General features: G+C 36.7%; 1 long non-coding RNA gene across 1 annotated transcript; it reads left to right on the plus strand.

The window, feature by feature from the left end:
• Window positions 1–2,981: 2,981 nt before the first annotated feature.
• On the plus strand, window positions 2,982–37,052 carry LOC148107133 (uncharacterized). The gene is made up of 4 exons (XR_015723042.1): window positions 2,982–3,338; window positions 6,452–6,639; window positions 17,250–17,446; window positions 36,846–37,052. It is a non-coding gene; the product is annotated as an uncharacterized LOC148107133 (long non-coding RNA).
• The last annotated feature ends 35,037 nt before the right edge of the window (window positions 37,053–72,089 follow it).

Genomic DNA, 72,089 nt, shown 5'->3' on the forward strand with positions numbered 1-72,089 from the left:
TTGGGGCAAGAGTATAAAGAGGCAAAGGTCTCACGGGACATAATTTTAGAACTACCAATATTTAAAGTACTGAAAGAAGAACTTAGCAAAGGAGACTAAGATGAAATAGTAGAAAAAAAGAACCATGAATGGGACTTGGCAAAGTAAAGCCAAGAGATACTCATCAAGAAGGTAGAGTTGTCAAGAGCATCAAAACATTTATTCCGTAAAAGGAGGGTGACATCCCCTTCCTGCCCATTTACTCAAACATACACACTAGAATGTAAGACTGAGGACAGGAGTGTTTTCAAATGTTTCCTTCACTGAGGTATTTCCAGGTCCCAAAATGTTGCCTAAAACATAGCAGATAGAGATAAGATTTGTTGAATGATTTTAAAATATAATCTTCTTGATTATTAAAATAAAACAATTAACATAACAATATATGATCTTAAGACAAGCAAACTCTGCAATTCAAATGTTTTCCTATGTCCCATTATATTATATTGTAAATTAGAGGGTTAAAAATATAGACCACAAAGCATAGAGGTTTAAAACACTTTGGTTATAGAATAGCTCACTTGGAACTACTACATAAAAATATCAAATATTCGTGTCATAACATTTTTTCCTTAATCCACCCTATTTTCACGGAGATATACACATTTATGAATAACACTCAATTTATCTGCCCTAATGTTAATAGCCCATCAGCATAAAATAGCCGGTTCTTATAAAATGGAATATATAATGAAATGTCCCATGAATAATTACTATGTTGAAACTTTGTCTGTTTTGTGGATTATTAAAAATAAAATTGAAAATAAAATCTTTTCAGTTATAGTTAAAAATAGGTTATTAAAAACTAATTTTACAGAAGTCCATTAAAATAGTTAATTCCATTTCAAGAATTATTTAAAGGAAGAAAAACAGTCATTGAAGTCACATAATTTTTAAATGGCATAAATTCTTTTTCTAATTTCATAATAATATAAGAACAAGTAAATTACTGACAATATAAATTAATGCATATAATAAGAAAAAAGATGAAATCTGTATTAATCCAACCATAAAAATTGTCTCTTTAAGGTGTTTACTATTTCTAAATTGTAATTCAAGAAATTAATATACTTTCATGAAATGATGTCGATGGTTTTTAAAAATAAACTTTCCAGAAGCTTGTATCATTAAAAACTGTTTTTCAAGGTGTCAGGCACTTTGAGACACTACTCACTTCTTCAAAATATGCCATTCCTGCATTTAAAGATTTTTGGAAAAGGAAAGAAGAATATGTTAAGTATATGTGTTTATATATAAATACATTTAAGGAATGTTGTTGATCTAACCATTTTAAATGGTTTTTTTTGAAATTATATTCAGAACCTGTGACATATTTTTTTTAAAAACAGACTCAAAGGTGGAAAAGTTTTATCATTCTGAATTTTAGAAATAATAGTTGCTACATACTAAGCTTGATTGACATTTCGATCTTTGGAAATGAATTATGCATAAAGATCATCATTAATGCCGAGGAAATAAACTCCATTGGCTTCACGTGTGATTTTAAAGCATATATCCTCTTCGGCATCAGACATCCTCCATTTTTCTTCTTGGATTTTGACATACATTTTTGCATAAGCCCAGACACCTATATTTCCATCCTGACAACTATTTCCTTTAAAAATGCTTTGCTTTACTTCCCTTAGAAGAAGAAAATGAATGTTTATCACTCAGAATGTGAAGCGTGGTGTCCTGTAAAATATTCTACGTGTCCATGATGTTTTCAGAACTAGTCTGTTTATCTAAATTCAAATGATTGACCAGTGCTCTCACAGCCTATTATCTTACTCAGGAATTGAGAGGCAACATTTCCAGTATTTTCATCAGCACTAGAGTTTACCTGAAAGTTGTTTTGTACACCTATTGACTATCCTCTATAATTTTTAATTCTGCAGAGATGGTAAAAACTTTTATTCTTGAAATTATTTTATAGACATCTTTTTAACAAGGCTATTGTCTCACTTGAAGCTTTTATTATAGGGATACAAAATGCAAGATTATTGCCTTGTATGATAAATATATCCCTTCTTCATCATAACTAGTAATATAAGAATAAATGGTTGAACTTGAATGTTGTGCTATCATACGACATATGCATTTGTACCACCATCCAGTGATCATGCCTCAGATTCTATATATGTCAAAAGTTCAGCATCCTTCCTTTTTACTCATATAGTAAATATACTGACTCTGTGGGAGTCTAAGAGATGAATATTTAACAAACGGTTAGTAGATTTTACTTGGGCTGATCTTTCGCTTTTGTCATCATCAACAATCGTAGGACAAGCAGATGAAGGCACAACAGATTTAATACATGAACATTTGTTTAATCAACTTATGAACATGTCTTTTTTTGTCCTTTATGCATAAGGTGACAAAATAAAAGCTGAATGCTTCTAGTTGCTTTGGATGGCTAAAATAGCTGTATTCAATGACATTCAACAACCATTCATTGTCACCCTGGACAGAGGTTGCCAGAACTTTGCATTCACATCTATCCTTACACCTTTTTTTTTTTTTTTTAAGATTTTTATTTATTTGACAGAGACAGCCGGTGAGAGAGGGAACACAAGCGGGGGGAGTGGGAGAGGAAGAAGCAGCGGAGGAGCCTGATGTGGGGCTTGATCCCAGAACGCCAGGATCACGCCCTGAGCCAAAGGCAGACGCTTAACGTCTGAGCCACCCAGGCGCCCCCTATCTTTATACTTTTAATCAATAATTAGGATTAATATTTTGTCATATTTATTATCCTTGTTACAGATTTTTAAGAAGAAAATCCAGTAGGTTTGGGTCAAAATAAAAAAATAACCTGCCTATTAGGATGAGACAGCTGAATTTTAGCAATACAGTGTGTAAAAAAAGTCTTAGGACTTTTAGTTGGCAGAAACCTCAAAATTACTCAATAATGATATGTGGTTACTAAAAAGAATAAACATTTACATTATATTTTGAGAATAACAGAGGACATAGTCTTATTATATTTTGTCATATAATAACCTGATTGTTAGAGTGACAACAATAAGATAAGTAAAACAAAATTAAAGAATGTTGATAGATTTAGGAACTTTTACAAATGTGTATGAATATGTTCCTTAAGATTGGGGAATTTTATCTCTCAAAAATAGGCTTGGGGGAAAACTAACTTTTTTTTTTTTTTTTTTACAAACATTTGAGAATGCTCACTGGAGGGACATGAGACTTGTCCTGTTTGGCCCCAAATTATTGAGCCACCATCATGAAGAGGAAGAGACTGAGTGGCAGATTTTTTTTTCACTACATGAAAAAACCTTCTAATACTGGTAGGTTTTCAAATAAGGAAAGGACTAGCTTAAAAAGTAGTGAATGTTATACTGCTGTGAAAATATATTAATAGTTCGTGATTTTCAAGTTTAGAAGATATTACAGAGCCAAGGAGGCAAATTAGTTGGACAAGGGACCTCCATCCCTAACTCAATAAAAACAATTCCACATTTATGTATTTTATGTATCTAGCCTTTGTAAGATTAAAAGGGAAAAAAAATCTATAGTTTAAAATTTTGCAACTACTGAATTATATAACCATCTGGCAGTAATGCTATAAAGAAAATTTAAGCACTTAAGGGAGTATTTGAATTATGCGGCCCTTAAACACCTTCAAACGCCGTTTTAATAACAATCATAATGAAATTATAATGTTGCCTACAAATAAAGTATCTGAGAAGTTTACAGACTCTTTCGTCCTCACCACAGCACTGAAAGAAAGCATTGTTTTTAAACATGAGAGTGTAGAAGATCAGAAAAACTTAGCAGAGAGAGCAAGCGACTATGGAGTGTGGAAAAAGCTGGGTTTATAAACGTGGTTACATTTTCACCATTCCACAATATTATATAATCATCAAATTCAGAATTATCTTAGAGATCATATCCTAAACTATTCTAGCTCTAATATTTTAAGACTCACACATAGCATTTTCATTTAGTAATTGGCTACTCTATATTTTAATATCTTCAAGTTCACCCACATGTTCTTGAATTATCTAACTCCGTTTGGAGTAGCTCTAGCCATTAAAAAGGGCCTTCGTATGTGGTCTGGAATCTGCCTTTCCATATGACCCAATCCAGAACATATGTGCTCTTTCATATTCATCTACTATGGTCTCTTTCTCTTTTTTTTTTTAATGATTTTTTATTATATTATGTTAGTCACCATACAGTACATCCCCGGTTTCCGATGTAAGGCTCGATGATTCATTAGTTGTGTATAACACCCAGTGCACCATGCAATACGTGCCCTCCTTACTACCCATCACCGGTCTATCCCATTCCCCCACCTCCCTCCCCTCTGAGGTCCTCAGTTTGTTTCTCATAGTCCATAGTCTCTCATGTTTCATTCCCCCTTCTGATTACCCCCCCTTTCTTTATCCCTTTCTTCCCCTACTGATCATCCTAGTTCTTATGTTCCATAGATGAGAGAAATCATATGATAGTTGTCTTTCTCTGCTTGACTTATTTCACTTAGCATTATCTCCTCCGGTGCCGTCCATGTTGTAGCAAATGTTGAGAACTCGTTCTTTCTGATAGCTGAGTAATATTCCATTGTATATATGGACCACAACTTCTTAATCCATGGTCTCTTTCTTAAAGGTGTTTGTATTTAAATTGCGGAATTACAATGTGGAGACAAAACATTGCAATATAGAAAGGGTTTCTACAATGGGATTATACTTCCAAAAAATCTCCTTTTCCATAGTAAATTATATTTAAAACAAAAGGGCTAACATAAACTTTTGTTATCATTTGGTCTGTTTTGGTAAACATCTTTGTAATATAAAAGACTGACAAGTATGGTCATAGGTAAACAGAATTTAAGCTCAGTCAGTAACTAAATAATAACTACAGAATAGAAGTCTCCCAAAACTAGTCTAGACAGAATTTTTACCATCTCCAGGGGAGTTAATTAGCGAAGGTAATAGGAATATCACACATAAGTCTGGAGCTTTTCTCTAAGAGAAGCGAACCATTAGCTCTGGGTAGAATCGCAGCTGTTAGAATTCATCAAATCAATCAGTAGGCAACAAACATGTCTCTAAAATGGACATAGAAAATCATAGCAGGACCTGACTACAGAAAGGCATATGTTAAAGCAAGAGAGGTTTGCAGCAGGCACTGGGACACTCATTCATGGAAATTTGTACTTTCAAGACAGTATATAGTTCCTGGAGTCAAGGCAAGATCTCACTCTATGGGTACCAGTCAGAAACAAAGCAGACATGGGCAGGTAAGAGGTAACTGATCAGTGGATTGTATTTCATCTCATCTCAATATATTGGTCAATTACTTAATCCTGGGTAGAAAGTTATAAAGAAATTGTAGAGTGACCAAGTTAAGAGACTAAATTCGAAACATACATAGATTCTATCATCTATCTATCTATCTATCTATCTATCTATGTATCCATCACCTATGTATCTATATATCTATGTATCTGTATCAAACTCATTTATCTACCTTATTAATCTTAAAGGGTGTTTTAATTGTTCTCCTTTATTTTATAGTAGTGAGTTGCTATCATTCAGGAGACAAATTTTAGTTTTTTGAGATAGAAACGTGTTTCCATGTCTGTGGTCTAAAATGGCAATTAATCAGTTACCTATGTATAAAAATGTTCACATTTATGAGTTGCCCTATGTACAAAAAGGTGTACTGTGATCTATACAGTACTGATACAGTACTAATTACTGAGCTATACTTCATGTCCAAATATGCCTAGAATTTTTTTGTACTATCCTTGGGGCATCAGTAAACCCAGAGATATGCTTTCCATTTTGCTATAGAATACCACTAAAGACAATAAGAGTTGAATACAAGTAAGGTAACATTTTAGGTCAAATTATTGTATTTATTTACTCAAAAGAACATAATGAATCTTTAGCAAACACAACTATGATTGCCAAAGCTGAGATCCAGTACACATATAGGACTTCAAAAGATCGAAAGGAGAACTGCTGTTTCATCACTGGTATTATGTGAGGCTGTTATAGGCAATAAAGAGGAACTAACTGTGGTTCTCCTCATTTCTTTTTCAGTTCTTCTAGTCTCTAATTTTATGAGTTCCTAGCAAACTATAGAGTCTTCTGAGAAAACACTGCTTCATTTTAATGGAAATATGGAAATGAAAAGAAAGCAAAGTTATAAACAATTTTATACATCACACACACAGAGAGAGGGAGAGAGACAGAGAGAAAGAGAGAGAGAAATATAAATATCTCATAATTTAGCATTACCCAGCAATCAATTTTAGACTGCTTTTTTTTTTTTTTGTCCTAAGATTTCAGGTCCAGATCCTCAGAGAAAATGTTTCTTCAACTTTTACATATATTATTTGCTTTAAACAATGATAAGACAACTTAATCATTGCATTTTTATATCTTAGGGAAAAAGTAAAGAATGGAGTATATTCAACCCTCTGTCCCATAATAAACACGCCAAGTAACAATAACACTGGAAGGAACTGCTGGGAGTGTTGGAGAGCTCAGATGAAGTTGATAAGGGCAGCCATGGAAAACACTGGAAAGCTGTCATTGTTCATTAATACATTCTGCAATGACGGCTTAAAAGCAAGTAAGTTTTTTCTCCTTAAATCACATTTCCATGTCATTCCTGATATATTATTTTAGCTATCCTCTGTCATTGTGCTTATTCTATGGTTGAATCATATTTGCTTTCATTTTATAGACATATGACAGCACTGGGGGAAAAACACTGAGAATTCTAACAGAGTACAAATAATGCAACAAGAAGAAAGAAATTAGTATTTCAACTCCATTTTGTCCTGACTCTCATATTTTGGAAATAGTTTCCTACTACTTGCAAGCAGTTATGCTGCAGGGCAGAATCAACTCATTTCCGAAATTCTATTTAGTTATTAGCCTTCCCTCTTAGTTTGGTAGGGTGATGCATGATGTTGGCATGGAGCTCTCTTTTTGAACTTAAATTTTCCAGAGGGGGGGAAAAAAACAACACGTAATCTGCTTTCCCATCCTCTGTGATTAATTTCTGGAATATGATATGTGAGTGAACCTAAGTGATACTGTGCCTACGAAGCAGTGGTAGACATCTGCTTCAAAAGAGTTAGTGACATTGTAACCAGCTCTCTGTAAGTGTCACCTGTTTGCAATGGTGCAGAGGGAAAATATGGGGAAGATGAAAAGGAAACGATTAATGCAGTTTGTGTTTCAGATTCCATGCCAATTTAGTAATGTGTATTAATGATGCACTTTGGCAATAAAGCTATGTAATAATCATTAAACAGAATTGCCGTTCCCCATTAACAGCAGACTGTGTTATAACACATTGGCTAATTCCTCGTTAAATTCAACATAAATTAAATAACAGATTTTATGTGTATAGCGAAAAAGAAAGACCCTTTAATTTTATTTTCCTAAGAAAATAAACATCCTTAGGGAAAAATTGGCCAAACCTTCATGTTATGATTAGAGAACAAAACACACAGTTTCTTTTTTTTTTGATGTTCAAAATTATCATTCAAAGATAGTTAAAGAAAATGAAGATTGTTTCACTCTGGTGTCTTTAAGAAAAATGTTTGTTAATTATAAGCTCCAAATTTGCAGCCTACAAATGTATTTGCTCTCCAAGAGACTGAATCTTAGAGATTGGCAGGCGTAGAGGTAGATGAGCAGTGGAGAAGAGGACACTGATACATTGCCTGCTCCTCCACCACGTTCCTCCCCACCATTGCCCGGGCATGGTTTAGACATGTTTTCTGTAGGTGGAGTTTGGTGACTTTGGTCTTGCCATGTAAAGTACGGAGGCACTCCTCTTCTGTCTCTGAAGGTTAAAAGACTTCTGGACTAGAAAATGGACACTCCCTTGCATCCCAGTAGAGGTTCAAATATTCTAAATTATACTTGATATTTAGAATTGTAATAACATGTAGAGGAAAACTCAAAAGGCCTATAAGAAGAAAATTACTGTAAAGAAGACATGACATTTTTAGCTAGACTTAGTACTAAGGTCAAGTTATTTGAAAGTAGTTTGGTTCTGGACAGAGTTTATATATATATATGTGTGTATATATATATATATATAATATACGTATATATTATATATAAAAATATAAATATATAAAAATATATATTATATATAAAAATATATATTTATTAATATATCCAAACAATATTTAAAAATATAAGGAAGAATATTAAATATCAAATATTTATATATATAATATATTTAAATATATAACTATTATATATATTAAAAACATTGCTTTTGTCTTGTCAAATTTTGGGTAGTTTTAACATTATTCCTTATATTTATGTATTTAATATTCTTCCTAATATTTTTACATATTGTTTGGATTTCTATATGGCTATATTTTTTAAGATTTATTTATTTTAGAGAAAGAGAGAAACAGGGGAAGAGGGGAAAAGAGGGAGGGAGGGAGAGAGAGAGACTCTTAAGCAGACTCCCCACTGAGTGCAGAGCCTTACCTGGGGCTTGACCTCAAGACCCTGAAATCATGACCTGAGCCGAAACAAAGAGTTGGATGCTGAGCCAACTGAGCCACCCAGGCACCCATCCATATAGCTATTTTTTAATGAGAAGAATATGTTAGGGAAAAGGAATATAGTTGAAATGATTACACGGATTTTAAAGAAAAATGAAAGGCAATAAATTTAATGGCGTGGAATATATTGAATATTTGCTACATGAAAAATTTAGTTAGAATGGATCAATCACATGATAGAGCCTTCTTAATACTTAATAGGGAATAATTGTAGTGATTATCAAATAATTAAGCAGATGAAGGGATTTTTTCCCTTGTGAACCAATCAGCTCAGTTTGTTTGAATGAATATAACATTTCATTTCTAAAGTGTGTCTAAGTAAGATTGAAACATAATATCAATGGTTATGTGAACCTATAATTAATGGCATATTTGTAATTTTGAATATTCTTAGCTCAAAATAATCTTAAGATGCCAACATGAAGTAAGGAAATGTTACAATACTTCGTAAATTACTAGTGGAATTGAACTACTTCTGCAATTTTGTAAATAACATAGTTTAGATAACCAAATGGTGAGGAACTTCTGAGAATTACTGATTTCTTTTCCCTTTAGCCCTTTACTAGGAAAGGAGAAAATCTTACTGACTGTTATAAAATTCTATGTTTTTCTAAATCTTCTAAAATCCATTTTTTGTCAGCCCTTCCACATTCATCTGCCTTGCTTTCCCCCAAATTTTCTCATAGCAAGCCAAGATGGATGTTCCTAAATTTATATAGAGTTATTAAATTAATACAGCTGAGGCATTAATAGTGCTAATATATTGGCCCTTTCTCCATTGTCCCCCTTCCAGACTTATTAAGGCACATTTTTAAGGAGATTTCCCGGTTTATGGTGGTCTAATCCACATTTACTAGAGCTTCCATTAGGGAATCATATTTCACTATAGATGTATTAAATCAGTATGTTATATACCTTAAACTTACATAATGTATGCCAAATATATCTCAATTTTTAAAAAGATCAAATTTTACTATATATAGAAAAACCCTAAAACCAAAACTACCAAAAAACTACTAGAATACAAAAGCAAGGTACCTATGCAACAGATTTCAACCATTCCTATGCAACAGATTTCACTAATAATTTCACTAATAATGAAGCAGCAGAAAGTGAAATTAAGAGAGCAATCCCATTTACAATTGCACCAAAAACAATAAAATATTTAGGGATAAACTTAACCAAAAAGGTGAAAGACCTGTGAGGTGTAAGACCCTAAAAAAATATAAAATATTGATGAAAGAATGAAGACAACACAAAGAAATGGAAAGAAGTTCTATGCCTGTGGATTGGAAGAAAAAATATTGTTAAAATGTCTCTACTGCCGAAAGCAATCTACACATTTAATGCAATCTCTATCAAGATACCAACAGCATTTTTCATAGAACTAGAACAAACAATCATAAATTTGTATGGAACTACAAAAGACCCTGAATCCAAAGCAATCTTGATAAAGAAAAACAAAACTGGAGGGATCACAATTCCAGATTTCAAGTTATATTACAAAACTGTAGTAATCAAAAAGGTCTGGTACAAAAATAGACATTTAGAACAATGGTACAGAATAGAAAACCCTGAAATAATCCCACAATTATATGGTCAATTAATCTTTAACAAAGAAGGAAAGATTATACAATGGGAAAAAGGCAGTCTCTTCAACAAATAGTGTTGGGAAATCTAAACAGCTACATGCAAAAGAATGAAACCCGACCACTTTATTACACCCTACGTAAAAATAAACTCAAAATGGATAAAAGACCTAAATGTGAGACCTGAAACCATAAAAACCTTAGAAGACAGCACAGAGAGCAATTTTTCTGACATCAGCCATAGCAACATTTTTCTAGATATGTCTCCTGAGGCAAGGAAATAAAACCAAAAATAAACTATTGGGACTACATCAAAATAAAAAGCTTCTGCACAGTGAAGGAAACGATCAACAAAACTCAAAGGCAACCTACTGAATGGGAGAAGTTATTTGCAAATGATATATCCAATAAAGGGTTAATATCCAAAATATATGTAGAACTTACACAAATCAACACCCAAAAAACAAATCAACCAATTAAAAAATGGGCAGAAGACATGGATAGAAATTTCTTCAAAGAAGACGCACAGATGGCCAACAGACATATGAAAAGATGCTCAAAATCATTCATCATCAGGGAAATGCAAATCAAAACTACAATGAGATACCACCTCACACCTGTCAGAATAACTAAAAACAACATGAGAAATACCAGGCGTTGGCAAGGATGTGGAGAAAAAGGAACCCTCGTGCACTGTTGGTGGGAACACAGACTGGTGCAGCCACTGTGGAAAACAGTATGGAGGAGCCTCAACAAGTCAAAATAGCACCATCCTGTGATCTAGTAATTACACTACAGGGTATTTACCCCCAAAATACAAAAACACCAACTCAAAGGGACACAGGCACCCTTATGGTTACTGCAGCATTATTTACAATAGCCAAATTATGGAAGCAGCCCAAGCATCCACTGATAGATGAATGGATAAAGAAGAGTTGACACACACACACACACACACACACACACACGCACACACTGGACTATTATTCAGCCTTAAAAAAAGAATGAAATCTTGCCATTTGCAACAACATGGATGGAGCTAGAGAGTATAATGCTAAACAAAATAAGTCAGTCAGAGAAAGACAAATACTACGTGATTTCACTCATATGTGGAATTTAAGAAACAAACCAACAAAGAAAAAAAGAGACACACCAAATAAATAGACCCTTACCTATAAAGAACAAACTGATGGTTACCAGAGGGGAGGCGGGAGGGGGGATATGTGAAATAGAAGATGGAGATTAAAGAGTACACCTGTTGTGATGAGCAGTGAGCAATGAGCAATGTATAGAATTTTTGAGTCATTATATTGTACACCTGAAACTAATATATACTGTGTGTTAACTATTCTGGAATTAAAATTGACAACATAATTAAAAAATAAAATTCAATTATAAATATGTGTAGTTGATATAGATTATACCTAAATTAAAATGGAAGGAAAAGAAATGAAGCCTTTTAATTCTAAAAATGCATATGTTGAGCTCACATATAAATTCAGTTTGATCATATAAAAATGACCAGAAATTGACCCAAAATTTTTGTTCATTCCTTATGTTTTTATATAATTAAAATAATTTTCTAAAAGTATCACCACTATAGAGACAAATAAAGCAGCAAATTAACTATTCTATCTAAAAATGGCCATAATCATTTTCTTCTAAACAATTTCCTTTAGTGATTGGACTCTTTTTTGACAATAATTTTGATTACTTTCCTCTCAGCTACAGTTCCCATGTTCATTCCAGAATACTTTATACCAGGACATTTTAAGTCCATAGAAAACCTCTAATTTTAGAATACCTATCTGATTTAGTCTAAATCCTTGAGGGACAATAGGTTACCTGTTCGAATTCAGTGCTTCTCACTGGTAATCCGAGGGTTACGACTAACCAGAAATTAGATGTATCACCTGGAAAAGTTATTAAAATTATCAGTACTTTGATCCACTTCCTTGTAAATGCTAATTCCTGTCAGGGGTGGGGATTCTTTCCATTTTTTAAAAGCTTTCCTGGGCTGATACTTAATGCATGGCCAGTCTTAGGAGCCACTGGTCGTTTTTGAACTTTAGGACTTCTTTAGAAGCAATGAGTAAGAACTAGAAAAATCTTGAGAAGTGGATTTGCATCAATTTATAGGAGCAATGATATGCATTTCTTCAAAGGATAGCCCCAACTGTGATTAACAATTTAGATAAGATAACCTTTCAAACCAAGTAAAGAGATCTAAGCTTCCTTAGCTACAGAAGGAAAAGGGGAAGATATAAACCTGGCTAAGAACCCTGGGCAAGTAAAAAATGAAGTGGAGAAAAGTAAGTGCTTCTTTAACTTATATCCTGATAGAAGGAAATAAAATATAACTACAGAATGTGATTATATTGACTATCACCATATAACTAGAGGCTATAACTATAAAAAATATGACTACCGAATATAATTGTAGAAATTTAAGGTGATGAAACAATTTTTTTCCCTGTGCCATTACTTCCTAAAAATAGATAGTATTCTGAAATAGATACATAATATATGTAAAACGTACTTAAGTCTTATTTTGGTATGAGTTATTTAGATAATCATGCAATGCTCTACTTCATTTAGCTTGAAATTAAGTACGGTTTCAATCTTAGGCTAAACATTAGGGAAATACTTTGTAGCCAAAACAGCTTTTGTCCATCCCTTCTCAATTTTCCCTTGAACCAAAATTTTATTTCATGGGTGGTATTAGGATTTTTGTATCCAAAATGCCTTCCTTCCCCATCACTGAAGCGTGATTAGAATTTAGTGACAGACTGGTATCTCTTTCCTCAATTTCCACACTACAATCAAGAAAGGACCAGGGTTTTCCATTTTGCTAATGTGTTGGACGAGATGTATTGAATATCTTCCTATTGTAAAACACCTAAAATACTGGATAAAAATCCTGGGAAACAAATCTTGTACATGTATAGCTGAACTTTCAGTAAAGAAAACCTCTATGGTTCAGACTGATGATGGGATGAAATATTAGAGTGGTAAATTTATAGGCCAGTGTTGCAGCTTTAGTGTCAGGGAACAAAGGAACTTTATTTAGTAGCCTGGTTCCAGTGTCCACATCAGAATAGATGAAGTAGGGATGATGGTAGTGGAAACGCAGCTGGGTCTGCCATGTAAAGCTGGGATCCACAAAGTGCTAAATCTTAAGTGAAATGATGGAATTGAAAAACAATCATCCCACTGGCACAATAAGATAATCTGAAAAATGTTAAAGTTATGACTGGGTCTCTGGGTGGAGAGTAAAAAATACCCCCCTTAGAATTTGAAATCATACATGGAGCAGATGTGATTGAGGCTCTCTATCTCACGCTCTGCAATTTCAGCTTCAGCCGCATTATTCAGTTTCAATGCATTTAGTAGGTTTCCCAACTCAAATTACTGCCCCCCACCCCAAGCTTTTCTCTGAAGCCCATAACACATGTTGGACCATCCTCAATCAATGGAAGATGGAGAGCCAGGAAAAACATTTCTCAACCCCTTCTCTTCCAAGGCAAGATTCTGGGGAACATCCCATATTGTTTCTTAAAAGACCCCCCAGGAAGATTGAGCCCCATTTGCCTGCATGGATGACTGTAGGTCACTAGCACACCCTTTACTCGTATTACATCCTTCTCTGCCTTCTTGTCTTTACTCCCTCAATCTGACTTCCTGGGATCACCTCCCAGCTATGACATCGATACACAAGTTATTGTATTAAGTAATGCTTTCAGAGAAATAAAAATTAAAACAGTGGATTTTTACCTCATGTAAATTTGGGGTTCAAATTTATGTAACCCATGTGAATTCTCAAGCTAAAAGTATCAATGTCAAATTATACGCAGATCAGTGAATCCCCTCCTTCACCTGACAGAAACAAATGTGAAACACTGGTGGTAAACGCTCTCAAACCAAGCCGCCCAGGGTCATTTCAGATAAAGCCCCTCAAAAATGAAATGTTTTGTATGAGATTTGGAAGGATGAAATGAAGCAGGAGCTATATTCCCTTTATTCTCAGAAATCAGGGAGGCACTGTTACCACTCAAGCATATTGTCATTTACGTGCTGTCTCGCCTGGTTGAAGTGGAACAATAGCTGGACCCACAGTAATGCCGCACCTGCCAGATGCCCCCTTGAAACTTCTCTGATTTGTGAATGAGATGTGTTTGAACTGGTATCAGTGCCTCCTGCAGTTCACCCCAACTTTGAGGCTGGAGACTTGGACGCAGTGAAAGACTAACTTGCCTCCAGTCTGTCCTGATGGATCCTGGTTTACTCCTGCAGGTACCAGGTTGTCCCTGCTCCCTCATTTCATACCCATCTTTTCTTCCTCACTGCGTGTCCTGATGACTTCGGGCTTAGCACAGGACACAGAAATAATAGCTCACAAAGATTGTTTAACCAACTCCCACAAATACATGAAGGCAAATCCTTTTGATAAATCCCTTATTATACCCAAATCTGGTGGTGCTTTTCAGATCAAACTCTGACTGGCACAGAGACTATAAAATAAGTAGCTTTAAATTGAATGAGGCAGGAAAGAAGAAATCAATTACTATAAGAGATAAGATGGCATAAAAAGGCAGATACTTTGAAAAGAGGCCAAATAGAAGTTATAAAAATGAAAAATAAATAAAGAGAAACCTCCAATATATGGGTTTAATAGTTAGATATAGACTTTAAATAGGATATAGGAAACTGTAACAAATAAATGGTAATTCAAATAAGATCAATATTTATTTTTCTCTCATAAATGCAAGCAGTTCAGGGCTCCTGTGGCTGGTAAGGCATTTCCACATTGTTAAACAAAACAGATTTCTTTGTGTAACATTCTCATCAAGCTTTTACATCTGTGCCCAGCAAGGCTGCTTCACATCCTGCCATCACATCTGTACCCCAGTGCACCTGAGTGGTAGAGAAAAACAGGGGAAGCCTGTTCCTTTCCTTTTAAGGTTGTGACTGAAAAGGTACGCACATCAATTTTATTTATTTCCCATTGATTTGGCCATAAATAGTTGCAATGGAGGCTGGGAAATGTCTTAAGGTAGGTGTTCAATTACTCATGTAAAAATTGCATTACTGCAAAGAGGAACGTGAATATTGTGTCTCTGACAAAATGGTTAAAAAGCAGATAAGACACTTCACAAGAGATCATTAGCAAACAGTGGAGAATTTTACAAAGACTAAAGCAAGTTAGAAAGACATGAAGAAAAGTAATAGATTAAAATAGAGTAGATGAAAGAGTGGAAAGGATAAAGATTATGATTTTTTTCGAAATTGTTAAGTCACAAGAATCTTCAGCTTTGAGAAGCACACTGAACCTGGAGCAAGATAAAATAAATAAAATTACACATACATATATTGTAGAAAAACCAAAACACACAAGACATAAAGAAGATATTTAGACTCAACATAAATAACTCATGAGGAAAACTACTAGGTTCTTCATAAAATCTACATTTCAATACATTGCTGTGCTTATGCAGAAATAAGTAAATCTCTAAGATTATGTAACCTATTAACATACAAAAAATGACCTGAATCGTGAGAAAGAATCAATAGTAAACTGCCTTCAAGACACAAAAGGGAAAGTTAGAGCCAGCCTGAGACAAAAGTTGATATCAATGTTGTGTTCTGGACTAAGCTTGAGGAGCTGAATCTGGGAACCTGGCATTATGTTAGTAAGCTGGGCCCAGGTCTCCAGAAGAAATCATTTCTAATAATTCCTGGAGAAAAAGTTGATCCTAGAATACCCAAAGACTGAGATTAAATAAATCAAGCCAAAGGGAGTGAAACAGCAGAAACAACAAACACCTAATTTAGATTCCTAAGGGTTTCAAATACTGGGATGATCACAAATGGAACATAAAATGATCAGGTATAAACTGTTTAAACGAACGGGTGAAATCACACAATCAGTAAACCACAAAATGATATTGAGAATGAGAAGATACAGAATCCTGCTCTGGTTGTGATGCATTAACGATTTTCCTAGCATTATATATATCTAGAGAACGTGCAAAATGCATAAGTCAAGTGCTTGCAGAAACAAGACAACAGGCAACATAAAATTGTAGTCCAAGGGAAGAAGAAACAAGGTGAACCCTATGACCTGCTTGGAAGCATTTTCTAAATTGTGGTGCAGGAGGATAGTCCCTAGCATGATCTCACGGAGTTGCAGAGACAGGGATCAGAGTAAAGCAATGCTGAGGCACCTGGAATGGGAATGTGTAAGACAGATAACCAAAGAGAAGGAAAGTATCTGAAGGAGGAGCTCCAGGGCCACATACAGGGTCCCCTTGAGTATGTTGCTAAATACTAACTTGCACTTCCATGGGCGGAACTCAATAAGCTGGGAGCTTTAAGGTGAACAATCCTAGAGCTTAAACAGGGTTAGAAGTTCTGACTGATAAAGATAAAATGTATTGACCCCAGGACCCTACAAAAATGCCAAGGAACTTAAGCTATGGCTTCTTCTCAGGCAGTTTTTTTCTTCAAGGGGCCGGATGAGAATTCCCATACTGATAAGGCTAATTGATCTGAATGTCGGGAAAAGGTAGAGCTCCTGTATAAGAGGAGGTCTGAGTCATCTGAAGTGAGGCCATCTGGACCAACAGAGATGCTATTTAAGACTTAAGGAAATGCAGGGGCACCTGCGTGGCTCAGCTGTTAAGCGTCTGCCTTTGGCTCAGGTCATGATCCCGGGGTCCTGGGATCGAGCCCTGCATCGGACCCCCTCCTTGGCAGGAAGTCTGCTTCTCCCTCTCCCACTCCCCCTGCTTGTGTTCCCTCTCTCACTGGCTCTCTCTCTCTCTGTCAAATAAATAAATAAAATCTTAAAAAAAAAAGGCAGAAGAAGACTTGAGGAAATGCAAATGGGAAGTTGAGGAGTATCTGTCAATTTAGGCTGCTATAATGAAATACCTTAGGCTGTGTGGCGTAAATAGCAGATGTTTATTTCTAACAGTTCTAGAGGCCAGGAGTTCAAGGTCAAGGTGCTGGCAGATTTGGTTCTTGGTGACAGTCCTCTTCCTGGTTTGCAGACAGCTGCCTTCTTGCTGTGTTCTCACATGATCAGGGAAGAAAGAGAACATGTGTGAATGAGAAAAAGAGAGAATGCTGTCAGGTTTGGCCAGCAAACCCGGAGACGGCGAATGAAAAGATTACTCCAGACACCTCAGTAGGAGAAAGGAGAGACCTGAGGACCAGACGCTCTAGCGGCAAAAGGCCTTGAACCAAGGTTTGTCTCCACTTTTATTGGGGTCTTCTCAATACACCAAGCGCAAGCGCAAAACAAGGAGGCAAGGAGTCCGTGAGGTACGTGACCACCACAGGTGCCTGTTTGTCTTCAGAACTGACACATTGACTCCCTAGATGAGAACCTTGAGCCGCAGTAAGAATCTGGCCGCTTCCAGCCAAGAAATGTCAAAGGAGGCCCAGCGTTCCAGGCACTCCTCCTTTGCTTTTCAATTAGTCCCATCCAGGGAGGCACATACAAGTCAGATGTCGTCTATCCAGGTGCTGTGAATCCCCACAAATGCCAGTGAGCTCTAGTCTCTTTTCCTTCTATTACAAGGACACTAACCCTGTCATGGGGCCCTACCCTCATTACCTCATCTATACCTAATTATCTTCCAAAGGCCCCACCTCCAAATGCCATCACATTGGGGTTAGGGCTTCAACATATGAATTTTGGGGAGACACAAACATTCAGTCCATAATGAGGAGGGTGATGTTGAGTATGAATTGTAGCCTCTGACTTTGTGGCAGCGTTGATGGCTGTGATACCTTTCTCTCATGAATTTGCAAACGAGAAAACATGAACTGGGGCACCTGGGTGGCCCAGTTGGTTAAGGGTCCGACGTGGTTTCAGCTCAGGCCATGATCTCAGGGTCCTGAGATCAAGCCCCCATGGGGCTCCAGCTCCATGTGGAGTCTGCTGGAGATTCTTTCCCTCTCTCTCCCCTCTGCACCCCCCAATGTACACGTGGTCTCTCTCTCAAATAAATAAATAAATGTTTAAAAAAACATAAACAAAAAAGCACACCAGAACCATGGAAAAGCTGCTGCTACTGACATGGTAGAGCGAGATTCTTGTCTCAGGGAGTCCAAGAATGACTCGCCAAGGGGAGCGAGTAAAGAGGTAAGAGTTTTATTAAGTGAGGATACAGAAAAATTTCTCAGAAGTAAGAGGGGTTGCCATTGAGGCCTTTTATGGTTGGTCTTTTATTGAAGGCAAACCAGGGAACTTAAATCCTTTTAACATCTCTATTGATAGCACCATTGAGTAAGGACTAGTAACCTTTAATGGCTTACTTCCTTTTTAGGGTCTGGTAATTCTTTGTTGGTCACAAGTAGCTGTTATAACAAGACACCACCTCTGACACCTAGGGCAGGGTAGTCTGGTTCGTTCCCTTATCTCTGGTTTCCTTACAGCTCTGCATTTTGTGATTTTTGTGAGCCTGATCCCATAGCCCCCTACCTATGTCTCCCTACCTAGCCCCGCCTGTGCCTTACTCACTTCCAACATACACGTGGTGGTAGATTACAGCAGAATAAGTTCTGAAAGTGGACATTCTGGGGCACCTGGGTGGTTCGGTCAGTTAAGCATCTGCCCTAGGCTCAGGTCATGATCCCAGGGTCCTGGAATCGAGCCCCTGCGTTAGGCTCCCTACTCAGTGGGGAGTCTGCTTCTCCCTCTCCCTCTGCCCCTAAGCCCCACGCATGCATGCAGGCTCACTTACTCTCTCAAATAAATAAATCTTAAAAAAAAAAAAAAGTGGACATTGTGCTTCACCACATCTACCAAAACATAATTACTCTGTGAACTGTTGCAGGGCTGCTGCCTGGTAGAGCTGCCTTGCTGGAAGGCTTTCCTCCTTCCCAGAAGCATACTGCATCCAACATATATGAAAAACCGGAGGATATAAAGTCCTGGCCCAGTCTTAACAACTCAGAAGAGCTCTAAAAGCCATCCAGAGCTCTCTGTGGGATTGACCGGAGCCTTTGCTGTGAACGAAGCAGAAGGGAACTTCTTTGTCTTTGACTCCTTTCTCTTCCCCTGCAGCTGGGAATTCTAAGAGCACCACCCAATCAACCCTCCTGTGCTAAATTTCACCTGCATGTAGTCTCCTTCCCAGGGAGCAAGACCTGCAACAACAAAACTTTATTATTTTTTTTATTTTTTTAAAGATTTTATTTATTTATTTGACAGAGAGAGAGAGAGAGACAGCCAGCAAGAGAGGGAACACAAGCAGGGGAAGTAGGAGAGGAAGAAGAAGGGTCCAGCAGGGATCCCGATGGGGGGCTCGATCCCACGACCTTGGGATCAGGCCCTGAGCGAAGGCAGAACGACTTACCACCCAGGTGGTAACGACTGAACCACCCACGTGCCCGGACATCAAAACTTTAAAATAGACACACAAAAGTGAGAAATCAACAAAGCAACAAATTCTTTCCTTGAAATGATTAACTAAAGTGATAGACCTCTAGCCAGACTGATCCACAAATACCCAAGCACAAATTTAAAATATTAGGAAATAATCAGGGAACATTACTATAGAGACTGAAAATATTGGAGGTATAACAACAGGGTATTATGAACAGTTGTATCCCAAAAAGATTTTAAATTTTGATAAGGACATACTTTTTGAAGAGCACAATTTACCAAAACAGACATTAGAAGAAAGAACCATGATGAACTTCACTAAAACATTTGAAAACAGAAAAAAAAAATACATTGACAAACATAACTTTAATAGAACCAGAATTTTAAAAATCTGTCCATAAAGAAAACAAGTGGCTCAATGTTTTTATGGTGAATTCTACCAAAATTTTAAGGAATAAATAATTTAAGTTGTCAACAAAATTCCAGAGGATAGAAAATGAAAGAATGCTTTCTGTAGGGGAGGAAAACTTTTCTCTTCTGCCCTTTAGAACCCCCAGCAGGCAAATGAGGCATATCTGGCACCCTGAGCTAAGGCGGAAGCAGGTGGAGGTCTGGGACCTCAAAGGGAAGGAAAACAACCCTCAGGAAGATGGGTGAAGAAATGGTGGAGGGAAGTCTTTCTGATGTTCAAAAAAAAAATTATCTTTGGTAATAGCTCTCTTCCTGGTACCGCCCTCCATCTAAATTCTTTTAGGCAATTAAAGGGGAGGTTAAAAGGCTCTTCTTGGAGACCGTTGGGCCTTGATTGTCTTCAGCTGGAAATAATCTGCACGTCAAAGTGGGACATCCTGGGGCAGCCTGCCCTGAACCCCATCATCACCAACTCCTACTGAGCACAGTGTAGCACTGACATAAATGTCAGGTGAGAGTACGAGAAAAGAAAATAACAAGCTGATTAGAAGGATAAATCCTCAATAAAATACAGGGAAATTTCATCAGCACAATTCAAAACAATGACAGGATAGTTAATATTACAAGTGCAATTACTGTAATTTATATTGTAAAACATATTAAAGAGAAATATCGCTTAGCAGCCCTATAAAAAGCAATTAATAAAATTTGGGACTTATATCTGAGGAAAACTGTTAGCCAAATTAGAGTAGACTTCCTTAACCTGACAAACAGTAACTAACAATATCCTACAGTAATAATGATTCCTAATGGTGAAGTGTTAGAAACATTTCTTTAATACTGTGAATATGACAAAAATGCAGTAGGTCTACTTCAAATCAATAAGGTAATAGGAGTCCTAATGACCGTAGAAATACAATAAAAAGGAATAAAAAACAAAAGGCTTGGTGAGGAAGAAAACATGAATCCCACATTATAAATTCTCTCTGTATATTTAATTAAATATAAATTATTTAATTACTTAGTCCTACTCTGTTACCCCTACCTCTACTGATCTGGAAGCTTGTGTGTGAGCGGCAGGGCCATGATTAGGGTGAGGCCGGTGAGGCACTCAACTTGACCTAAAATGCAAAGGGGCACCAAAAAAATTGGCAGTCGGATAAATAATATTTTTTTTAAGATTATTTATTTATTTATTTGACAGAGATAGAGACAGCCAGTGAGAGAGGGAACACAAGCAGGGGGAGTGGGAGAGGAAGAAGCAGGCTCATAGTGGAGGAGCCTGATGTGGGGCTCGATCCCAGAACGCCGGGATCACGACCTGAGCCGAAGGCAGCTTAACGACTGCGCTACCCAGGCGCCCCCAGATAAATAATATTTTAATGCAACATTTTACAAATAAAAATTAATGAAAAAAATCTGTGGTGAGCACATTATAAATAAAGACGGACAACTGTTTGTTTCAACACCCTGTGTTATACGGGAGGAACAGTTGTGTCTAATGAGCCCCTGGTTCCAACCAGAGCCGCAGCTCTGTCACATGACATGAGGTGGGCTAATGAGGGTTGACAACAGCACAGGACCACATTGGGCAATGTAGGGGTGTGTGTGTGTGTGTGTGTGTGTGTGTGTGTGTGTGTGTGTGTATTATTGTAGAGCCTTCATTTACTTCTTCTTACTGGTTTAAGAAGTGGAATCTGTTAATATTTTGGATAAGTCCATATCGGGGAGCACATCTTCCTTTTGCCTGTCAAGCACAGGCATGGCTCAGCCTGACACTGACGAAGTTATATTCTTCTTGTCCCTGGGTTTTCCCAGCCCTGGTCTACCTCCACAGTCTTTTCTTTAAACCACAATGACCTAAATTGATGAGACTTCCTTCCCTCCCAGCACTGTCCCTCTGCAGTAGCCGCTGCGGTCTCCTTTCCCCAACCTTTTAAGTACAGAAGGGCAGACTGTAGGGAATTATGAACTAGGCTAAGATGTTTTATAGTACTTCGGATTCCTATCACATTTCTTTATATCACTTTACTTCCTAATTATGCCCCTTTCCCACTCATGGATGCTCATTTTTTTCATGGTACTTTACCCTTTTAACATCTTTAAACATTGAAGAAATTTGTGGAATAAACTCATTCACTCTGACATGTGAACAGTTGATATCAGCTGAGTGGGTTTTACATACTCTGCACAGAAAGAGTTTCTATTTTATAACTATCAAAGTTGTGCTAGCAAAACTAAAACACTAAATATTAAAGCTAGAGCATCAGCCAGGAGGTGAACAAATAAAGCCTTTAATAAATTCCTGTAACACTTTGAAATTTTGTAACAGCTACCTTCTCTTGAACTCTGCATAAAGTTAATTTGGGAATATAACAAACCAAAAACCCATATTGACTTTTCCCAAAAGGCTGTAGAGGAGGAAAACATTCTTCCCTCTTGTACCCAGTTACGGTCCCGGCGAGGGGCCTGTAATTGAACTGACCAAAGACAGATTAACAAGGGAAAAACAAACACAGTGTATTAGCATGTGCATCATGCATACACATGAGAACAGCCAGAGTTGAGTAACTCTTAGGGATGGCTAGAACTTAGGCTCAAAAGCATTTTAACAAAAGAATAACAAATTTTTAGAGAAGTGAGAAGACAAAGGAAAAGGACTTTGAGTTTCTAGGGAGTCAAATTGTGGGAAGGCAAATGTATAAACAAGGAAAACCCATGATAGATAAGGGCTCATTTTAGCAAACTTTGTGATGGAGATTCCTCTGGTGCAGCCTTCAGGTGGGTAGGGGTAGGAAGTTGTCTCTAATAGGGGTGTGGGGCTGGCTTAGTCAGTAGAGCATGCAACTCATGATCTTGTGATTTCAAGCCCCACTTTGGGCCAAGAGATTGCTTAAAAAGAAAAAGGAAAGGAAAGGAAAGGAAAGGAAAGGAAAGGAAAGGAAAGGAAAGGAAAGGAAAGGAAAGGAAAGGAAAGGAAAGGAAAGGAAAGGAATGGAATTCGGGTTAACTGGTTTCCTCAGAAATGATAGACTTATATTTCCTGTCTTCGTCCTTTGTCCTTCCTTGTCCTTAACTTCTGTCTTCCTGGTGGAGAGGGAAAGGGGGGCACCTTTGCAAGCTTGTGTCATGCCTTTGGGCATATACTGGGAGGGCAGAGAACTTTACTTGTCTGTGCTTCTTCTCCATTGCCTTGTGCTCAAAATAATCCTTATACCAGTGTGGTGTATTTTGGGGTGGCATATTCTGCTACCCTACAAAGCCAAGAGTTTTATTTATAAAAATAATGTATCTGGAAGTGGACATTAAGAAGACTACTTCTAAGCATATTACATTTTTGAAGTTTTAATTAAATCCGAAATAGGCAATGTGTGCCAATTCTACAAAAGACTTCAAAAATCTCTTCATATGCCAAATGTTTCCCAATTTGAACACAAAATTTATTCTCTCACGAATGTCATGTTATACTCCCTGAAACATGAATGACTGTCATTGAAAACTAGAAAGAACATAGAATGCTAGGTATTATATCCACATTTTATTTTTTTTATAATATTTTTTATTATGTCATGCTAATCACCATACAGTATATCCTTAGTTTTTGATGTAGTGTTCCCTGATTCATTATTTGTGTATAACACCCAGTGCACCATGCAATATGTGCCTTCCTTAATACCCATCACCAGCCTATCCCAATCCCCCACCCACCTCCCCTCTGAAGCCCTCAGTTTGTTTTCCAGAGTCCGCAGTCTCTCATGGTTCATTCCCCCTTCTGTTTACCCCCTCTTCATTCTTCCCTTCCTTCTCCTACTGATCTTCCTATTTCTTATGTTCCATAAATGAGTGAAACCATATGATAGTTGTCTTTCTCTGCTTGACTTATTTCACTTAGCATTATCTCCTCCAGTGCCATCCATGTTGCAGCAAATGTTGAGAATTCATTCTTTCTGATGGCTGAGTAATATTCCATTGTATATATGGACCACATCTTCTTAATCCAGTTATCTGTTGAAGGGCATCTCGGCTCCTTCTACAATTTAGCTATTGTGAACAATGCTGCTATGAACATTGGGGTGCATATGGCCCTTCTCTTCACTATGTCTATATCTTTGGGGTAAATACCCAGTAGTGCAATGGCTGGATCATAGGGTAGCTCAATTTTTAACTTTTTAAGGGACCTCCACACTGTTTTCCAGAGTGGCTGTACCAACTTGCATTCCCACCAACAATGTAGGAGGGATCCCCTTTCTCCACATCCTCTCCAGCAATTGTTGCTTCTTGCCTTGTCTATTTTTGCCATTCTAACTGGTGTAAGGTGGTATCTCAGTGTGGTTTTGATTTGAATTTCCCTGATGGCTAATGATTTTGAACATTTTTTCATGTGTCTGTTAGCCATTTGTATGTCTTCATTGGAAAAGTGTCTGTTCATATCTTCTGCCCATTTTATGATTTGTTTATTTGTTTCATGTGTATTGAGTTTGAGAAGTTCTTTATAGATCTTGGATATTAGTCTTTTATCTATAGTGTCATTTGCAAATATATTCTCCCATTCCGTGGGCTGCCTCTTAGTTTTTTTGACTGTTTCCTTGGCTGTGCAGAAGCTTTTGATATTGATGAAGTCCCACAAGTTCATTTTTTCCTCTTGTTTCTCTTGCCTTTGGAGATGTGTCATGAAAAAGTTGCTGTGGCCGATGTCAAAGAGGTTGCAGCCTATGTTCTCCTCTAGGATTTTGATGGATTCCTGTCTCACATCAAGGTCTTTCATGCATTTGGAGTTTATCTTTGTGTATGGTGTGAGAGAGTGGTCAAGTTTCATTCTTTTGCATGTAGCTGTCCAATTTTCCCAGCACCATTTATTGAAGAGACGGTCTTTTTTCCACTGGATTTTTTTTCCTGCTTTGTCAAAGATTAGTTGTCCAAAGAGCTGAGGGTCCATTTCTGGGTTCTCTATTCTGTTGCATTGGTCTATGTGTCTGTTTTTGTGCCAGTACCATGCTGTCTTTGTGATCACAGCTTTGTAGTATAGCTTGAAATCCGGCGACGTGATGCCCCCAGCTTTGTTCCTTTTCAACAATTCCTTTGGCGATTTGGGGCCTTTTCTGGTTCCACACAAATTTAAGGGCTGTTTGTTCCAGTTCTTTAAAAAATGTCATTGGTATTTTGATTGGGATGGCATTGAAATTGTAGATTGCTCTGGGTAGCATAGACATTTTAACTATGTTTATTCTTCTGATCCATGAGCATGGAATATTTTTCCATCTTTTTGTGTCTTCCTCAATGTCTTTCAAGAGTGACTTATAGTTTCTAGAATATATATCCTTTATGTCTCTGGTTAAGTTAATTCCGAGATAATGTATGATTTTTGGTTCTATTGTAAATGGAATGGATTCTCGAATTTCTCTTTCTTCAGTCTCATTGTTCGTGTATAGAAATGCAACTGATTTCTGAGCATTGATTTTGTATCCCACCACATTACTGAATTGCTCTATAAGTTCTAGTAGTTTGGGGGTGGAGTCTTTTGGGTTTTCCATATAGAGTATCATGTCATCTGCGAAGAGATATAGTTTGACTTCTTTCGATTTGGATACATTTTATCCCTTTTTGTTGTCTGATTGCTGTTGCAAGAACTTCTAGTACTTGTTGAATATTAATGGCGAGAGTGGGCATCCTTGTCATGCTCCTGATCTTAAGGGAAAGGCTTCCAGTTTTTCCCCATTGAGAATGATATTTGCTGTAGGCTTTTCATAGATGGTTTTTATGAGATTGAGGAATGTACCCTCTATCCCTACACTCTGAAGGGTTTTAATCAGGAAAGGATGCTGTATTTTGTCCAATGCTTTTTCTGCATCAATTGAGAGGATCATATGGCTCTTGACTCTTTTCTTGTTGATATGATCTATCACATTGATCGATTTGTGAATGTTGAACCATGCTTGCATCCCAGGGATGAATCCTACTTGGTCTTGATGGATATTCCTTTTAATGTACTGTTGGATCCTATTAGCTAGGATCTTGTCGAGGATTTTGGCATCCATATTCATCAGGGAAATCGGTCTGTAATTCTCCTTTTTGATGGGGTCTTTGCCTGGTTTGGGGATCCAGGTAATACTGGCCTCATAGAATGAGTTTGGTAGTTTTCCTTCTGTTTCTATTTTTTGAAACAGCTTCAGGAGAATAGGTATTATTTCTTCTTTGAATGTTTGGTAGAATTCGCTGGGGAATCCGTCAGGCCCTGGACTCTTGTTTTGGGGGAGGTTTCTGATCAATGCTTCAATCTCTTCATAATTAATCGGTCTGTTTAAATAATCAATTTTTCCTGTTTCAGTCTTGGTAGTTTATAGGTTTCCAGGAAGGCATGCATTTCTTCCAGGTTGTTTAATTTATTGGCATAGGCTGTTGATAAAAGTTTCTAATGATCCTTCCTATTTCCTTGATGTTGGTTGTGATCTCTCCCCTTTCATTCATAATTTTATTAATTTGGGTCCTTTCTCTATTCTTTTGAATAAGTCTGGCGAGTGGCTTATTGGTCTTATTTATTCTTTCAAAGAACCAGCTTCTAGTTCTGTTGATCTGCTCTACTGTGCTCCTGGTTTCTAATTCATTGATCTCTGCTCTAATCTTGATCAACTGCTTTCTCGTGTGTTGGTTAGGCCTGTTCTTCTGTTCCAGCTCCAGCTTCTTGAGGTGAGAATATAAAAACCGCATTTTAGATTTTTCTATTCTTTTGAGTGAGGCTTGGATGGCTATGTATTTTCCCCTTAGGACCGCCTTTGTGGTGTCCCATAGGTTTTGGACCGATGTGTTTTCATTCTCGTTGGTCTCCATAAATTGTTTAAACTGATTTTTAATTTCCTGGATTACCCAATCATTCTTGAGCAGGATGGTTCTTAGTTTCCAAGTGTTTGAGTTTCTTCCAAATTTTTCCTTGTGATTGAGTTCCAGTTTCAAAGCATTGTGGTTCTGAGAATATGCAGGGAATAACTTCAGTCTTTTGGTATCAGTTGAGAACTATTTTGTGACCCAGAACATGGTCTATTCTGGAGGAAATTCCATGTGCATTTGAAAAGAATGAGTATTCTGTTGTTCTGGGGTTAGTGTTCTGTATATATCTATGAGGTCCATCTGGTCCAGTATGTCATTCGAAGCTCTTGTTTCTTGTTGATTTTTTGCTTAGGTGATCTGTCTATTGCTGATAGTGGAGTGTTGAGGTCCTCTACTGTTATATACCCACATTTTATGAACAGCATAACAAAAAAGACTTTAGTGAACAAAATGAACATTTTCCAGTGACCAAACCCCAAGAATTAGAATGACTGGATTTATAATTTAGCTAAATCAGTTTCTTACTTGGTGACTTGGGGAAGGGAATGTGGACAGAGATAATAGCTAGCATTTTTGAAGCACTCCCCATGTCTCAGGTATGATTCTAGGCTCTTGACATGGGTTATCTTATTTACTCCTCACAAAAGCCTGTTTAATCTCTTTTTGCATATTTTTCAAATGCGGAAACTGGGAGATAACATAAAGATTATGGAACTTGCCCAAGTTCATGGAACTAGTGTGTGGAGGGAAGCTGGTGTGATATATATACTCAGCTGGGGAAAGGCTTGATGACCAGTCCTAACATACTAAAAAATACTCCCCATCACCAGCTCATAGTAACAATTATTCTCTCTCTCAATTCATCAGTATTTCATGACCTAGAAAGCAGAATTTTTGTATCACACGTAGAAATTCGTATTCCTTTAAAAAACATTCAATATATTTATATGTCACAGACATCAGTAAAATGAGTACCTAAAATAATTACACAGACCCGAGGCTCAGTCCCAAGGGATTCTATATTCCCTCCCTGTTCCAGCTTGGATGCTTTATCAGGCTACTTAAGTGTGAAGAAAAAAAAAACACCTGCTCTCTTTTCATCAAACAGAACAAATAATAGGCAAAAAGCAAAGACAAAAACAAAACAACTCATTAAAGCAACAATAACAGCTGAACAAATAATATGCAATTTGACACCAAAATTCTTTTTCAGTTCTTCCTTTTACTTGTATAAAAATGCTCACCCAAACATCACGCTTCCTCACACCGGGCCAGTAGTGTAAAATGCATTAAATAACATGAGCATTGTCCATCATAAGGAAATGAAACAGGCATCAAAGGCACAATATTCATAAAACACTCGGAAACTATAACCCATTGAAATTCAGGCTACCAGCCAAACACCACAACAGCTTCAAACATCAGACACCTTAAGGTGTATGATTTGAAACTGATAATGCATAATTTCCAAAGAGCTCTAGGTAGATAAACAGTGATGATGCAATGAGTTATTTGTGCCGAGTATTTATTTCTTTGCTGTCTGATTGCTCCAGCTCCCCAGAGGTTAGGAGTCTATCACCTGCTTTTCCTCCGCTGCTAAGATCAGAGTCTATAACACAGACAGAGCGCCTATGTTCTCAGGGCTGCTGCTTCAGAGCGATAAGGCAGCATTGGAGAAGTGCTCAGATGTGCCTCCCTGGGAAAGAGCCTGAACAACCATCAATAATAAACGGTTACTTCTCAACTGTTATGTTAGACAACACTGCCTTGCATACACAGGTGAAATTTGATAAAAGGGAGTTATTTAAAATCACTTAAAATGCCTACAGCTTCATTATTTCTGGTCTTTGTGTTATTGTTCTTTTTTCTGCATCCTTCTTTCCCTCTCTCCCCAATCTCCTGCCGAAATGCAATGATTTAAGAGCCCAGTGGAAATATTGGATCACATTTCTTCACTTGCTGATTGCCTTGAAGGTTTTTGGTGAGCTATTCCTTAGCCACCTTTGTCATTCTGCTGTCATTCACGGCCTTATATCTTTGAGTATGAGAACATTGCAAAAATCTACTATGCCATTCAGAAACATGTATTATGCCTGGTTATGACCTTGCAATTAAAACGTCAGCTTCTGGACGTCCAAGAAAGATAGCTGCAATCCCTTGCCTCATAGGAATTTATACAGTTCATAATTTTATCAAAAGACAAAGATCATTTTCCCTGAAAGCTCCCAAAATTGCAAATGCAAATTCCTCAGCCTTCTTCCTGCCACTGGAGAGTGGTAGAGTGAGATCGTACCACTAAATAGTACTTCATATAATTTACCATAACATGCCAGCATGGATGTGTGTGTGTGTGTGTAGCCCATGGAATGCACTTACAATTAGACATCAATTATTGCTGAATGTTCCTGATGTATTTTCAGTTCTTTCTCTCCTAACGGTTCTTTGAGTATCACATTCAGTGCCTAATTTTTTCCCCCTCAGCCTAGGTACTGGGGATTCTTGGGTAATAAATTGATAGATGACTTTCATCTGTATACTTCTGCGCTTTTGCAGTGTGTTAGGAACACTGGGCACAAGTATACCTCACTCTATAGAAACAATACTCAGAAATACACTGTCACGGGATTTTTATACAATGAACCAGTTAGGAGCACCTGGGTGGTTCTGTTGGTTAAGTGTTTGCCTTCGGCTTAGGTCACGATCCCAGGTTGCTGGGATCGAGCCCCACATCGGGCTCGGGCTCAGCTGGGAGTGCCTGCCTGTGCTCTCCGTCTCACTCACTCTCTCAAATAAGTAAAATCTTTAAAACAAAACAAAAACAATGAACTGGTTAAACACACATTACCTGACTTAATAGTACATATTTAAAATTCACCTACTTTAATAAACGTTTCTCCCATTATTTCCTTAATTTCTCTCGCAGTGGTAAAGCCCTATCTTTTATTGTTGACACAGCATTTTGATTCCCCCGTTAAGCCCAAAGTAAATTGTTTCGTACCAAAAACTAATTATTGCAGAAACAGTTAAACAGGACCCACCAAAGACATGTTTACATTCTGTCACACAAGGGAGGTAATTCAAAGGGAACTTAGTTCACTTTTGGTTTTTTTAGTTAAGCTTATATTGATTTACCTAGACTTTTAAGCCACTCACTCTGCCAAATGTAAATTACAGTTTGTATTGTTACTTAAATATTATTACTAATTTATCAGAATTATTTTTAAACATTTGTATATTCATATATGTGTATATATATAAATTTTAAACTTTAGCTTAATTATAAGGTGTTAAGTACTTTGTAATTCTTAGGAGGAAATTATTTTCCAGATGAATGCATTTCTAATTTTATGAAATCCAATTAGAAAATAGAACTACAGGGCTCTTTTAGGAGACCACATCTTCTGTTAAAAACTTAAATGTTAGGCTATAACCTCAAGTTGCTGTGATTTTCTACAGTTCTTCCAAGACCTGGCTTGCTGGAGGGTCAAGCTTTCCCCTGTGAAACAATATTTCGTAGCCCAGGTATCTTCAGCCTTTTCCCCAGATGTTCATACCTTGGGATGATGGACATCAGTAGGCTCCTGCAGCCCACCATGTCTCTCTAGCTTCTCATCCTCCCGGTGGATGCCCCAGTCAATAAATATTAGCTGCACAAGCTATAGAAACAGTCACCAGAGGATACTCTCTGACCCAGTGTTTCCTCTTTCCTCCAGGAACTGGTACCTTTGGGAACAACACTCTAAGAATATCTTTTTACCTCCTATGATCTCTTGGTAGCTGGACAGCTCAATATTACTTTTTTTTTTTTTTTTTTAAGAGAGGGAGAGAGGGGTTGGGGAGGGGCAGGGAGAGAGAGACTCTTAAGCAGGCTCCACACCCAGCATGGAACCTGACACGGGGCTCGATCTCACAACCCTAGGATTATGACCTGAGCTGAAATCAAGAGTTGGACACTTGGGGCGCCTGGGTAGCGCAGTCGTTAAAGCGTCTGCCTTCGGCTCAGGGCGTGATCCCGGTGTACCGGGATCGAGTCCCACATCGGGCTCCTCCGCTATGAGCCTGCTTCTTCCTCTCCCACTCCCCTGCTGTGTTCCCTCTCTCACTGGCTGTCTCTATCTCTGTCAAATAAATAAATAAAATCTTTAAAAAAAAAAAAAAGAGTTGGACACTTAACTGACTGAGCCACCCAGGCACTCCTCATTATTACTTTCTTTTTTTTTTTTTTTAAAGATTTTATTTATTTATTCGACAGAGATAGAGACAGCCAGCGAGAGAGGGAACACAAGCAAGGGGAGTGGGAGAGGAAGAAGCAGGCTCATAGCAGAAGAGCCTGATGCGGGGCTCGATCCCACAACGCCGGGATCACGCCCTGAGCCAAAGGCAGACGCTTAACCGCTGTGCCACCCAGGCGCCCCTCATTATTACTTTCTTAACATCATGTTAAGGATCTATGTTAGGCATAAATTTCCATGCACTGAATGTCCTATAGTACAATGTCGTTAAAGGGAGTACTTGTAAGGGGGGATATGAGATGTTTTCTGTGAAGCTAGGAAACACAGTCCACAAGACTGTCCTTACTCCTAATACCAATCACAAGTTTTAGGTTTCCCAAGACCACTCTTAGGTTTACTAAACCATTAGAAGGACCCACAGAACTTTCTGAAAACTATATAAACACTATGGTTTATTCCAGGGAAAGAATATAGATTAAAATCAGCCAAGGTGGGGCACCTGGGTGGTTCAGTCAGTTAAGCGTCTGCCTTTGGCTCAGGTCATGATCCCAGGGTCCTGGGGTCAAGCCCCGCATCAGGCTCCCTGCTCAGCGGGGAGCCTGCTTCTCCCTCTGCCACTCCCCCTGCTTGTGTTCTCTCTCTCTGTCAAATAAATAAATAAAATCTTTAAAAAGATAAAATCAGTCAAGGGAAGAGACAGAGAGGGCAGAGTCAGGGAGGGTTCCAGACACAAAGCTTTCATTTTCGTTAGGATACGCTACCTTCCTGGCTTCGACATGCGATAGTATGAGCAGAATATTGCCAACCCGGTTAGCTCATCTGAGCTGTAGTGTCCAGATTTTTCTGAAGCTCTGTGTTTGACTTCCCACATGGCTAACCTTTAGTCTCAAGCTCCTTGGAGTTAGAGTGGATACCATATGGCCCAAAGTCCTCATCATAATTTACATTGTTAGATGTCTAGTGCCAAAGATCTCCAAATAAATAAAGACACTTTTATCAGGGAGGACATTCTAAGAGTCTGGAGATGAGCTTCTACTGACCAATAGCTGAAGGTGGAGGCCAGACCTCTCTTTGGTTAAGGTTAAATTCTTTATTGCACACATTTCAAATGTAATCTCTCAAGACAGTTTTAAGAAAATGATCTTTTAGATCTTTGAGTTTATTTTAACCATAAAAATGTATTGTTTGACAGTCTTCAGGACATCAAACAAAAGTGAGTACTTTTGGGCAAACCATAAGAGACTCTTAGCTAAAGAGAACAAACTAAGAGTTGATAGAGGGAGGTGGGTGGGGAATGGGCTAGATGGGTGATGGGCATTAAGGAGGGCACTTGTTGTGATGAGTGTCGGGTGTTATATGTAAGTGACAAATCACTCCTGAAACCAATATTGCACTATATGTCAACTAACTAGAATTTAAATAAAAACTTGATACAAAAAATTTGACTCCTTTTAATGATTTAATTAATGCACGCCAAATCCATAGTGCTTATGGTCTTCTTCTATCATAAACACATCTTTTAAGAGTGCAGTACGTGAAGCATACAAAACATGTTCATTGCAAGGGGACATCTGACCTCTTATACAATGTCATGAATCTGATATATGGTAGAATGGAGTGGTCTGTATGATGACAAATTTCCTTTAATAACATCACCTCTTCCAACCCCTGGCTACTAGTAAGGAATTCATCATACTTAAGGGAGAGTTCTGTGAGCACGAGAAAAAGCATAAAGAAATTACTGAATGCTACTGACATCTTCAATCCTCTCTTACCCTAGTATTTAAAAATAAGCAATTTTTATATGCTATTCTTAGTACTCTTCCTCACATTGAAAGCACTTATGAACTGTAGAATCAATGTAAATGTATCCGGGATGTTGTACAACAAATTTCTCAAGGTAAAAGTTCCTAATATAAAATGTGTGTGTGTGAGAGAGAGAAGAGAGAAAGAGAGGGAGAGATTTCTGATTTGTAGTTTCTGCTTATTTAATAAGGAAGTTAAAACCTATTTTATTAAATCATATCAAAAGCTGTATCACCAAACACAGCCAACTCTTATCTTATTCACACTTATAAAAGATGTAATTTCTTTTACCTCTAATTTGCAAAAATTAAATTGTGTTCTGGCTATTGGATCTATTAGTTTTAGCAACAGACCATTGTTTCTTTCATTAAATATACAAGAAAATTTGATAATGTTTATAACAAACTAAATGGATTTGTTTCTGATTTTTTATTCTTGATTCTTATTTAGTCATTCTAAAAGCCAAAAATATATGTACCCATACAAGTTTATCAAAGGAATATTAATATTTTATCATGTTCCTTGCTTCGTAAATCAGTAATTTTGGCTACATACATTACATAGCCTTATTTCAAATTGAATGTATGTTGTATATATTATATATGATAGCATATTGATATATTATCTAATTTTTATAATTTATAATGAAATGAATAAACTCATCTTATCAGATGTATATAACATTTCAGTCTTGAGTACATGGCATTTGCCAACCTGTCTGGGAAGATGTGTGCCACTATTAGTTTCTTAGCATTTTTAATAACATATCTTGAAACATATAACACCTTTATGCAAACTGATAAATGAAATCAGACTTTATGTGGCCCAGACTTGGATATTTGGCTTTAAAATGAGAATTAGCTTTGCTCATTCGGTTGTATTGTGGATATTTTTCATAAATTAAATGAGCTTAATCTGCAGCTTCAATATATCTTGACAAAAATACCTTTAAAGTTCAAGAACATTTTAAAATATTAAGTTAATAAAATTATATCATAATTTAGATATCGTCATTATTCCAATTCTGTATCCTTCAAGATCTCAACAGATGACAGAATTTAGAGTTTTTGAGGACAGTTGATTTACAGAGGGACTAATTGAAGGGAAGCGGTGGAGTTATAGAGGAACTACAGGAGTAAAACGGGAACTAGGGCCAGGCAGTGGTGAACCTGTCGCCACCCCTTAACCAAAGGAACAAAAGTAGAGAGAGCTCATCATCTTGTAGACAAGGCCTTTTGGAAATGAGCACTGACCTTTGGTGAGGAACACAGCCTGGGGCTGCCTTGAAGGGGAAGGATCCTGGAGAATAAACACCCTGACTTCACTCACTTTTTTAGATAATTTGCTAGGGCTTCCTATTAGCCGAAGCAGAGAGAAATCAGCAGGCATGAAAGCCCACTGACTATGTGATCGAACAGCGCAGAGAACCGAGCAAAGAGGAGGGAATAAATTTGGAGGGACACACAGAAGTTACCCAATATAAGGAAGGCTTTTCTTAGTGTGTCAAGTTAAACAAATGCATCTAAGGGAAAGAATAACAGGTACGATAAATTGCCTTTGCAAAGTCTGGATAAAGCATCTTTGAGTTTCTCTCCTTACTAGTGAGGGTTCTTCAGAATATGTAGATATAGGATATCTATATATTTAGAAATATATAGAAAGAGTTTTATCGTGAGGAGTTGGCTCACATGATTGTGGGGTCTGAGAAGTCCAATTCCGTTGTCGGCAAGGGGGAGGCCTACAATAGCTGGTGAGGAGTTCCAGTCCCAACTTTAAAGTCTGAAAACCAGGGGAGCCAATGTTATAAGTCCCAGACCAAGACTGAGGCCTGAGATCCAGGAGCACCCAATATGAGGGCAGGAGAGGATGGATGTCCCTTTTTGAGCAGAGAGCAAATTTACCCTTTCTCTTACTTTTTGGTTCCATTCAGGTCCTCAGTGGATTGGATGATGCCCACCTGCATTGGTGAGAGTAATCTTTACTCAATCTATTGATTCAAATGCTAATCACTTGATTTGATAACCAACTGAAATTGGTTATTAGGTCTATTTATTTTTTTGGCTGTCAAGTTTATCAGAAGATGAGGAATCATATAGCTTGCAATAATAGTACTTTTGATTGCTTCTTTCCAGTAGTAACGCATCTCCACTTTTCTCTTTCTGTGATATCCTACTGGCAGGAACTTTTGTTATAAAACATGGAAATATTAGTGATAACATATTTCAGATTCTAACTGGAATGCTTCTAGTGTTTCATGGTTCAAAATGCCATTGAGTGTTGCTTTCAAATGGATGTACAGTTCCTAATTTAAGAAAACGTTTGTCTGTGTTATTGTTTCTGGTTGTTGATGTTGTTTTTCCTGGTCATTCTCCCACCTAACTCACCCAATGTGCATGACTATTGAATTTAACCAAGTGCGTAAATTATAATCATTTCTTGATAATTTTTTAAAAAAGATTTACTTATTTATGAGAGAGAGAGAGGGTTGCAGGGTAGGGTGGGGAGGGAGAGAGAATCTTAAGCAAACCCCATTCTGAGCACGAAGCCCAACATGGGGCTTAATCTCATGACCCTGAGAATTGAATTTTTAAAAGCAGCTGAAGAACGTTCACCTTATCTGGTATTAAGTTCCACCTTAATTTTTAACAGCACACACCAAGCACAGGATTATAATGGCAAAAGTTGTAGTTTACTTAGCTAATGCTATTCTGCCATTTTGCTTACTCATAAAGCTCTAATTTTGTTTTGACTCCAGTGTCTAAGAGGATTAACTCTCATTGGTCTTGCTCAAACAAGCCCCTCTCATTCTCCTGGACAGACCCTTGCTCTGCTGGCAGTCCTTGCAGTTACAGATGAGCATGTGACCTCATTCTGTCCAAATGGGTTGCAATTGGAGGTCTGCAGAGGGAGCACTGGGAAAGGATAATAGATACCCTCCCCCCTTAGAGACTAGAGGGCTAGGTATGTGAGCTAGCTCTTCCCTCGCCAGCCTCCTGCCATTGAGGGATGGCAGCGCCCAAGTGAAGTCTTGTGCATATGTGGCTGCTGGAACAATCATTCAATATCTCAGGAAAAACATGGAAAATGTAGGAATATTGTAGTAGGAACTGCTATTGTACCCTTTTCAGCAGACTTGGTGAATTTTAGCTGTGCTCCTGGCTGCTTGGAATAAAGCCTGTATCTACCAACTCTACTTGATGCCTATCACAATCACGCCGTTGAGCTCTAAAGATTGGCAACTTCTGATTGTTTTCTTTCTCCCTCTTTTCTCCTATTGTTGTCTAGAATGCAGATTATATGGCTCCAGCCAAAACAAGCTGTCTATAAGGTGAATTGGGAAAGCCTATAAAAATGGTACAACACGACAGGAGGGGCTAGACTTCCCAACTTTTCTGGCCAGAGACCATGTACCTGAGCATCTTTACCCTCATTTTAATTTTGGGTTCCTGTCCTTTAAATCCAAACGAATCTTAGCTAATACTGATGCTCATTCAAATTTCTGATTTTTTTGTCACATGATGGAAAGAGTAACTGCTTAACTGCAGTTTTTCACTAAGTGAAATATTTTCTTGCCTCTTGGTTGGTTTTTCTGTTACTTGCAGGCAAATCATTTACCATGGTGAAAAATAAAAGATCTTCACAGATACGTCCACAGACCTTGATAATTAGTATTATTTGTATTAACAAATTTTCTCTGTGAGAAAAAGAACTGTGACAATAACTTAGTGGGTTTGATTCTGCTGGGATACATTCTGAAATAACACCATACGTGAAAACAAACCTACTGACTTATATTGCTGATTTTCCTAGACAAAACTTATAAAGAGAATAATCCTTCTTATGAGATCGTATTTAAACTTCCGTATTTTCATAGCTTGTTGGGGAACATGACCAAGAAAAATCGTGACCGTTGATTGGCCCCCGAGCTAGACCTGGGCACTCGGAGGCTTCTCACCGACTCTCCTATCCTTCGAATTCAGGTTCCACTCGCCTCTCCTGATCCCAGAAGCTTGTTCGAAGGATGCAGCCTTGCGATGGTGATGTGGTATTGGAAACACCGGTGCAGACACATGACTGAGCCCAGTCAGGGCCTCTTTACAAGCTTTTAAGGTTTGGAGGACAGGTGTGGGAATCCAGCCATCTTGCTGCAGCCCCGGAGAAGCGTTGCATGTAAGTCCCTTTTGCTGTTGTTAAAACTGCCACCTACCAACATGGAGTGGCTTCCCTCTTTCTTCAGACTCTCCTTGCCCTCAGCATGTGGGGGCTAGTTTCAGATTACACCAGGAAAGTTCCAGAGAGGGTTGTAAACCTACATAGCTATATTATACATTTTTTTGGCAGCACAGGACAATTTCCTTTCAATTTGGTTCTTGACTTCATATATATATGCACGTGTATTTATCTATGTGCTAGAATTCTGATATACAAAATTGTTTCCAGCCATTTATACCTTTTGTCCTATAATATAGGCCAGATAAAAAACTTTTAATGTTTTTCAAACACCTACATTTTAATGGCATAAATAAAATCTGTGATCCCAATACAGAGCGTTCTTTTGAGCCTTTAAATATTACTAAGATAATGGCTAGTGAACTGAGTTTAGAAAGTTAATATGCCCAAAGTTAATTTTTAATTAATTTCATAAAGTCTGTTCATGGGGCAATAAGTAGCAGGAGGAAGACATTTATTCAGAAAAGTTAAAGGTCATTTTCTTTTCCGACGGATTTGTATTTCAGGGTCATTCTGTGTCTTTAAATTGCTAGCTTACTACTATCCTGATATCTTGGGGCTGTGTATCAATGAACAGAGTCAACTCTTTCATTGCCTCGAGCGTTGCTGGAGGATATTTAAGCTATTTGCTGATTTCTAGCTATGTTTTAACCAAACTTTATTTTAGAAAGAGTCCCTAGACTCAACGAGGAGGCATTTTTATGCTTCCTTTTGATGGATGCTTCTGGCCATAACCCTCAGTGATTTGGTGATATTTTAAATCCTGCTTAAGTTGTTTCACTGTTAGATAACCAGTGTGTAGAGCTGCCAGAATATTTGTATTCTTCTCTCTGTGGCCAAAAATTGATTTAATGGTTCCTGAGAGAATTTTATTGTTTGATGACTCTCCCCATTCTGATGTCTGCTTTCCGTGGTTTCACGAAAACTTCCTGTCTTTGAAGTTAGGCCTTCTCTATGGATCCTTCTGATACTATCACCTCCACTTTCTTTTTCTCAGGACATGGAATTAAAAGTGGATAACACTTGATTTTGAAACTAAGCCCTGTTTGTATTTAACTTGAGCCAGGATACTGACCTCTGAGCCATAAGTTCTGTAAATGAACAATTGGATTAGTACAGCAAGCTGTGATGTAAGAGTGCAGGCACATCGTACGTGCCTTAAGTAAATTTCAGTAGTTTTTTTTTTTAGAGATTTTATTTATTTGAGAGAGAGAGAGAGAGAGAGCACAAACGGGGGGAGGGGCAGAGGGAGGGGGAAAAACAGAAAAAAAGAGAGGAGCTGGGAGCCGGACATGGGGTTCCATCCCAGGACCCTGAGCGATCATGACCTGAGCCAAAGGTAGATGCTTAACCACCTGAGCCCCCCAGGTGTCCCAAATTCAGTATTTTTACTTCCCTTTTACTCATCTTGCAGTTATAATTAGTCCTTTTGTATTGAAGGACTCATTCGTTAGGGTTTTTTTTAATAACAAATGTAATTTTCCGTTAACATTTATTGTGTATTTATACTCCTATTTAATCAAGTATTTGTTTCTTCTCTTTGTTTATGAATTACCTGGTTGTTAATTTGTAACTCAGAACTTTTCCTGATTAATTGGACAGTTACGCATCTTTAAAACTAAAAATACACTGTTGAAATACAGCAATATCGATTTGTTACGTTGGGATGATTACATGCATTTTGGAGTTTATTTAATGATATTTATTTTGATGATCAAACCATTTATAATTTTTTTTTTAGCAACTTGAAGCTTTCAAACTTCTATTGAAGGTGACTGGATCTGAAAATGCAGACAATAGTTTGTATTCAGGTTATGACACGTGTATTGTTTTGCTTCCCTTAAGCTTTACACATCGTTTTCTATACGGTCTAAAAAATGGGCCCTTTATTATTTCAATGAATTGCGGTGGTTTTCTATTATCCTAGGATTAGACTTAAGCAATAAATCTTTGTATTCAACAAGACTTTTAATGTCTCCACAATTACCTTAATCTCACCTGAACTTTTGTACTTACACTTCAGAATTCATAATCTTCTCTTAGTTCCACAACAATATTGTTCTAGTTTTACATATAGGGAAATATCCCTCATAAAAATTCTCTTAGCAGTTAGCCATGTATGCTACTCAGCTGCCGTATATTGGATTTATGATGTAAGGCTTCATAAACCCAGGACCTAGAAATTGTATATCCTTCTGAGAAATCCCAATGGTGGGAATCTTAATAATATTGTTAGAGAAATTAAAAGTAATAACCTTCTAGGAGTAAGATATAATTGCAAATATTAAAAAAATTTAAAACCTCTTTTATCATTGTTCAAAGATATTATTGAAGAGAGTAGTTCATTAAAAATAACAGATGAGGGGGGGGCCCTGGGTGGGTCAGTCAGTGAAGCATCTGCCTTCAGCTCAGGTCATGATCCCAGGGTCCTGGGATCAAGTCCTGTATTGGGCTCCCTGCTCATCAGGGAGTCTGCTTCTCCTTCTCCCTCTGCCCCTCCCCCTGCTCATGCTCTCTGTCTCTCTCTCAAATAAATAAGATCTTAAAACAACAACAACAACAACAAAAAACCCAAAAAACAAAGGAGGATTTCTGCTTCCAGGTGGGATACATAGAGTCCCAAGAGAATGTCCCCCCACTCTAGCAATAAGAACCTTAAGCTCATCGGAGAGATGAATTATAACCCAGTAGGTTAGCCTGCCCTAAGGAGAACTGATCCATGGCTGCTCTTAGGTCTGGTGAAACAAAAGGTGGAGGAAGAAGCCATCATAGCTGTGACTAAAGGGAAAACAGTTATACTTATAAAAAGTTGTTAAAGACTGATAATGGACTGGTATGACTATTTAGAATCCCAGGGAGGCAGAGACAAAGAAAATCTGCAACTACCTGCCAGCTCTTTTGCACAAGCTTCACCGAGCACTCCTGGGAAACACTGGGAACAGCACAGGAGAGCCGAGGCAGATTTCCCGGGAGATTCAGGTGTGTAGAGGCTGCTGAAGTCTGAGGGGAGGACGATCGAGCTGTGAGAACCCCCCAGGCACTTCCGGTACTCAGCATGCAGTGGTGTGAAGGTCCTGCTACAATGCGAAGGCAGGGGAAGCATAACAGAGAAAGCCCCAGTCCCTCCGTGCCTTATACTGAGCCAGGGCGGCATCTGTCTCTGCCTGCAGGAGAGCTGGAGAAACTCTCACGGGGCAGGTGCACAGAGATTGCTGAAGTGTGAGGACCGTGCAGAAGAACGCAGGGAATCTCAACGGACCCTCTGGGTCTTACACTGTGCATGAGGCAGAAGTTACGTGTGGCTGGGTATGGGAAAGAGAGAGGAGATAAAACTCCCCAGGGTGCATGAGCATGCCGCCTGCCAAAGTCTGAGGACAGGAAAACAGAGAAATAGGGCAGATACTCCCATCCCAAGTCTATTAAAGGAAAGGTTCTGAACCTACCCTCCAATCATTTGAAACCTCCATGAACTAAATCTCACTAAAGCAACAGATTCTAGACCAAGCTCAACTACAGGTAAGATTGACTCAGAAGGAGGGAAGTGCTCTTCTGTAGGCATAAATATTATCTGTCTGTATATTTTTAAAAAATTGTCTGGCATTTAAGAAAGATTTATTAGACACGGGGTACCTGGGCGGTTCAGTTAGTTAAGCGTCTGACTCTTGATCTCAGCTCCAGTCTTGATCTCAGGGTCATGAGTTCAAGTTCAGCGGGGGGTTCCATGCTGGGCGTGGAGCCTGCTTAACAAAACAAAACAAAACTCTCTAGGCAGCTCTTTCTGCCCACAGGTCCTGTCCTTGTGCTGTAATAAAAACACCTTACAGAAGAACAAAATATTTATTAGACAAATGAAGAAGAAAGAAAATGAGACCCACAGCCAACGAAGAAGCAGTCAAGAGATGTGGGGATTATCAATCAGCAATTTAAAGTGACTTAATAAAAATGTTACCGGGCTCCTGGAAAAGGCCAGCTATCTTAAAGTAACTATGATAATTACATTAAAGGCTCTAGAGCAAAACTCAAATGACAAGCACGAACAAATGGGGTACATCATCGGAGGGTTAGTATTGTAAAATGAGCCAAAAATAAACAGTAGAAATGAAAAATATGGTAACAGAAACAATTCATGTGATGGGTTAATCAGCAGACTGAGCACAGCAGAGAAAAGAATCAGGGAATCAGGGTCCTCAAATATAGGTCAGTAGAAAGTGTCCAAATCAAAATACCAAAAGTAAAAAGAGTTAATAAAAGAGAACAGAGCTAGCAAGTTTTATGGGAATATAAAGTGGTCAAACACCTCTATCTGGAGCCCAAGCAGGAGAAAAGAATGTAGTAAAAAAATGATTTAGAGAGATAATGACAAAAATTTTTACAAAATTGACATGGCCTCAATTCAGAAGTTAGGCATAATATATGTGGCGAAACTACACATACGTATATCCTAGTCAAACTGCTGAAAACCAAAGAAAAAGAAAAAATAATAAAAACACCTAGAGAAAAAAAAAAGATATTACAGTAGAACAACATAAGAGAATTGCTGATTTCTTAGCAGAAATGATTAAAGGCAGATGTTGGAATGGCATCCTTTCAGTGTCAGAAAAATAAATATTATGCACAAAGATTTCTACATTCAAAGATAATATCCTTTTGAAATAGAGGTAAAATAAAGACTTGTTCAGATAAGCAAAAGCTCAGAGAGTTTATCACCTGCATATCTGTGCTACAAGAAACGCTAAAAGAAGTTCTTCAGGCTGTAGAAAAGGAAGCAATAAAGAACACCAGGAAAGGAAAATATATAAGGAAATATAAAAAACATGTATTTAAAGCTATTCCTAAATATCTACACCTATGTCCATGTCTTTGTATTTATATCTATATCTCTTTCAATATCTGTAAGTTACCACTTTTTAAAGTGAAAGAACACTAGGTGGTGAGATGTACAGCACTTATAGAGTTAAATGTACAGTGAAGGCACAGAGACCAGGAGGGTGGTGATTTGAAGTATACTTTTTTAAGATTCTTGCTTTGTTTATAAAGTAGTAGATAATATATTTTTTAAGATTTTATTTATTCGAGAGAGAGAGACAGCACAAGCAGGGGGAGAGGCAGAGGGAGAGGGAGAAACAGACTCCCTGCTGAGCTGGGAGCCAGACATGGGGCTTGATCCCAGGACCTGGAGATCATGACCTGAGCCTAAGGCAGACGCTTCACCATCTGAGCCACCCAGGCACTCTAGCAGATTATATTTGAAGGGGGACTTGATAAATTAAAAATGCATAAGAGAAACTACAAAATAAATAACACAAAAAGACAAGACTAAAAAGTCAACAGAGGAGATAAATTGGAATACTAAAAATATCAATTCACTCTAGAGATGGCAGGAAAAGATGAACAGAGTGAGAAAGAGCAGACAGGCAAATAGAAAACAAATACCATTTGGTAGACTTAAACACAAACATATCAATTACTACATTAGAAGTAAATGTCATTTGGTTCCTCCAGGAAATTTACTGAAGACAGAGTTAGAAGCTCAAAATATTTACTCACGGTAATACCTGTGAATAATAAAAGGGAGAGTCATTAGGAATAAGTAAGAAAAGCCTTCATGTTGCCAATGTATGTGTAGTACCAGTAAAACTAGAGATAAAAGGAAAATGAATTGAGTAAAAGAGCTCCAGATTGTGCAGTATCATTTACTTTGCATCATAACAAGAGCACATGCGACATGACTTATTATTGATGGTATTGACCTTCCTTAAAGTACTGTCGGCATGTTTTTCCACTATAAAGGTATTCCCTCCTCTTCCATACTCTGCTTTTTTGAAAGCAAGTCACTATTTGGGACAACCCACATTCAAGAGGTATGTGGGGAAGGTAAGCTCCACCTCCCTGAGGGAGGAAAATCTACATAAATTATTTAGAATTCTTAGGTCGAGTAGATTTATTTCTTATCCTCCATTTATTCATTAAATTATTTATATTACTATGGACTTATGGATATTTTTTTACACTTTGTGTTATCATCACAAATCTAACTAAAGTACTACGCTATTATTTTGTTGCTCAAAGGATTCCGGCTCTGGCCACTGGGAGCTTTTTAGCTACCTGTCTGTAACAGAAAGATATTTTGAAAAACTACAACTTTTTGGGAATTCGATGGAAACCTCTAAATGACCCATGTGTTATATAAAAGAAACAAAACACAAGGGAATTTAGAAAATATTTAGATATGAAGAGCAGTAAAAACATAAATGTCAAAATTTGTGGAATGCAGTTAAAATATTCATTACAGGGTAATTTAAAGCCTTAAATAATTATGTTTAAAAATTAAAAATATGTAAAATTTATGAACTGTGCTTATGACCTGGAAATTTATGAGCTGGAAGAAAATAAAGATAAGAGTAGAAGTCATTGAAACTAAAAATGAATAAACAGAGAATATTCAAGTGAAAAGTCATTCTAAAAACATTAATAAAATTTGGAATCCTCTAGACAGCAAGAAGCCATAAGTTATCAAGATAAGGAATGAAACTATGGATACCAACACAGATTCTACATATACCAACAAGATAATAAGATAATGTAATAAAAAATTTTGTGTGAATGAATTCAACAATTTGGATGACATGGAATAATTCTTGAAAGACATAATTGCCGTAGCAAAAACTGAAAATCTCAATGGCATTACATATGTTAAAGAAATTGAATTTTTAACTTTGAAAGTTCCCCGCTAATTTAACTCTAGGTCCATCAAGCTTCATTAGTGAATTTCAAACATTTAAGGAAACAATAATAGTAACATATAAATAATTTTAGAAAATAGAGGAAGAAGAGTATTTTGAATTTATTATCAGGCAAGTATATCTTTGCTTTCAAAACCAGACAAGGATATTCAACAGAGAAAATTACAAATATCCTTCCTGAATATGGAGCAAACACTTTCTTTTCATTTTAAGAATCAGATATTATTTTAAAAAATTAGCAAATTGAATGCAATAAGATACCTTGTACATTAGAATATATTACTAGAAAATATGGTTAGCCCAAGAATGTAAGATTCATCTAATGAGCAAAGTATTCAAACAGAATTTAATGTAACCATCGCATTAATTTTAAAAAAGGAAAAATAGGTAGTTACTGAAACTGATTTAAAAATATGACAAAATTCAGTATCTGTTCATGGGAAAATGTCTCACCAAACTATAAATATGAGATGATATCCTTAAATGAAGCGATTAAAAACTTCTGGAGCTAATATCATACTTGATGTACAATAGTAAATGCTTTCCTCCTGCAATTGGAGACCTAGCAAAGAATTTTGCTTCCAATTTTAAATTCAATCCTGTAAGGAGTTACTGGCTAGTATAGGCAAGAAAAAGAAATGAGACATAGACATTAGAAAGAAAGAATAAATTGCTTTTCTTGCATGACGTACTATTATATATGCAGGGAATACCGAGAAATCTAACAATAATAACAAAAATACTTAGAAGAATTAAAAGTGAATTTACCACTGTTTCAGGGCACAGTGTGAATACATAAAAGCTAATTCTATTTCTTAATGCAAGCAATTAATTGGAAAATAAAGAAATCTGCAAAATACCCACTAGAACTAGTAAATGAATTCAGCAGTTCAGGTCACCAAGCCAATATCCATAAATCGATTAAGTTTCTATATATAAGTAATGATTAATTAAAAAGTAAAATTAAGTATCGTTTACAGTATCTTTCAAAAACATAAAATACTTCATTGTAAATTTAATGAAAGATATGCAAGACCTTTCCCTGAAAATTCATTGTATACACTCTAATAAGAGCATCTTAAGGATGGAAGAGAAATGAAAAAAGACCTGATAAAAATGGAAAAAATATACCACATACACGGATGAAAGGATTTAGAGTTTAACATTCCGATTTTCCCCAAATTGCTATATAGATTTAATATCATTCCGATCAATATCTTAGCAAGCACATTTGAAGATACTGACTCACCGTTTCCAAAATTTATATAGAAGAGAGGCAAAAGAATTTTGGGAAAAGACCGATTTAAGGCCTTAACTTTAATTGATTTCAGGACTAACTATAAAACTATACAAATCATGATAGTGTGATATCGGTGAAGGAATGAATGAATAAAACAGAAGAAAAAGTAAAAGAAAAAAGGCCTATGCATACCTTCAAATAAAACAGTATCTAAAACAAATCCATGTAGAAATAAGAATTCTTTTCAACAAATTGCGCCAGAGCAAGTATGAATCCATATAGATTTTTAAAAAGAACCTTGACTTCTACCTCACTGCACACTCACACATTAATAGAATCTGAACAACAAACCTGAGAACTAAGAGTAAAAGCCCGCTGAGGGGAAAAAAAAAAATCTTCGTAACATTATTTGTGGAAGCTCAAAATTATCACTGGATATTTTCTGCTCTAAATCAAATATCTCATTGTTTTACAAAATAGGAGCAGGATAACAGAAAAGTCCTTCCAGGGCAATAGATCCCAAAAGATACAAATTGTCCAAAACTATGCCTAAAATACAATTGTAGGAAATAGTTTATAAATAAACATGGAGCCATTTAGCGAAAGAAAATATGAATACTGATTTGAAAATGTATAGGTACGATATATAAAAACTATGCACTAAAATATAATTTTAGAAGTTAGTGACTTGTTTAATTAAAATTGAGTATCTGAAGATATGTATACAATTCTGGTACATTCACAGAATCCATTTCTGATAGTTACATGAATAAAGCCCTAGTGAAGTAAAAGGATAATGAATTGTAGTTTTAGTATCAAAATTAACAAAATTAAGAATAAACAATACTGAAATTAGTTCAGATGGAGATAATTATCATTGGAAAAAGTAGGCAATGTGACTTAAACAATTTCATCTGGATATACACGGTAACCGTTCCTAAACTATTGATAAATTTTCAAATGTTAAGTCAAACCCAATAAAATAGTCAAAAATTAAATCAGGAACTATTTCAAAATCTGTGTAAAGACTCTGTCTTGGTGTGCTACGAATGGCAAAGGGCATGAAATATTGCTCTGATGTATCAGGAAGCTTCTATTCTAACTGAGGAGGTGAAAGACACAGGAGGAAGGTTTTGTAAGTGGTGTCTGATCAGTACTCCATGATTTGTGTGCACGAGTGCTGCTGGAGAGGAGATAAATATTTTTGAACCGTGATGTCTCGGAGATGACTAGTTAGAAATAAGCAGCATCATGAGGGTAAAAATTCACAGACTTCTTGTTTCTTTCTTTTTGCTAAGCTTAGGAGCAAAGCTTACTAGAATGGCGTTCTTAATTTGTTACCATTCCCAGCTAGGCCTCAGACTGCCAAATTGTGTCCCTGAAACAAATCCAGAGAGCAGCGTATGTGTCCAGATATTTACTCAAAACCATGGCAGTAAACCGAGTTCTTAAGATCCATTCCAACAAAGTAATCCAGGAAGCCAGCAAGCCAAAATTTGTCTCATTGCACGAAGATATTTTTCTTAGAGATTGTAACGGAAATATAGGCTTTGTTATAGACATAGTTGATATATTCTTATTGTGGATTGATTTTTACTCTCTTCAGTTTGCAATAAACTCATGGAAACTGCCCTAGAAAAGAAGACAGAAAAACGGATGATAATGTTTGCTCTTTCATTGACTAGTTGTTTGAATTTCTGAAGGTCACTTAACCTCAGTGAGACTTAGTTTATTTTTTAAAAACCAAAGTATCTCGGGGTGTTATAACTAAAATTTAAATAAGATAAACACATGAAAACAAGCATATGTTCGGAATGCCTGGTTTATCTCAAAAATGTTTCGTGATTGCAATTTAACTGAGGCAACTTTGAGGTTACCTCGAGTTTGTGTTATCATCTTGTTTGTTGTATCTGAAATACAAGCCAAATTGATATGTGTTTGCCAGTTTCTATTCACCTGTATAAATATATATGCAGTGCTATTATATTGAAATAATCTTTAATATATTTTTATATCAATAGTATCTATTTGTAAAAGCTATTGGTATCGGTAATACAGGTGCCATTTAAAAATAAAAATATAATAATGCTCCTGTATTTAATACCAAGTTATTAGGGACAGATAATATTTCAGTTTATTCTAATATTTACTGTATCCAGGTAAAAGTTTGATTTTATGGAGATAATGTCTTTAATCAAAAACAGCGTTTCTATTTGTGATAACCTTAGCCAGACCAATATTGGGAGCTGATATTTCCTAGAGAGAGATGTACTTCTATAAATCATATGAGGAATGTATGTAGAATAGAGAATCCACGTTATGGTGATGTTTGCTCCATCATTAACATTATCTTCAAATATACGGAATTTTTAAAAAAGTTTAACATATATATTTCATTTCATATAAAATCTCACACAAAAATCTGAAGCAAACTTCACACAAAATAGAAAACAGTAAAATGGGTAATGGATTTCATTTTGCTGTGCAGGCCAGTGCTATCCATGCATGTAAAATCAGGGTTGAATTTTCCTGGTTTGAAACACCCCATCACGGATTTTCATACATTACACTAAGCCACCATAAGTCAAAACCTGCATTTGCAAGTCCAATGACTCTATGATTCTGCCAGCAGTGAACAATGCTGATTAAGGAGCCATATGTCATTTAGCAATTATTTCATGACACAATGATCGTTTCAAAGTTGTTAATGCAACAAAAGAAAGATTTTCATAAGAAGAATACACTTTTGAATACTGTTTTATTCTCCAGACAAATGCCAATTTAGTGTCCCCCCCGCCACCTCCCAAATCCCATGGAATAAGTCAATATGTAAATAAGTCATTAGCCAAAGGGAAAGGGAAATAAAAGAATCCCCATACTAGGCAGTAATATTTCAGATGGGCTCCTAGTAATAAGCATATGAAACTGATAGATATGTTTTCTGCTTCCTCCAGGGAGTTTCCATCTGACCTACTTGCTACATTGTTGAGTATGTTTTCTACATACCAGGCTTAAAAAAGTGTTAAGGGAGATTTGGAAAGCTTTGTGATTTCCATATGCATTAAAAGAGAAGTGAAATAACTCAAGTTGAAGAGGGTCAGTCAAAATAAAAGCTTGGTTTTAGGAAATTGGGGAAAAAAAACATGTGAAAACCCTTTTTGGAGATTGTATAAACATATGATAATTTAACTTCCTGAAACAACATATCATGTAAATATAGATATATATCTATTCATTCTTTCCCGGGAATCCAAAGCATATAGAAAAACTGGAAGATAGAAGAAGTAGACTAGAAACAGAAACATAGTTATCGCCAGAGCTATCCTGCAGCGAAGGCCACTTGCAATCAAGCCCCTTCTTGAAATGACAGCAGCAGGTGAGAGATGTGAGCTAGAGGAACGAGAGGGGTGGATTCCTCAGGCCAGACAATGCCGAAGTGATTGCTTCCCCGGAATGTTTCAGCGCTGTATTTCACTACAAACAGGCAACACAGCCCAGGGCGGTGCCAGATTCCATTGACAAAATCATTTGACATTAAACTCCTCCGATACACAGCAGGTTTTCAAGAGATGACACACTGCCATCCAGAACCCACACACTCTTATAGTAAAAAAAAAAAAAGGAAAAACAAACGGAAGGAAAAAAATGTGACTTGTGTGCTTTTGCCTCTCAGTGATCCCATTTGAAATATGAGATGTGTTTTGTGGAAGCGAAATAAGACTCTTTAGAATAATGTGAGAATTTAAATAGCTCTGGAGGTGAAGGGTGCTAGTTTGTCACATACAGAGTAGGTGACACGGATGGATCATTGACAATTGTCATAAATGGAACAATGTGGGAAAGACGCAGGTGACTTGGACACATTCAGTTTGTTGGAGAGCAGGTCTCGGAAGAGGAGTGGGACTCACAGCTCGATGGCGAGCAGTGAGAGAAGGTTGTGGGACCAAACAGGAAAATGATTCAGGAGTACGGATGGGCTAATTAGGATTTTTTTCAGTTACCTCTCGTTTCACAAAAAGCACTCCTGTTTAGCTCAGCCCCCTCCACTGCTTGAAGTCCAGAGGGTTATTGTTTTGCTTGACTGAGATCTTGAGGTCATGCTGAATAATGAAAGCCAGAGGATGTCATGTCTATTTATCCAGTTAATGTGTTAAAATTGCATGCCAAGTAAAATATCGATTTGTTCATAAAGCTACCCTTTTGAATCCTACTATGGGTCAGGCACTGTATTAAACTCAGAACCCAAATAGTGATTAATTTTTGTAAAACCTTTGGCCCCATTAAATATTTAATCACCAATATGTAATCATCTGATTACAAAAGTCTGAAATCTTTAAAGTATTAATTAGAATGACATAAACAATATTCTTTCAAACTTTTAAGGAAAAGAGATTAGGAAAGGCAGAAGTAAAACAATGATTGTTTACAACACGTAAAGTAGGAGTTATGGAACAATATCTTTGTGGAAGAATCAAGGTGTGTTAATAACACTTCCCACTTATTGAGCACTTTAGTAAGCAGACGATAACTGCCCATTCTTATTACAAGCTAGATACTGTGCCAAGTGCTTTCCTAGTGTACGTCACTCAATCCAAACAACAGCTGTATGGAACAGACTTGATATCCCTATTTTCCAGATGAGCAAAGTGAGGTTGCAGACATTTCGCAACTGGTTCATGTTCACACGGCCAAGGCTAATACAAGGTGAGACAAGTATTCAAATCCGGATTTCCTTGACTCCCAAACTTACTCTTCTATCTAGTCAGCTATATTTTTCTTCAATATCCTAAGTCCTCTTCAGACTCAGAGAAGCATTTTCCTCCTAGGCTGTTGTTCCCTGAAGACCTATCAAGTAGTGAGAATCTTAAACTAAGACTTAATTTAAACCCTACATTTGTGCCTCATCCTAACTGTAACACCTTGGAAATACCAATAATCTCAATAAAGCCCTGCTCTTTCATTTTGAGAGGAGAGGACAGGATCTTCTGGCCAGAGAGGCTCATGAGATGGACATGGAGTGATAGCCACATACGCATTCAGACTCTTCTTTCAGGAATTTGAGTCATAATAGGAAATAATTTCGGTGTGTGGCTACCACATTGAATTTTCTCTGAGGATACATGTTCCTAACGGATCACCAGAGGGCTGTGCTCCACAGCCACTCAGAGACCATCCAGAACGCATGGTCTCCCTGGTTACTCATTTATTTTTATTGGCATCCGTGTGGTAGGTTCCAACAAATTTTTCTTACTCTGATAATATAAACAGTTTAAGCTTTTATATTTATGGCAATATTGTGCTACTATACTCTACAAACATTATTTAGAGTTGTATTTAAAATAAATCGTTTAAATAATCTAAATAAATTGTATTTTAAATTTTGTTAATTTTATAGGGTATGATGTTATCTCATTGTTTTAATGTGAGTATATTTATTTGTGGTATCGAACATTTAGATCTTGGTTATTTTTGTGATATTGAACCCTTTTCTGTTGTTTTTTAATGAAGTTAAGCATTTTGAATATACTGCTTATGTTTGGTTGTTCAAGCACATTTCTTTCCAGAAGTCACTGTAATGAGGTGTTCCTTAACAGGCAGATGTGTGTTTTCTCTGTTTCACAGAAATCAATGAAAACTGCAGGGGGCCTGAATACAAGGATTGGAAACGATTTAGTAAAAGGTGTATTTGTGGAGGATCTGTTCTGGAATGTTTATTTTCCTACAGTCCTCTTGTTATGAACAGCCTTTTGTTTGCAGTACAAAATGTTTTAAAATTGCTTTCAGTTATTAGTTTTAATTATGCAAAAGCAAGTATCCCAATGTATGTGTTTGCAAACATAAAGTGAATTGACATTTAAGGTCTTTTTTTTCTTTTGGAGTTTGTAGATAATTTGGTGCCCTTGTACAAAGGGTATAACTTGTTTTTTTCTTGATTTTTGCTTTTAGTTTCCTTATATTAGATTTTAATTATAAATGTGAGTTTAATTTTAGGAATTTTATACCTACTTTCTGCTATATATCTTAAATGAGACTCCTTGATCCTATTAAAGACTCTGAAATTATACCTAATTTATAAGGTCAGTAATCTGATTTTCTTCTTCTTTTCTCCTTTTTTAACTAAGCTAATTGCTTTGTGCTACGGCCAAAATAGGCTGTACTAATTCCCTTCCTAGTAGTTTTCTTCTTATACTAAAAATCATAGGTATTGCCTTTTCCCCTATACTTTCTACCTGTCACATCCCTTCTTTCATCAGTCAGTGTCACATAAACCAAAATATACACACAGCATCCAATTTATAAGTATTTATTTTTATGGTAGAAAATAATAGAAGCTGTTTTAATTTTTTACCAGTGTTCTACTAATTCATTTCTTAATAAATATCAAAACTTTATGAACTATCCATTGAGTGAAAGAACTTCCTAGATATAAAGAATCGACAAAAAGCAATCATCTAACCTCATGACGTTCACATGCACAAGTAGAATCTTAAAGCATATCAATACTAAGATTGAGGAAAAGAGACAATTGTATGCAGCATTCCCCCCTTAATATTAAGGACCTTTTTTATTCTCCCCCACAATGGGTTGGAGGGACTGGTGAAATGTTGAGTTTGTGGAGGAGACGAAAATGAAAAACCAGAGAGCGTGATAATGAAGGTAATCAGTTATCTTGAAGGCAACCTTTTTGAGATTTTATTTCTTCTTAAGTAATCTCTACACTCAACATGGGGCTTGATCTCACGACCCCAAGATCAGGAGTCATATGCTCCGCTGACAGAGCCAGGCAGGCGCCCCTGAACACAACCGTGAACTCTGACAGACAGATGCTTATGCCAGCACACCTGGGCCAGGAATATTTTATCATTTCCCCCCCCCAGAAATGGACCTAGCTCTACCTTTTTAAAGGATACGAATTTTGCCTAGGCCTAGAATGTGGAGTGTGTTAGGTCCTAGAGAACCAACAGCAGAATCAGAGGGAGGATTTGCTAATTATTCTGTGACCTTGGAAAATTACTCTGTGGTGGGAAATTTAAGGGAAGATGATTGGGAAAGGAGCTGTGGGAAGGAACACTGACTGGACCAATTAGCAAAGTAAAACGGCAAGGGAAAGTGGATAAATCTTCACAGAAGCAAGTACTTAAAAACCGAATTTATACACGGACTAATGAATAGCCTGGTTGGGCTGAAACTGTCCCTGTGAAGTGGAGAAGAAATGCAGCCGCAAGTAAGAGGAGGGATGAAAGCCTGAGTAAGCACAGGAAGATGAGAAATAGCCAAATGATTCCACCATAAATGTGCTTGTCGATGAGACTAATGCGAATGGAATAGACGATGTATGGGTATTCCAAAGTAACCGTGGCTATAGACGGGATCTCAGGAGAATAAAATACTATAGACAGGATCTCAGGAGGAAGAAACACTGAGAAGCAAGGGTCTAAAAAGATGTAAACAGATTTAGTTGACACTGACCCTTCAGAAAGGGGATTTTCCCACAGTTCTCATTACGAAATCATCAAGATCTTTAAAATCCTTCCATCGTGGTACAACTTTTAAATATAACTGTTAAAGGAAAATCAGAATTTACATGTAAATATAAAACAAGGTAACCTTTGCTTTGTCTTCAAAATCCACATTGTTAATCCATAGACTATACGAAACATATTTTAGGGGGGCATATGCATATATCACTTATTCCATAACCTGAGTGTTCATTATATTGCAGAGGACGTAATTCAGGACAGCAGGATGCTTCAACAGGGGACACCTTGAATAGAACGACAGTAAGTCAGGAGGGCGGAACGTTAAAATCATCATCACCACCATCATCATCCTCATCGTCAAATGCACTAAAACACTACTTCCAAAATTGTTTTGATATTCTGGGAAAAAGAACCCTGGTATTTAAGGGGACCTTTTAAAAGGAAAAGTTTGGAGTATTTCATGAGCATTCAAGATGGAAGACAGGGTGGTAGAGTAGAAAGGCTGAACTAAACTTGATTTTCACTATGCCTTCATCACACGAATTTAATTCCCTGAGCCTTTTTTCTCCATTTAAAAAAAAAAAAATGTCAAGCTGGGTTTAAGAATTAAATAAGTATTTCAATATTTTGCCAACATGAGGTACACATTAAACATTCGTTTTCCTCCCACCGTTCTAAGCAAAGACATAAATATTGCCCGCAGAAGCAAGTCTGCGATTCTTCTTTATATGTGTATCCTGCAGGAAGGCCGTGTTGATTTCCCTCATGTTCAAATGCATAGGTCACTGCAACATTTGCTGAAACTTACTGTCTTTGTCTAAAAGATAAAGATGAACCTATATATTATGTATTATAGTATAAGAATATGAAACTGGCACTATAGATTTCATGTAAGATATGTAAAAAAAATAATTCCTTTTCCTGAACTTGTTAAAAGTATCCCAATAACAGGGCCTCCTGGGTGGCTCAGTCCATTAAGCTTCTGTTTGCCTTTGGCTCAGGTCATGATCCCAGGGTCCTGGGATGGAGCCCTGTATCCAGCCCTGCATGGAGTCTGCTTCTCTCTCTCCCTCTGCTGCTCCCCCTGCTTCTGCTCTCTCGCTCATGCTCTCTCTCAAATAAAGAAATAAAATCTTAAAAAAAAAAGTTCCCCAATGTCATCTTTTTGCGACAAACCCCAAAGTCTCTTTCAAAGGCTAAATTTTAAATAACACCTGCTTTTACGAAAGGGATTGAGATTTAACAAAGATTACTCATTAAATATAAAAGGACACTGGGGTGCCTTGGTGGCTCAGTTGTTTAAGCATCTGCCTTCCGCTCAGTTCATGATCCAGGGACTCTGGGAAGGAGCCCCGCATCTGGCTCCCTGCTCTGCGGGGAGCCTGCTTCTCCCTCTCCCTCTGCCTGCCAGTCCCCCTGCTTGTGTTCTCTCTCTCTCTTTCTCTCTCTGTCTGTCAAATAAATAAACAAATCTTTAAATAAATAAATCTTTAAATCAATAAATCAATAAATCAATAAATCAATACGGACACTAAATAGCAGATGGAAGACATGGTTTTCGATAGTTTGTGGGTGGCATATTTCACTGTTTTATTTCTTGGTGTTCTCTTTGGGAGCAGAAGCACGCCTCTTGTGGTCATTTTGGAAACTTATTGGAGGCATTTCTTCTTTTCTTTTTTCTCTTTCCTCTCTTCTTTCTTTTCTCTCTTCTCTTTTCTTCCCTTTTTTTTAAAAAAAATTTTTTTATTTATTTATTTGACAGAGAGAGCACAAGCAGGGGAGCGGGACAGGGAGAAGCAAATTTCCTGCTCTGCCTGCTTCTGGGCTCCTCCCAGGACCCTGGGATCACGACCTGCTCTGAGGGCAGACCCTTAACCGACTGAGCCACCCAGGCAGCCCAATAACTTTAATATTAAGAACACGTTTTTAAAGGAAACCTTTACGGAAATTTGTGTAAATTTCATGAACACATTGATTAAATTAGCAAGGATATACCATACTACTGAAATTTATAGGAAAAGTTTGGAACTGTATTACTGTAACCAGCCTGTTTAAAATACACCCTAATCAGAGAAATAAAGGTCTCATTATTTCTTACAGAACAGCACAATGTATTTCAAGATATGTAAAGTAAAAAAAATATTAAAATTAATCTTTACAGCTGATTGAGTAGTTATTTTTATTTATAGAAAGAAGCTCAAATGAGAAAAATTTTTGTGTTTCACTGAGCAATGACATTTTATCAAGAAGGCTTGATGAGATTCTGAAAAATGTTGAAAATCAGCTGTGTAATGAATGGCAGTCGAGCAAATTTTCATACAATGCGTGAAAGTATCCAGTGAGAAAATGAATCATTACTGCTCATATACATGTTGGGTCTGTAAAGAGTAAAAAAACTCATGAAGAGAATATAACTTTCAAAATTACTGAGAATGGATACACAGAGATTGTCAACTAACAAAGCCCTTAAAAATATCTCATGTGAAAACATCAGCTTTCCAAATATCACTGCTTCAATGGCAGCTATGATGGGTCTATAATGGGAGTTTAAAGCTGACATTAATGGCTGTAAGTGCTTTCATAATTCATTATGTTTTTTACTCACATCAGGCAGGGGTGCTAAAGAAATACTTCAAAGTCAATAAATATATTCAGTGTTACTAATAAGATTAAGAGTAAACTGCAGTTGGTAATAAAGAGAGTTTGTACTGGGAAGTAAGATGACTTTTCAGTGTACAGTTTTAATTTTTTTCTTATTTAAAATAAAGAGTTTTTGATTCATTAAGCAAAAAATTAAGTATCACAGTTCAAATATCTCAAAATGGTATGACTTTTCTTGCAGATGTATTTATATATTTGCAGAGTTAAGTGGGATCTTTTATAGGACGCTAGAAATTAAGATCAATCTCATAGTGCACAGTTATCATGGGATTTGTCAACAAACATGTATTATTTAAGATTATTTTTTGCATCAAACATCTTTACAGCTTTTATCTTTGCAGAAGTTAGATAAGTGCAAATAAATTGTTTTTTTTTGGCTACTAAAGAGAGGATGATTAGATTTTTTAAAGAATTTGGTTTAATTTACAAAACTAGATTGAGTAATTAATCCATTTGAAGCAGACGAAGAACATGTTAGCCAAAATTTTCAGAAAATTTTAATTGAACTGAACTGAAATCCATTGTTGGGGCCAAAGCACATTTTAATCAATCTAATTATGAAAGAATTTGGATGCTGTTAAAACTTATATACCCTTCTTTGGAAGCAAATTACTCTAGATTTCCAGTAACATATTGGGTTGAAATGGCTGACAGGGCTATAGTGTAATTCTGGCAAAAGTGTTATCACCAGTGTGTCTATAGAACAGAGGAAACATGAGATTCCTTTTAACATACTTTGAGCAACTTCAATAGTATGGATAAAATTCAGGATTCTCACTGAATTAGTTAATAAAGATTGTTTTAAAATTATATATATGTAATTTAATTTTTGTAATGCAGAAATAAATTTAGGTTGTAGAAATTAATTATTAGAATGCTGTACCTCGGTTATAGAGATTACATGTTGAAACAAATTAGGAAGATTCCTAACTGTTCTTTTATCTTGCTACTACCCTCAAAGGTTCACCATTCAGTTTGTATAGGAACACTGTGCCACGGAAATCTAATAAAAGCCACAAATGTGAGCAATATATATATTGAAAAAGTTTTAGTAGCCATATCGTAAGAGTAAAAAGACCCCAGGGAATCTAATTTTAATTATATATTTAACATACTCCGTCTCCCAATTATTATTTCAACCTATAATCAGTGTAAACATTATGGAGACACTTTATGCTGATTTAGTTTTTAATATAAGCCTAAATTAAATGCATAACATTAAAATTCAGTTCTTCAGAAGCACTGACCCATATTTCAAGGGCTCCATAGCCACTCTGGGCTATTGGTTACCATACTGGACATCACGGGTCTATCGTTTTAGTTATTACTATTAGTCATTTTCTTTTCAACAATGAACAACTATTAGCCTAACATAAGTTCTTATTTTAGCGTCCACACACATCCCCGTTCTTGTATTTCCCTGCACTTACTATATTAAACTCTTTAATTCCAAACTTGGTATAAGGAGGTCCAAGGATAAGTACTTCATTCGGTACTTATATTGCAGCCAATTATTTTACTGTACATCATGTTTTCTTTCCTTTACAGTAAAGGCATTATATTGATCCTCCTGAATCAATATAACTTAGGATTTTGCATCAATAACATGTGACTTTGAATTATTTTAATGAGTGGTTTTAGGTTATGTTTTCTATAAATGTCTTTTGGCAATAAAGGAAGTTTAGAAAATACTTGTTATGTGGTTTCGAACCACTAATCTACATGCAGACAATAATGGTGGTTTTCTTCTGTATGTGGCAGGAAGAACAAGACACGTTTTATTGGGTTTTAATGGGAGAATTGCCCTGATTGATTTCCAGACTTGTTAAACTACTACATCAGTGCAAATCTGAGCACAGCAAAAACCTTACAGCTATTACACGGACGTTCTTTATTCAATTCTTCTCTATCTCTCCTTTTCTCATCATTTCTGTCCGTCTCACATTTTTTTTTTTTTCTGAGCACATCAGATATATGTGTCTTCTAATTAAGTGGTCTAAAACATAAAGTGAGAAAAACTTCAAATACTGAGAAAAATCATAAGAAAATGGATTAATGATAGTATTGAAAATGAAAGAGGAAAAACTGTGTTCAAGAACTTACCATGTCTGAGTTACTGTGTTAAGGACTTAACGTATATTAGTTCACATACATCAAAGCACTTTTTGAAGAAGGTACAGTTGTTTCCCTCCTTCTACGATTGAGGAAGTTGATATTTGTCTTAGGTCAGATTGGTAGTAAATAGCTAAGTGAAGAATCACACTCAGATCTTCAGTTCCTCAATTCTTTGATCCTAAGCACTGACACAACACCTCATAAAGAAATCGAAGTGGGCTTTTAACAGATGGAGGGTGTGCCACACTAACACATCTGTGTAGGGCGGAAGGGAAGATTATTACAATCATACGTTGTGTAGTTTCTACTCTAGCCCTTTATTTTTAATCTAATAAACCATTGCTGGCAGCACTCAAATGAACAACATAGATGCTTCTATCTAACAGTGCCCCATGACCAGAAGATTATGTGTTATTTCACTATCTATCTGGTTGTACAATATTAGGTTTGTGTTAGTCATACAGCTGTTGCTAAATAGAGACTCCCCAGAACTGTCCAAGTTAATATTGACTCCAATCATTCTACTGCCTTGTGGAGTATTCGAGCATGACAGGGCTGTAGTTACATCGCAAACGCAAAGGACCTCACTATTTTCAGATCACACACACCAATTACACTGGTCCTACAGAACTTGCCATTCTTGTGTCCCTTTGCTCTTACTTTGTTCTTATTACATGGAGCCTTTTGTCTGTTAGGCTTTATGACTTGCTCGTAAATTTCTAAGTTAAACATTTTTTCTCTTTAGATCACCTGGGTCAGTTTCATTGACAGAAGTAAAGATGTTAGCAGTATTAATTTCCTTAAAATGTTTTCTTTACAGTAAAGAACACTCATCTTCTTGAAGGGACTAATTTTTCTAGGCTATTTTGTTGTTGTTGTTTTTGTAAAGATAGGCATTGTATTCTTACTTTGAAGGATTTTTCTAAGAACTTCTTTGATAGAAATTTAAGGGTATATTTTACCCATCATAACCTTGACACATGTGGAGTACTGATGTTTAGGAAGTGGCTGAAATAGCTGGTTTTAAAATGGCAAGGGGAAAATAATATTATCAGTTTTAAAATCTTTAAATGTTTTCAATTTTATCTATTGAACATATTAAGAGCATATTTTATTCAAATAGTAAACAGATAAATTTTTTTTTACTAACATTTTTTAGCAAAAAAATTTAACCTCAGTCTTCCTATCTGTGAAAAGGGAATGATTATTAAAATAAGAATTTCTCTGAACACCTGGTTGGCTCAGTTGGGTAAACATCTGCCTTCAGCTCAGGTCGTGATCCCAGGTCCTGGGATAGAGTCACGCATCAATTTCTTTGCTCAGCGTGGAGCCTGCTTCTCCCTCTGTCCCTCCCCCTGCTTGTGTGCGCACACTCTCTCTCTCTCCTCCTCTCTGACAAATAAATACAATCTTTAAAAATAAATTAATAAATAAAATAGGAATTTCTTAGTATTGTAATAAAAGATCAAAGGAAATAATATAGGAAAGTTTATACATGAAATTTGCATGTATTTTTATTTCATAAATATTTTTGATGATTGGCATAATTAATATGAGTTCTGTTTAAAGACTGTTTTTGATAATATTCATCCCAGCAAACAAAAAATCCCCCCTATAAATTTACAGCTATTAGCTCAGATTTCTATTTGTGAAGATATTTTCACCTGGTCTTCAAACTAACAAAAAGACGATACTCTGCACAAGCAAGAAAGATTTGTGCAAGGTTAGAAAATATATTGTCAATTGTGCTAAAATCTTACTCTCATTTTTACTTGTGAAAAGTTATTTTCTAATTATTTCTCTCACAGTGGTTTTAACATCACCTCCTTACCCAAATACATTATGTTAATTTTATAAACTAGATGAGTCATAACAATGTATTATGGTAAGGAATAAAATTATTATTATTTTTAAAAGATTTTATTTATTTATTTGACGGAGAGGGACACAGCGAGAGAGGGAACACAAGCAAGGGGAGTGGGAGAGGGAGAAGCAGGGTTCCCGCCAAGCAGGGAGCCCGATGCGGGGCTTGATCCCAGGACCCTGGGATCATGACCTGAGATGAAGTCAGACGTTTAATGGCTGAGCCACCCAGGCGCCCCTGAATAAAATTATTTAGTTGAAATACTGATGTTATCAGTCTGCTGTTACTACAATAATGCTATATAACAAACCACTCCGTGGTTTTGAAATACTGACATGTATCAGTCAGCTATTACAATAATGCTGTATAACAAACCACTCCGTGGTTTAAAGATAAAAAAAATAATTTGCATACTCATGAGCCATGGATTCACAACATGTGGCTGGATTAGGCTGTATTCCAGAAGCTAGGCTTCAGAACCCCAACTCCAGACTGCAGACTGGGTTCAGGTCTGTTCCTCATGATGCTCCGTTTTCTGGCTCCAACAATTACTCAGTGCGTGTGGCTATCTCCGTCTATCCTGTTCTGTGATCCAGCTTGAAAGAAAATGGCTTGCTAAAGGCATTTTCTTCATGGTTTATCACCAGAGTTAAGGAAGACGAGCCAAACTCCAAAACATTTCAAGCCTCTACTTAGTATCTTCCACTATCATCCTATTGGCCAAATGAATTCCACGCTCAAGTCCAATGTCAAAATGAAGGCAAGTATTACATTGAAAACCGGGGATGTACTGTATGGTGACTAACATAATATAATAAAAAATCATTATTAAAAAAAAAATAAACATTTTGGTTAAAAAAAAAAATGAAGGCAAGTAGACTTTACCCATAAGGAAGCTATATCATGGCCATAGTGGCATAATTATATCATAGAAAAGTGAAGACTTGAAAACACTCTGCTATCTGAGGTAAATATCATTTAAGGTAAGCTGAGAGATTTGTTGAATGAGAGGTACACATTAGAGTGCAAGCAAAAGATGATCCCCCTCCCCCACTTCAGGTCTTGTGACTTCCATATGTAGAAACCTTTTTCCTGGATCTAGGTGAAATGTCAGATATATCCCACACTTCTTTTGGTCAACATGAGATACTAAAACAGGAAACTTAACCCTTTATATAATTCAAATCTTTCTCCCTCCTTAGTAGGGAAACCCTACCTTGAACTTAGAAGTCTGAAATATGAGGAGGAGTTGGTGATTGGCATCGCTCTTTCTTGCCCAGTTTCTCTTACTTGCTAGCTGTCTTTTTTTTTTTTTTTTTTTTTTTTGGTGGAGTTGGGGGCTCTTTCAGGATCGAAGGAAGTTGTGGAGAAGTAAGAGGCCAGAGAACCTCTTAAAATAACCAATACGGTATAGTAATATGGCATCAGATTCTTTTGTGAGGAAAATGCAGATTTTCCTGCTCTTTTTATTGTGAAGATCTTAGTGGATTTTTTTGGAGAGTTCTTTCCTTGTGACTTTCTATATTTCTTTGGTTCCAGCTGGCAACAGCCCCCTCTTTGATAGATATTTTAGGTTGGTTGGTTCAACAACCATTTCCCTGCTTTCTAGTATGCAAAAAATAAAAAAAGTAAAAAAATAAAAAGCTAAAATGAGTTTAGCTCAGCTGTCTTGCTTCTCATGCTCTGAATATGATTCAGGTTCCAGCAATCAGAAGTGTCATACAAAAAAATGAATAGAATGACAGGTCTAATAACATTCGTTTTAATAATGCGGCTTCTAACAGAGGCTGTTGAACACTTTCTGATATAAAGTGACTGTGTTCCTCAAATTTTTTGTTATGCTATATTATTGAAGTAAGGGTAACATACACAGAAACAGGAGAAAATTACACAGTAAGGCCTTCCAAGAATACCGGGCAAACTGAGCCCAGGAAAAAGAAGGTGAGGGGAATGGTATGTTCAGGGAGACAGCGCCACCTATTGGTGTTTGCTGCACTAGACTGTGTTAGTGTACTGGGCCTTCAGATGTTATTTGGTGTGAAAGATTAATAGACTGGGAAAAATTCTCATAAATCAATGCAATTTTTACACTATTCTTATTACCTAATTTAACACTCACGTATAAGCTAATTCATGTAATGGAAACACACATTGTAGCAGAGAGTACATTGTGGCAACTTCCCAATTTGACAGGCAGCACCTGATCTTGGCTACAGTAGCTATTGGAGGTCTCATTCTTTGAGGTGGCTTTTGGCTCACTCCTATCAGCTCAGACTCCGTTCTCATCAGCCCTTCCAAAACTTTTCTAAGCCATTTAATACCCTGCAATAAATTCCTTTCTGTTTAAATAGCTTAGAATGGATTCCTCTTTCTTGTACCAAACGCAGACTGATAGAGTAAACGTTACCTGGAGATGTTGGAAGTCAGAGATTCTCAAGAAAATAGAAGGCTGAGATGCCTAAACTGATCTGGTAGGGTTTTACAATAGCCAATATCCTTCTAGAGTCTAGAATTTAAGATCAGAGAGTGATGCAGTGGTTGTTTATGGTACATAGCTGTGAACGGTTTATTTATATTACTGGCTGGGATCATTTAGAATGAAGAGCTTGTTAAGTAATATGAAGACTGTATGTTGGATAGGCTGGATATTTTTAGCTCCTTTAGGGGACTGAGAAAAAAAATGACAAGCTTAAAGCTTTAAAAATGTCTGCTCATTGAATTATCAGAAGATGAGTGATCTTCTATCCCCGTGATAGAATCTTATCCTTGAAAGTTTATGTTAACATAAAACACCAGAAACAGAGTCTAACCCTCTGGGTTGCTGAATTCCAAAGGAAGTTGAATTCATAGGCTCCCTAAATGTCTTATTTAAATTTAGGGTGTCTATGGAAAAAGAGTAGGACTGTAAGAATTGAAATGGGAAACTTTGGTAGATTCAGATATTTCTTAGTATCTGCAGTCAAAAGTCCAGTGAGCCTTTCTTTGCCAGCAGAGGCAACTCGTCCCTGACTGATGAAGTTGCTTCTGCCGTATCTGGAATTGTCACTTGAGGCAGTCGACACACAAAGGGGTATCACACAGGTTGTTCTTTAATGTATCTGTCTTGTTACTCCATGTAATATGTTGATAATCATCTATATTGTTACAGGAAGTAGTAATTTGTCCCCTTTATTGTCTATTAAATGAATATACTACCATTTGCTTATCCATTCTCCTGTTGACACTTACTTGGACTGTTATCAGTTTGCAGAAATATGAATAAAGCTGCCGTGAACATCCTTTTGAGGTCTTCTGGTTCATGCTTTCTTTTCTCTTGTATAAATATCTAGGAGTGAAACTGCTTGGTCAAATAATAGATGCTTAACTGCTAGGGTTTTACAAATTGGTTGGAAGGATTATAGTGGTTTAAAAGTCTGGTTGCTCCAAATCCTTGCCAAAAGTTGGTGGTGTCAGTCTTAATAATTTCAGCCATTTTACTGGATCTGAAGTAGCATCTCTTTGTGGTTTTAATTGATTTCCCTGATTTCTAATGATGTTGAGCATATTTCATATGCTTACTGGCAATTTTTATACATTCTTTTTTGAAATGTCCATTCAAGGTTTTGCCCCATGTGTTTTAATTGGATTTGTCTCTTTTATTAGTGAATTGCAAGAATTCTTTATATACTCTGGATTTTTACTTTAATGAGTCATGATTTTTGTGGCCTGTAAGAAAACTTACAGTTTACAAAAGTGAAGGTCCCAAAAGTTTCTCCACTGTTTATAAACAGAAGCTTTGTATTTAAGGATTACTTATATTATTGGTTTTTTAATGATGGTTTAATATTAAAATTTCTATTCTTGCCTTCCTTTGGTTCATTTCTCCTTGCATGTCTTCCTCAATTCCTTTACTATCAAGGTTTTGAAAAAAAAGATTTATTAATTTATTTGAGAGAGAAAGGAAGAGAGAGAGAGAGTGGGGGAAGGGGCCGAGGGAGAGTATCCCAAGTAAACTCCCTGAGGAGTGTGGAGCTCAAAGTGGGGCTCAATCTCCTGACCCATGAGATCATGACCTGAGCCTAAACCAAGAGTCAGAGGCCTAACTGAGCCACCCGGGTGCCCTTACAATTAAGCTCATTAAATCCTTCATCCTTCTCTCATTTTGTGTAAGTGAATAGATATAATTTTCTTTTGTAGATATGCAGAATTTATAAATTCTTCTTTTTTTGTGTTTCACTTGGTGTCTAATCAAGGTCATTTAAAAATTTGCTTTCTATCAAAAACTAATGATGTACTATACAGCGACCAACTAAACATAATAGGAAAATAAATGAAAATTTGCTATCATTTTCCTGACATCATAAATTTATTTTTCTTCTCTATACACCTGGCATGAATTTATTTTCTGATTGCTCATTCTCTACCCCAACATGCAAAAACCATAATTTTGGTACCATTTTGAGTTTAAGTATGTGTTCTTTTGAGTATTTTTTGTTTACTGCATATAGATAGTATTCAGTTCAGTAGGTTAATTACTCACCCTTACATACCATTTATGCATTAATATCCTCTTGGATTTATTTCTGCCCTTCATGACTATTTCCTCCATGTAGAATATCAAGTAGGATCTTTTATTTAAAAAACCTTGAGACTTTGTGTGTTAGAAAACATTTTTTATTTTGTGTGTTTCTTTAAATGAGCATTTGCTAGTATAAAATTATGGCATTAATTTATTTGAGTTATTTGTCTCCAGTAATTTGAAAATAATGTAACACTGTTTTCTTGCCTACAGTGTCAATAATTTGCTATGTCAATCTGATGCTTGCTTTAAGGCACAACCACTCTCTCTGGAAACCTGGAGGATTGTCTATTGCTTTAGGTATTTTTGAATTTCACTATAGTTTATCTAGATTTGTGTATGTGTATGAGGGTCTTTTTGAAGTTTGAATCTTTCTTTAATTCTTAGAAATTATCAGTTTTTATTGTGTAATGATTTTCTCTTTTATGTTTTTTCTTCTTTTACTTCTACCATTTATACCCTTAACCTTTCTTTTTTTAACATTATTTATCTTTATCCATTTTTGATATTTTCTAGGAGAATTTCTTGAGCCTATCTTTTAACTTAGTAACTTTCTTTTTCTACTATTAAATTCATATTTGATATTTAGATTTCAGCTATTATGTGTTTTATATGTAATACTTTGTCCCTTTTATAAAGATCTGACTTTGCTTCATGTTACTATAACTTTTCTAATCTCTTTGAGGATATTTATTTTGCTTATATTAAATTCTTATTCTTATTGGCTCATTAATTTTCTTCACCTTTTATTTTTGCTCAGTTTGTTGTCTTTCTTCTGGAGAGTTTTTATTCTTGAGAGGTCTCAGTTTTTCTGGTTATATTACATTCCTTTGAGGAAAAGAGCAAAGATGAGTGAAAGTTTGGTCTCTGGTTGGTGCATTTCTGCATAAGTTTGGAGTCGAAGATGGTGAATGAGGAAGGCATATTAGGTGTTGAGAGTCTGGAAGAGAATGGTATACTTCCATTTTTGACAATCCATGTGACACTGTCTCTAATGGAATCTCCTCATTAATCTCCTCTGAAACTTCTTTCCTCTCAGACTTTTTTCACAGGGTTTTAATCTCTCAGATTGTAGAGTCTGGAGGGGGCTGTGGAGGGCCTATCAAAGGCAATTGGGTCTGCCTGCATCATTTTATCCATTTTCCATCCGAGCAAAGCGTGATTGAAAGCCTGATATTAGGCCACTGCTTCAAGTCAGAGTTCTCCAGCGAAACAGAATGAATAGGGTGTATCCCGTTAACTCTCCCTCTGCCTCTAATCAGTGCTCTCTTTACCACTCAAAACATAGTCATTAGTACCTTTAAATTTAATCAGAATGAGAACCAGTTCCAGAATTCACAGAAACAATTCAGAAAAACTCATCTTTAAGATTCTGTTCTTCTAGAAACACCACTCTTGGTACCAAATTCTATGTCAGTCCGGGTTCTCCAGAGATACAGAATCACGAGGAGTCACACACATGCACAGAGACACAGACACACAAACCAACACAGAGGGAGAGGGAGAATTGGCTCTCATCACTGTGGGGTTGTGCGGGGTGGAGGCTGACCGGTCCAATGTGTAGGGGCATGCTGGCAGGCTGGGGACTCAGGCAGGAGCTGATACTACAGTATTGAGGAAGAATCTCTTCTCAAGGAAACCTCAGTTTTTCCTCTTAAGACTTGCAACTGATTATGCGTGAAACTTTTCTATATTATCGAGGACAATCTCCTCTACTAATGTCGAGTGATTGTAGATGTTAAGCACATCTACGAAATGCCTTCACAGCAACACCTAGATTAGAGTTTGATTAAGTGATTGGGTACTATTAGCCTCGCTAAGTTGACACATAAAATTAACTATCATGGCCACCTGCCCATTTTCAAAGAAGGCAGTGACCTACCTAGCAAATATAGGAAAAAGACAACTAAAAGACCCACCCGAGTATTCTTTATCTGGGATAAATAGCCAACTTTTCTGTGGTGCCCATTTTTACATGCTGAAAACCATTTTATTCTTTGATCTATGAGTGTCTTCTTATTTATATTGTACATTTAGGGCTGATATGGGGGAGGAGACAAAAGCCTATATCAGTTTTCTGTAATCTCTAAAAATAGAAGACTCAAAAGGAATTTAGAGGCAAAAGGTGTGTTGTGATTCCTCCCAACTTACCTGGAGTAGACAGCCATGTGACTTATCTTCTTGTAATGGTGCTATTGTCAAGGAGACTTTACTTTTGGTAGATAATAGAGAGATGGTGAACTATCAGGAGGGGCTCTTGTTACCAGACTTTGTCATCAAATGTCTTCATTTGCAGTGATTCTCTGGTACAGAGGTAAGTAGGTTGAGAGAACTTTTTATTTTTTGGGTAAACTTCCATAGTTAAAAACTCAGGAACACTGATATCTGATTGCTGCTCCAAATCCTAGAAAAGCTTTTAAAACAACACCAAAACATCACTGAAAGGACTGATGTTGCAGGAAAATAAATATACATGAACTATTGTGATCTATATTTTTTCATGAGGTTCATCTCCAAATCTATTTAGTGGTCCTGTTAGGTGTTCTGAAGCCTTCTACAATGATTTTAGGAGAAATGCATAAAACTGGAGCTCCTTGGCAAGCCTAGAGAGAGGCTTAGATCTTTGGAAACTCTAAAGTAATGGTTCTCAAACATTAATGTTTATGTATGACTATTACCTGCACTCTAGGCAATTCTGAAGGAGACGTTCTCTAGTAAAATACACTTTGGATAGGATATTATTACCAGGCTTTCTTTGCGATTTTTCAGATGGAAGCCCTGTCTGGAATCAGAAGGCAACTTCATGGCAAATTCAGTCTGCTAAATCAAGATTTAAACCCTAGCATGGCTGTAAGATTTCTAGAGACCTTGAAACCCTTACATGGTTTGGTAAATGACATGAATCACTGCCTCTCAAATCCTTCTTCCACAATCTTTTATGTATTAGAAACCCTTTCCTCTTATCACTCCATCCTTAACTCAGCGTCCTACAACAAAGAATTATTCAGTCCAAAATGTCAATAGTGTCAGTATTGAGAAACTCTGATTTAAAGTGATATTTATGAATGGAAATAACTCTACCGATTTTCAAACTAAAGGTGCAATCTAAACTATAATACATTACAAAATTATCCTTTAATAAATATATGATATTTTAACAAACTGTCATGATTAAATTTGATCTTTTTCAGACTGAAGTACTATGTGTTTCCAAAAGAAAAATTGAAAGTGTTATAAGTAGTAAATTTGAAACAAGGACTCCATCAGTTATTTGTATAGATGGGGACTCAGTTATGGTAGAAATATGTTATGACATGTCTAAGCTCACAAACAGAAAATGCAGCTTATATTATGGAATTTAACATTCCAGAATATTGACAAATAAAAATTTGGGGCAAAAAACCATGTAATTTATTTCTTTCTAACCGTTTTAATCATTAGATAATGTTTTTCTTTTCTTTTTTTTTTTAAAGATTTTATTTATTTATTTGACGGAGAAAGCATGAGCAGGGGGAATGGGAGCAACAGAGGGAGAAGCAGGCTCCCCACTGAGCAGGGAGCCCAACAACCTGGCTTGGCTCCATCCCAGGACCCTGAGCCGAAGGCAGTTGCTTAACCGACTAAGCCACTTCCGCGCCCCTAGCTAATGTTTTTCTATGAAACAAAGTTGTGTCACTAAATTTTGAGTCCAAGAGATAGTTGTATAATTCTTTTTCAGATGATTAGAGTTTTTTTTCTTTATAAAGTAGAAGCAAAGAAAACTTGTGCTGTAACGTCCTCACACTTTGGTCTGTTATAAAAACAAAATTTGGTGGGAAGCATAATTTGGAAACTACCAAAACTTTGAGGAAGACTACTACCAAATTATTCAGATATGATGACCATTAATATTTTGGCGTGTATCTTTATTATTTTCCTTATTATATAAACATATAATATTTACACCCATATCTCTCTACATATTGAGCTATCTACAATATCTAGACATACGTTGATATATATTACAGTTAAACTCCTTCTATATAATGTAATATAATGTACAACATTACGATTTTATTTATTCATCATATTTTGGGCATTTTCATATAAACTTACATCACTTCAATGACATGATTTTAATGAGTATATCTTATGGCGATACAATTCAATGGATTCCTTTTTATTAGATACTAGATATTTTAACAGATTTTCATTTCCACTTGTTTCATAGTGATATAATTCTGTATCGGGGTGTCGGGTGGCTCAGTTAGCTAAGTGTCTGACTTCAGCTCAGGTCATGATCTCAGGGTCTTTTGATGGTCAGCAGGGAGTCTGCTTCTGGCCCTCTCTGTCTCCCCCACCCTTCCCCCCACTGCTCATGCTGGCTCTCGCTCTCAAATAAATAAATAAAACCTTTAAAACTATAGCTCTGCAGTGTTCAGGTCTGTCTCTTAAATAATGTGTACAACTTTAGTATTTAGATCAATCTGAGATCTTTTCTTTTTAAATAAGATCATATTTACATTCAACGCTATAACTGTTCTTGGTCTTCTGTCATCTTGTTTCATGTATTTGACTTTTTAATTTTCTTGCATTTCCTCTCTGACTGTAAGTATTATCTTTCTTTTCTATATTATCCTCTCGTAATGTGTAAGATATGTTATTAGTGGCCACATAATTCTGTTTTCAAACACCATTATTTAACCTTTTTCTAATTTTTTCACTTAAAAAAATAAAATCATACATTACTTTTTCCTTCCTAGCTTATTTCTAGAAAGTGACATCACATAAATCTCATACATTAGACAAACTCATACAAGGACATTTTGAAACAATCGAATTAATAGATGGATTTTCCCAGAATACTTATACTAGAATTTGGGAAATAAACTCTTTCCCCTGAAAATGCCATACTGACGATCTCTCCTTTATGTAATAATATGATCCCTTTAAATGTTCAAAGAATTTCAGTGAGCTATATTATGTATGTTTATAAAATTCTTGTATATACAATCCAGTGTCCTAAAATATATCACTGGAGAATCAGAAATACAAAATATGAAGTTTTTTTGTTTTTGTACACTGGTTTTGAGGAATCACTTCACTTCTAGGTTTTAATTAGGTGTGGATGTTTGTATGATGTGAACAAGATTCTGAAGAAAATTGTAGGTTCTACTCAAAGGTATAGTAATCTTTTTACGGGAACATTTTATTTTTTCTTATGTCTATATTGTTTACATACAATTTCTATTTTCCATTTTCCACTCTCAATGTAAAATACTGTTCTTTCATTTCTATCATTTTAGCAAACATATCCCTTTTTGTGGGTAGAAACCTTTGCTTTGATCTTTCTTTTCAAATGAGGGGCTACTTTTTGACTCGAGTGATCTTTTGAGGCATGTTATTTTCATCTGTCTTAATATATGCAATTAAATTTGTTAATGGTGATAATAGTAACCTATTATTACAACTTTTTTAAAGAAATAAGGTCATCTTTAGAGTGTTTGAATTCTAAACTGTTAGTGAACAATAACTCAATAGGGAATAGTCAGACTTTTACTTAAGAATAAGAAGTTGGACTAGGGGGATGGGCAAAACTGGTAAAGGAAATTAAGAGGTACAAACTTACTATAATAAAATAAACAAATTATGGAGACAGAAAGTACAGTATAGGAGCGCCTGGGTGGCTCAGTTGGTTAAGTGTCTGCCTTTGGCTCAGGTCATGATCCCAGAGCCCTGGGACCAATGTGGGCTCCTTGCTCAGCGGGGAGTCTGCTTCTCCCTCTGCCTGCCGCTCTGCTCCCCCTACTTGTCCTCTTTCTTGCTCACTGTCTTTCTCAAATAAATAAATAAAACCTTTAAAAAAAAGTAGAGTATAGGGAATATAGTCAATAATATTGTAACAACATCGTATGGTGACAGATGGTGATTACACTTGTGATGAACACTGAATAATGGAGAGAATTGTTGAATCACTATGTTGTGCACATGAAACTAATACAACATTGTATATAAAAATTAATCCACTGATTAAAAATAAATAAAAAAATAAGTAATAAATGGAAAGAAGAAATAAGGATTTACAAACTTATGGAAAATATTCTCTTTATTTCTATAATAAAGGGAAATTAAATACTTTTGGTATTATAAACAACTAATTAAAATAAGTTACTTAAAAAAGAAACCATAGTATGCATTTATCATAAATTTAGTTTATATGTTATATTCTTTTTTTGTTATGTTGTTAAAACTATGGTTTTTCACATTTATTTCCAAACTGATCATAAACCAACTGTCTCTAATGAATAAACAGCTGCATACATCATATTACTATGAATATAAAGAAATTAGAACAAATTTTCCATAAACATTAAAATGCTGGGTGATTTTAAACATTTGCATAGGAAAATAAACAATAGCACTACAGCTTGGTGGGTTTTTTTCTTAAAGTAGGTTTTTAAACTCACGAAGCATACTCCCCTTTTACGAAATAAACACTTGTCTGAATGCCAAGGATGCACTTGCTCGTTCACCGTACTGAAGACTATTTTTATCTGCTCTCTGTGTTTTAAGGGTTGCGGGTTTGCTCTGCTCGGAGTATCTTAGTAAGATTTGCCTAGAGTAAGACTCTCACCTCCCTTTCTGCTGGTATCAGGAGAACCCCAACTCCTTCAGTGCTGGAAGATGATGGATGTCCAGAAAAATAACTTTAGATAGGCGTTGAGAGCAGGCATCCAGCCCTGAAGCCCTCCAGTGGGGCTCATGCAGGGTATGTGGGCTCAGAGCGGTGAGCGGCTGGTCCTGCAGAGATACAGAGGGTCGAGCCTCCACGCCGCTGTGCTGCAGTGCCCGCGGGCGAGTTGGGATTGATAACGCACACGCCCTCCTACGGCATCCTCTTGGCTTCACCTCAGGGAGCTCCTCCGTTCTCGGGTAAAGTCCATTACAGTTATTCTTTGTCATACCTGCCCCTTTACTTAAAACCGTTTCATTCCCAGAACCTGGCTCTCTACTTCCTATTCAGTTGTTCTTCATTCTTGCCTTAGTAAATACAAACTAGTTACTCACCAGGGTTCTCGAGTGAAAAGCAGAAAGTCATCTAGTCAAATAACCAACGTCTTTATTGAGACAGAATTTGCTAGTCTATTCCATGCAGTCCCCAGGGGCTCTTTGAACAGGACCTATCAATGTTTCTTACACATTTCCCCTACTTTACTTTCACAAAGACATTGTAAGAATTCAAGAGCTTACTGCAGTGGTTTTCTTACTGGTCTCTCTGCCACTATTTTCTCCTGCCCTCAATTTATTCCACATGCTGATGATGTTACACATTTTCTAAAGCTGAAACGCTCAGTGTTTCAACGAGGAGACCTAAACTCCTTGGCTAGCATTCAAGAATCTAGATGGTTTGTCACCACGCTGCTGCTCCTGGATTACTTTCCATTGTTCCACTTAGTACACCAGAAACCCCAGAAGAAGGGGACTTTGAGCAGGCTGAATGTGCCCTTAATTTCCTTGACAACGTCCATGTACTTAAGCTGTTCTCTCTGCTGTAGTGCTTTTCTCTTCATCCCCACACTCTCTCCTCTTGAAAGCTTTGAAAACTTTAAAACACAGCTCGAGCGAGGGACGCCTAGGTGACTCAGTTGTTAAGCATCTGACTCCTGGTTTCGGCTCAGGTCATGATCTCAGGGTCATGGGATGGAGCCCTGCATCGGGCAGGCTCTGTGCTGAGCAGGGAGTCTGCTCGAGGACTCTCTCTCTCCCTCTCCCCCTGCTCACACCCTCTCTCTCTAAAGTAAATAAATAAAATCTTTAAAACAAAACAAAACAGAAAGCATAGCTCAAATGATTAATTCTCCTTTAAACTTTTCCAGGATAGTTTTCAGTCACTATTCAGGCCTCTCATTTTGGGGCTTCCTACAGGATATTCCATCTTCCTTTATTGAAATGTTTTATCATTATAGCTAATCTCCCCTACTGGATGTTAAGCTTTGTGGAACAGATCCCAAATCTTATTTTTAATTCTTATCACACTAACTAGCACAATACCTGGCACACAGGCCTTTAATACACATTTATTTTCATTAAAGATTATAATGATATAAATCTTTGTGTATTAAATATTTAATTAACAGTAAATAAAAATAATTATATTTTAAGGAAAGTGTTATTTCCTAAGAGCAAGTATTCCTTCATGTCTAAAATGTCAAGTGTTTCCACTTGAGAGAAACATAAAAAGCAACATTATTAAGACAAATACAGTACAAATCCATATAGGAAATAAAAGAATTGTACTTTTGAATCAATAACATGCTGAATATGTACTATAAATATATGCTATTTTTGGATA

Source organism: Ursus americanus, chromosome 35, assembly GCF_024610735.1.
Source record: "Ursus americanus isolate L20-20 chromosome 35, mUrsAme1.1.p, whole genome shotgun sequence".
NCBI lineage: Eukaryota > Metazoa > Chordata > Mammalia > Carnivora > Ursidae > Ursus > Ursus americanus.